This window comes from Conger conger, chromosome 1, assembly GCF_963514075.1.
Source record: "Conger conger chromosome 1, fConCon1.1, whole genome shotgun sequence".
Classification (NCBI taxonomy): domain Eukaryota; kingdom Metazoa; phylum Chordata; class Actinopteri; order Anguilliformes; family Congridae; genus Conger; species Conger conger.
The window spans coordinates 33068473-33140561 of record NC_083760.1 but is presented as its reverse complement, the minus strand read 5'-3'; the positions used below and the strand labels follow the sequence as shown (position 1 = coordinate 33140561).

The window sequence follows — 72089 nt, the reverse complement described above, 5'->3', positions numbered from 1 at the left end:
CAAACGACACTTGACATGAACTTGGGGGTGGGGGGAGCAACCTTCTACTTTCTTATTTATTTACATATTTATTTATTTATATTATGATTTTGTGCACCTGAATGTTGCTGCAGTTCGTCTTCTATTCTTTAAAACATAAATTAAGCATAAATGTAAAATAATACACTGGCAACCTTTGTCTGTGTTCACTTTGGCCCATTTCCTTGCTTGTCTACTTCTAGTTCTATTCAAAAAACTCCTCAGGCCTCTTCATTGCCTTTTTTATTTGTGCTGTATCTGAAAAGCATGTGTCCAATACACTGAACTCATACACTCCATCCAATAGAAGGAGGAGGGTGGGCAAGAGGAGACTTGGCTACTATAGCGGTGAACTGGGTTTGTGAGAGTTTAGGCTTTGGTGGGCCAGCTTTTGGTATCATTAGATAGCTGCCACGTCATTAGCTAGCTAACTAAATTCTGTTTTGTACGTCAGCTGATTGGAAATGATAGCTGGTTCTCACTGCACAGTACGAACGTTACTGCTTATATTATGCAAAAGCCTCCCAGACTTTCCAAAGATGTCTGATGAAAACAAAAGTGACAATGAATTGATGGGTTTGTGAGTATGCATGTTTATGTTATGGAATTTTGCAGATAGGCTAGGGAGCAGACAGGAACTTCCCATTCACTTTTCTCCATAGTGTACTGAGTCATCAGGTGTTCAATATGGGGAATGTCATATGCAACCTTCGTGAGTGCAATGTGTCACAGATGTTGTAAAATGGTTCTTCGTCCATAATAAATAAAATAAAAATAAACAGATAAATAAACTGCAAATGGGGGCTTGTTCCACAAAGCATGATTACTGCATAAAACCCAGTCCTCATCTAATACAAAAATAGTTGTTCCAGGTTTTACTCAACTCAGTAATCCTGTTTTGTGGAACCGGCCCCGGAACAAATCCCAAGTCAACTATCTAGTAGTCAGCAGTATTAAACTGCCAGGTGGTCTTGAACTACATCAGCAGCATTACTGTGCATGTACATATACACTCAGTGAACACTTTATTAGGTAGACCAGTACACCAGTTTGTTAAGGCAAATATTTAATCACCCAGTCATGTGGTAGCAACTAAAAAGCATGCAGACATGTTTTTTCAGACCAAATTGTCATGTTTCAGGTCTGTTTTGCCATGTTTTATGTTTATTCATTTTGTCTTAGTCTCGTAATTGTCTTATCATGTATTATGTTAGTCTAGGTTCGTCATGTTGTTTAGTTTATTTCTTGTTACGATTTATTTTTTCGTCATGTCTAGTTATGTTTCGTTACGATTATATTACCTTGTTATATTGAGTGGTTATCGTCTTAGTTTTGTTTTGTGTTATGTTTTGATTTATGTTTATTGTTACGTAGACTGGTTACTGTTTAAACATACACTTGTACATGTCTTTCCGCAAACCTTGCGTTCCGCCTTTCTCTCTCTCTCTTTCTGTCATTCACACCCTAATTGTTTCTATTTGTCGATTTACTAAAACTACTAACGCTAGATCAGGATTGGGTAGAACTAACAAACTAATGTGTTCATGTTACCTTACGTTTCTCGTGCATGTCATTTACTAATTTACTAGCTAGGACAGGATATGTTTATTACTAACGATTACTAATTACCTTGTTAAACTTGTCATCCATCGCACCTGTTTTCTATTGTCTTGCTGCGCTCTAACTAATTGTCTACACCTGCATTTATATCCCAGTCGCGCTGCCGTTCATTGCGAAATTGTCTGCCTCTTGTTTACAACGGAACTCTTGAGCAGTAGTTACTGGGTGAGTCACGTTACGAGCCAAGCCTGGTTTACTGGCCATTGTTGGCTGATTTCTGTTTCGCTGACCATCGTTTGTTTTTTTGACCACGTCTTCGCCTACCGTTTTTGTACCTTTGCATCGCTGATTGTTTCATGGTTTTGACTTCCGCATCGCCGTCGGCTACGACTCTGCCTGCCGTCCGCCTGTACTTCTGCCCCGCTGACGGCTCTCCTGCTACCGGACCTTCCTGCACGTCTACCGACTACGAGTTTGGCTCTTCCCTCGGCACCGTGATTTTTGTTTTTTTAGTGTTTGTTTGGCTGGATCTACGTGTATGGACTTTGCTTGTTTTGACTACGCTCCTGGGATTCGTACCGAATAAAGCCCTGACGGGACTTTATCTAACCATTGTTTCTGAGTTGTACATTTTGGGTCCAACCCCCACGCACCCGTCTCACAAATTTCAGAATGGGGATGAAATGAAGACTTCAGGTGCAAAACGCCACTTCCATGAAAAATGAAATATTATCAAGTGAAAGCTCTCATTGCCTAGTATATGATAATCAAATACTTTTGCTTCAAGAACCGCTAAATCACACATTTAAGCTATTCCAAAACACGGTTCAGTGGTAGAAACCTCTAAACACCAGTTGCATTCTTTGGCAAAAGCTGCTATGTTCACAGCATTAATCAGAAGACCCACATCAGATGACGTGACATTCAAGATGGTGGCACAGATTCGGTGGCACAGATTCACTGGCCAGTTTCATGCAATAACATTAAATAAGGTTTGAATAAGGTTTTCAATAGAAATTTAAATATTTATATTGGTAGTTAAACATTTACATGTTTATGGCAAACTATTACACCTGTGGATGATTGGTCTGGTGTTGATTCATGTTTCAGATATTTCCCAGTCAGTTAACCCATTTTCAAAGTCATTTTATTCTATGACTTGAAACATAATTACACCATCCTGGCAGCAGGTGTTTATTTATCTGAAGCATGATCAGGTGTGGTCAAATTTTGTTGTTCTATTTCAGGTGTCAAGAAAGATCGAGTCCAAAATGTAAAGTACTGACTTGAGAAGGGCAGATCACGTCCCGAAAATCGTGGTCAACTTACATGTTTCTGCAAAAAAAAGCATGGACATAGCGGTTTTGCAGCAAAAGGCAATAGTTAATTGAATAAAGTTACATTTATGGTAAATATGACATTTTATTCAGTGATGAATAACCTTTTCCTTGCAATTAAAGTGAAATTAGTGAACTTTAACATAGATACCTAATAAAAATAGCTAATTTAGAACAAAAGATGTCAGGTGGACTTCAAATGTGATCTAAGTGACTCTGACTGTGGAATTTATAACCTTTATTTGACAAGAAGTCACATCGAGATTAAAACCTCTTTCACAAATGAGACAAGACAGGGTCAAATAGCAGCATAACAAAATCACAATCATGAGACCATTACAATACAGTACTATCCATAAGTATGTAGGTATATACAATTCCAAGTGCAATACACACACAAATTACAATACACACAGTATGACAGAACAAACCACACATTACAACAGTGGTATGCAGAAGAGCAACTCTGAACACCCAATGAGTTAAACCTCTTAAGTGGATGGGCTACAGCAGCAGAATAAAATAAGTCTAATAAATACCTAATAAAATGCTCAGTGATAGTGAGTACACTTAGAACAGTACACATACTACATATAAGTACACAAAAAAACAGATATTCTTATTCTTCTTGTTCTGGACACAGATTGTTTGTCAATTTTGTTTGTTAATTCTATCAGAAATGAATCCCTCAATATGACTTTCATCTCCCACAGGCCAAGTGGTTCGTGATTGGAGACACAAGCGAAAGATGTCTTACATTTACTGGCATACATCTGGTTGCTATGAACCACTTTTGTTTTCAAAAACGCATGAAGCCAAGTCCTGAGCCGTTTGCTTCAACATAAGGTTTACCTCAGGATTGTCATGTTGCTTGGTTACAAGGTGGCATCAGGTCATCATTAGAGTACTTAACAGTAATGTTTGAATAGCACAAATGCTTTTTTTATGCTTCTTTGCAAGACTCACACCTACTGTAGTACATTTGCATGTATTTAACAAATGGATTATTTTGTCCAAAACTGACTAAACAGCCCATTATGACTAAAACACCAAGCATAAATGACAAGGATACAGTGCAGTCCATAAGTATTTTTAACAGTGGTACAATTTCTGTTCTTTAGGTTCTGTAGTCCAGCACATTTAATTTGAAACAAAACAATGAGTATGAGGTTAAAGTACAGACTGCCACCTTTAAACTGAGAGTACGTACATCCATATCAGGTGATCCGTGTAACAATTACATCCTAATACAAAGTCCCATCTTAAGGGAGCAAAAGTAATTGGACAGTTGGCTTCTCAGTTGTTTCTGATTAGTCAGGCATATTCAATCTTACTTGTGCTTGTATAAGCAAGCTTTAAAGGTTAGAGTGTGCACTTTACTGGTAAGCGCATATTCATTATTTCATTTCAAATCCAGATACTGTGTCTTCAATGCACAGGTTTGTGTGTGGGAAGCCACATCACTAAAACCTTGCCAAGGCAGACAAAACACTCGGTGCACTTGTTCTTTCATTTCAAGCACTTCAGCAAACTATCAAATCCGAAGTGACTTCGCTTACATTTGTTTACATTGTATATGCAATCCAGTTTCACAGCTGAATATTCACTGAAGCCGTTCAGGTGAAGCACCTTCTCCAACTGCACGACAACAGCGCAGTGCCAATCAAATCAAACCTAAACCCTTGGCATCGCAAGCCCTGTTACCAAACCCTTCTACTACACTGCTGTCCTTCGGTGACATTCTTTTTCCCCCCCTGTCCTTGTCACCTTACAGGGCGTCGCGGTTGCACCCCCAGCGTGCGTGTAATTTCATTCCGGACCGAGAGTTCAATTCCCACGCACTCCGCCGCGCAGGTCGGTCGCGCCCATCGGAAACGTCTCCATCCTGTAAAACCAGGCTCTGCGACAGCGGGCCTTGTTATCAGCGGCTAATGCGCACCGCAGCGGCTGCTTTCTCCATAAAGCCCGGGACTCGCGTACGCGGAGCGATGCCTGGATAAGACGGCGGAAGACCATTCCTTTTGACATTCCCGACAGCAGGCTCATCAGTCATGCTGTCAATGGCTGAGCCTAAGCCTGGCTTTGGATATATGAGAAATAATGATGGGGTGAAAATTGCTGTAAGGCTTTAGCCTTAGCCTCGGTTCAGGGGAATTGTATACGAAAACACGCTCTGCATTAAAAATGGTTTTTCTATACGTATATATATATATTTTTTTATTTTTTTATTTTATTTTGGTTACACAACCAATGGCATTGATTTCTCCTTTTGTGTACTGGCAGGACTGTACTTTTGTTCTCTCTCAGCAACTGTTCCTTTTCAGACTGTGGCCTCACAGTTCAAACCAGTGGGTGTTTCAGAAGCAGACATGTCTCTTGGGTAGTTTTAAGTTTCCAAGCAAATGCTAACTCATTCTATAGTGTGTCTGTATCGGCATTCTTTAAATTGACTTTATTAATAATTACATACAACACTAAGATAGACAGATGCAAAACCCTGGATATTGAATAAATATACAATTCAATTTGACTATAAACAACAATAACAGCAACAGTGTAGTATCATTGTTATGGAAGTGCACCAGTGAAACAGAGAGAGCAGGTTGATTCCCAGTTTTGATATCGCCATTGTGATATTGTTCAATGCACTGAAGCTGAACTGCTTCAGCATACACAAAATGTGTTTAATAGGTGTAATGTCTCACTGTAATGTCTACTTTGTGCTGTCCGCTTTTAAACCAAAACATCGATTTTCAGTCAGTATTGATGTGTAATTTTTTGATAACTAAACGCACAATAGAACTTGATTTTTACCTTAAACTCTGCCATATAATCCTAATGTTTTTAGAAATTGAACTTCAAAGGTTAGCTTAACATTTTCACTTGCTTGTTTAAGAAATCATGTGACAATATGGATGACATGGCAAGTAACCACAACACTTATCAACACATGCTACTGTAACCTATAAACAAAAGGCACCAACAATAGACATAGACAAAAGTGTATGTCAATTGGCACAAATGGAACACCATACCTGTCAGCTTGAACCAGTCTGGCCATTCTCCTCTGACCTCACTCATTAACAAGGTGTTTTCACCCACAACTGCTGCTCACTGGATGCCTTTTGTTTTTGCCACCATTCTCTCTATACCCTGGAAGCTGGTGTGCCTGAAAATGCCAGGAGATCAGCCGGTTCTGAGATACTCAAACCGACCAATCTTGCACCAACAATCACTCCACAGTTAAAGTCACATAGTACACATTTGTTCCTCAGGTTTAGTCTGAACAACATCAGTTCACCATGTCAGCTTTTTATGCATTGAGTTGGTGCCACATGATTGGCTGATTAAATATTTGCACTAACAAACTGGTGTCCAGGCCTACCTCATACCTCAAGTGGTCACCGAGTGTATTTTATGTGAATAAGCTTTACAAAGCTTGCTCCAAGAATTGCTTCATACCTAGAAAAAAACATTTGTTACAGAGGATGACTGTAGATGATGCCCATTCCCTGCGCAACAACACAAACAGCAGTGACACGTTGTCTCGTTTCTCCCCAGAGTTGCGACAGGTGATGATGGATCATCCGGGGCAGGCTTTCGCAGAAGAGACGGACCCAGTGACACACATACGGTCTGGTGGAGGTAAAAACGCCATCCGTCATCGAGATCTCTGCCGGAGCCAGCGTAACAGACCCCGGCCGGCAAAGCACGTAAATACGTAAGGTCAGAAAACATTTCATTCCAACCATTAACTTTTTCACTATTTTTTTTTGTGGGGGCGAGGGTGGGGTCGAGCTACTGTCATTGTAACAAGGCGCCTAACGAGTAATTCCATTCGACACCGCACAGCTTACCGGTTACTGGGAGCCGGTCCTGTAATCACAAGGCTGTAGACTGGAATCCATTGCTCCACTAAGCACAAAATCCAACCTGAAGTATTTCTGTCCGTTTCCAGCCGTAAGCATGTTTGGGGTTGATGGGGGGGGGGGGGGGGGGGGGCTGTTCCGGCAGCAACTGCAGTGGTATTGTGCGAGCCGTGGCGCCGTGGTAACGTGGCCCTCGCCGGAAATGTGTCGAAGCCGTATCTCTGGGTTATCTCCAGCTGAGGCAACAAATCAAACTTCTCGTTGAAACACCAGGGGGGTGATGTCAAGTTCTGTAGTGGATGTTCAAACTCTCACACCTCTGAACTCAATTCTGGGCTATGTGTGGGTGGGCTACGTATAAGGCTGTACTGTAGAAGAGTGTTTTTAAACACATATGTTCCATTGTGTAAGGACATAGAGCTTGTGCATACATGTTGCCTGTAAATATATTTTCGAATACATTTCAAACAAACAACAGTGAATGCTTCAAAAGGCAAGGGAACTTGAAACCTTGAAGTCCATTACTTGTGGGCCTTTTCAAAAAACGTTTCCAGGATCGATGGAGGATGGTTGGCAAGCATCTTATCGAATTGCCTCACAACACCGACAGAAGAGAAAGAGGGAACCATAGAGTACCGCTTTCAGCATCCCTGAGGAGGAATGTGACATTTTCAAACAAATGTGTGGGTGGGCAGACATCAAGTGTCTAGTATCCTTTGTATCTACATTCAAGGTTTTGATCTATGAGGACACACAATAGTTCTGTGATCATATGCCTGAGAGCTACACACTTGACTGAAACGAGCACGGGTATATGGCTTTTCAGTGCTGCATAAATAATAGTGTGACTTATTTTCCATACAACAAATGATTAATCAAACAAAATGGCAATAATATTCAAGCATTATAAAAACAGCAATAACATACACTGCTGCGTTTCTTTAGTTCAGTTGATCTCCTCATTAGTACATGATTAGCACCATCTAGTGGTGAAATGCATGCATTGTCATTACTTTGAGGGTGCCCAAAACGTAATCATAACATATTGGACAATTATTGTATATTGTATGTATAACTTTACAGCATTTTCTAATGTAGCATTAACGGGCTACGTAGTTGTGGTAATAAACACATTGTATTTCAGAAACTTTCATTCTCAGATGTCTGGGCTGTTTTAGCAAAACTAAAACAATAAAAATGTGTATTTTCACTGCAGCAACAGTCATTCCCACTTTCCTTTATACAGGAAAGACGTAAGCTTCACTTCCCACAGTATTGTGCCCGGATTTTTTAAATAAAAAAACAAAAAAAACAATGTTCTTTTGGGGGAAAACTAAAACATTTTTATTTTTTTGGCTGAGGCATAGATTTAATAAATCAGCTTGGCAACAGATTGTTACTTCGCTAAAGGCTAAGCTTAGGGTAGGCTAAACCAAACCAAGCAAAAATGTTCAGCTTCTGTGCCCGGGAAGTCCACAGGAGAGCAAAGTGTTTTTCAATGCATATAGATGAGACCCCTACGAAAAGGTCCCTCACGCAGATATCAATGATATCTCGTTGCAGCTATCAGCGAGATATCAGCTGACAGGGAGGAATGTCAACGTGCCTATAAAAATGATGGATACAATTTGTAAACTTGCCTTCGCTCTTGTCCCTTGTTTCGTATTCAAGGTTTGTCAGGGAGGTCGTTAGGAGAGGAAGAGAAAAATAACTTTGCCCGGAAAAAATAATGGCTGAGCCAGTTAAATTGCCACATTTCCCATTGACGCCATTCCATTTGATAGACGGACGACACAGACAGCACTTCAAGGTTTCGGCGATGACAGCCCAAAGTGCAAATTTCAGAATATAGTAATAGACTTTGGTTTTCATCCACTCTGCATGTATGTTACCCCCCCCCCCCCCCCCCCAAAGGTATGGGAACCCATAAATCCATTACCTTTCATATTTAGGAAGATGTCCGGGTGCAAATGGCCCTGTTCGAGACTGTATTAGGCAACATGAAAACATCTTTATAAAAATGTTGATTTATGCATGAGCTGCTGAGGTGAGTTTTTTTCTTTTTTTCAACAGTTTTGTAGGAATAGAGGCTTCAGGGGCTCCTAAGCCAATATTCCTGCAGGCTAAGACAGTCTCTGTGCAATAACATCCAACAGCAGCTATCCTAAACACTGCTTAAATGTGTCCTTCTTGCCTTTTTGTTGTTGTCGTTTTTTCCTTCTACATGCTTTCTACTTGGGCACATTTCAAGATATCTTAGAAATAAGTCAGTGGAAGAGGTCAAATTTCCAAGTTGACGAAACAAGACAAATTACTATTTTTATTTGCAAGGTGGGACAGTTGCGTTTGTAACAAATTTACATTTACAAAAAATGTCCTGCCTGGAAATGATGTAGGCTACTGTATTCTTAATTTAATGTTGCTAAATGTTCTGATTCAAACACAGACAGTTTTTTTCCGGAGGGATTTAAAAAAACGACCTCCGTTGACATAGACAGGAAAAATGAACATTGTTCCAAAGGAACACCTCTACAGTCGGCATCCGTGGATATTGATCAATTAATGCGACGGTGCTCCTCTGTCATCTTTCTGAAAGCTCCGCTGACTGCAAGCGTCCGCGGACTTATTATGGCGCGTTTTCAAGGCGCACGAGTGCGGCCCCAGACTGAGATAATAAGGACTGTATCTTTGCGTCTGTGGACTGTCAGGGGACTTTGCTGCGTTAAATGCTGGAGGCACTTGTCGGATGGCCTAATAATTTATCTGAAATAGCTTCCTGGGGAGAAATCCATAAGAACTCAACATTTTGAATCCTGGGGAAGTAACCCACCGTGTAGTGCATGGGTTGGTGGATGGGATTGAGGTTGTTGAAATAGTACGGTGTGGGTGCAATTAGCTATAATGCAGGATGTGTTATGTTTCCACAATAAAGGTCCCTCAGAAATGTAATATTTTTAAAAGACAGCCAACCAGACACGAGTCGACTGTTGAATGGCCACCTCTTTGGCCAAAATCAACACATCCACGGACACTGCTCTCTGATACGAGGAAGCTGTAGATTCGTAATAAGACGCAAGAATAAAGAGTGGTTGCTAGGAATACGGTTTTAAAACACATCTGCTCTCAGTGTCTTAGGGGTTGTTTTTAAGGAATCGAGCTTCCAGCCAAGAGGTTGCCGTCTGGTTGACCCACTTGCATTTATACCCTTGAGCAAGGTTCTTCGCTTTAATTGCTTCAGTAAATATCTGGCTGTATAAATGGATAGTGAGCAAAATGTGAGCTATATTTCTTCAGCAGAAGCTCCCTGATAAAATATTTTAGGGCCGCCGTCTCCTTTCATTAAGATTAATTAGTTGTTCAATTAATTGTTCTAGGCACTTAAACAATTAATCAATTGACCATCTAATTAATCTTAATTAAGCAATACACTTATCCATGTTCAGAAAATGGTTAGGGGAACAATTAACGAAAATAAGTGGGGGGGGGGCACGTTTTAATCCCCTACAATTTCCGTCCCAAGTTGTTTGTGAAGTAGGCCTATATGGTCAGGACCCAGTCTATGCGATTCATGTCAGTGTCTGCAATGTGTCTGAAACACATCCTAAAGACACCATTCTTACATTAGATTAGATTTACAGCAAATATATTTAATTGAGTTTGACACTCAATCCAAACCAACAAACGATTTACAGTTCAGAAATTACATATTTTTCCGTATTTACTGGAACTACAATAGCATAAACGGTTTCCAAGAGCGCAGAGAGGTTGTCTCAATGTGATGTTTGGGGACACTGTGAAACATTTTACCGAGTCTAAAGCATCACCATAATTTACTCGTAATCCGTCAGTATCCTTTGAAATGACCTCACAAGGCATGCTCCAGTCATGACCCAAGAGCGCGCTCACAGTTTCCTCATTAACCTAGGTGAAATAAAGCACGGAGTGTCTTTGATGTTTCCAGACAGCTACGAAATAAAATATTATGGTTTTTAATCAATTACAGCGTTCACCTTCGGGAACGTGTTTTCATTAGACTTGACTGGAACGGATAAAGGACAATACTCAGGATTCAAGAGACTTAGACCGAGACGTTAAATATGAGGCCAGTCTTTTTCATAGCCCATGTCGCACCAAAATGCACGTGCCGACAAACACTGCTGGGAGACCTTGTCTGAATCCTTGTTGTACTGTATGCCCTCAAATTGTCTTTCAAATCTCTCAAATGTATGAAAGAATCCTATTTAAGCATGCATGCATGCTTATGGGCTATAGAAACTCAGAATGAACAATATATAGGTAGACGTTTTAACATCCGTAATTTCTTTTTTTCCAACACTCGGTCAGACTACATCAGCAGTTAATCACTGCTAACTACATTTTGTTCAATGGTGAATTATGAGCATGCATGTGTTCATACTAGGCTACTGTGTTATCCATCCTTTTGTTCACTTACGGCAATAACGCTGAGTGTTTTGGAAATAACGACGGATGACGTAATCGCTACTGACCTTTCAGCCAAGGATATTTAAAATATAAATTGGAAATATTATGCAGCATGTTTTAGCAAAATCTGACTAAGCCTCAATCTGTCTCAAAAGTTGGCTTGACATATTCTTTTCTCCAAATGATTTGTAGTTGAGCTACTGTGGGCCATCATGTTGCTTTATTATGTACAGTGGGGTCCAAAAGTCTGAGCCCACTTGTGAAAATGCTTCTATTTTGCATTCCTTTGTAATTTAATACAAAGGTTTTAATGACTAATTATATTATCAGCATAACGATTTCAGTGAAAAGTTGAATCTTTGAGAAAATTACATAAATTTCAGAATTTCTTTGTACCAAAGTATGTCCACCTTTTGCTTTCATGGCAACATGCACTCAAGCTGGCATGGACTCCACAAATTTGTGCAAAACCGGATGATTCATGTCATCCCAGCATTATTTGACAATATTTCAAAGAACATTTTGTGATGTTACTGAATGCTTGGCTGGGGTTGAGGTCAGGTGGTTGTGAATTGTGCAGCACTCCTTGCTCTTCTACTGTTACTATTTGCTTTGTTACTATATCACTGCTAATGACAGACTGATTTCCAAGTGACCAGTTCTCTTTTAAAACATGATACATTATTGATGTCATGCATACTTCAAACTTCAAACCAATTTCAGACATAATCGACCATATCTCTTTTGTTCTCTGGCAGTTAATTAAAGATGTCTCGTCACTTGCACAATTTAACATTGGGCACAATTTAGTGTGACAAAACAACTCCACTTCACAATGACACATACAGGCAGTCTACCAATGGATATGAGCTAGGCCGCAGGTTTTCTGATAATATTTTGGTATTTGGTATTTGGGTAACATTTTTAATGCATATTTTACTTTCTGTATGAGTAAGGCTTTTAAATGACATTATACAACCAATTTTATAATCCACACCAATCTACACTCACTGAACACTTTATTAGGAACATTTTAACTTCATTACATCTACTTATTCATGCAATTATCTAATCAGGCAATTTCGTGGCAGCAGTATAATGTATACAATCATATAGATACGGGTCAGGAGCTTCAGTTAATGTTCACATCAACCATCAGAATGGGGAAAAATGTGATCTAAGTGACTTTGACCGTGGAATGATTGTTGGTGGCAAACAGGGTGGATTGAGTATCTCAGAAACTGCTGATCTCCTGGGATTTCCACACACACTAGTATCTAGAGTTTGCAAAGAATGGTGCAAAAAACAAAAAATATATATACTGTGAGCAGTAGTTCTGCAGACAGAAATGCCTTGTTAATGAGAGACGTCAGTGGAGAATGGCCAGACTGGTCAAAGCTGACAGGGAGGTTGCTGTAACACAAATAACCACACATTAACAGTGGTGTGCAGAAGAGCATCTCTTAACACACAACGCATCATAACCTAAGTGGACAGGCTACAGCAATAGAAGTCTAAAAAATAAGCCTAATAAATACCTAATAAAGTGCTTGGTGAGTGTATATTTAATTCTTTGTTTGCCATTACCACATGGAGATTTTCAATGAAAGAGCAACCGTGTGGTGGCTGCATAGGGCTAGGGAGGCCATGGTGGGTTACAACCATCTAATAGTGCCCTGGCCCACCCATTAATCTTGGCTGAACCACCACGCCCAATTGTGAGTGCCTATCTAGGTAAATTAGACCCATGCAGTGTGGCATTAAGGGCCTTGCTGGCTCACAGCTGCACGGACCTTATCATGCCTACACCAGGTCTTTTGCCACCAACTTTCCAGGTCCCAGTCACGTACCTTAGCCACTCGGCTACAAGCACCCCCCGCTAGATCTGGCCCACTTCGTTCTATGCAGGCCCAGTTGTATGAATATATTCCTAGCTGCACTGCTGTCCTGTGGGGATCCCTTTTTTTTCCCAGTGGGAAAGCTGATCAGAGACAAACAAGGCTGCGGCATTCATCTATATGTGGGGATTGGGGCCCTGTCCCTCAAAGGAGAATTACTGAATTAGCCGGATAACTGTGCGGGTAAAACCTGGAACAGCTGTTTTTACTTCAGTCCGTGTTCCAGATTTGAGCAGGGTTTGGGCTTTACTTGGTGCAGTTTTCTGGCTAACTCGCTAATCCTGCCTTGTGGAACAGGCCCCTGGTCTCCAGTGCTTGAGCGAAATGCCCGTCTTACTGAGCACTAGACAGTGAAAGTGTGACTGCTTCCTAAACACATGGTAATGATAATGAAAATTATAACTTGTTATTTAGCGACGTACAGTTGATTAGACTAAGCAGGGGACAGCCGGGTCAAATTGAACAACCCTTGCTCAAGGGTCCAATACTTTATCGTGGCTACACCGGCTTGAACCACCAACCTTCCTGGTCCCAGTCGTGTACCTATTATTTTTTTTTTTTTTCAATTGTTTTCCATTGGGATGGATGCAGCTGCATGCAGCCGCCTTCAGCAAAAGTGCTACAGCTGGTGTTTTTTTTGCACAGCGCACGTCAATGTCACTTTTCATGATCCGACCTATCACAGCTTAGACGGGGCAGGACTTAAAAGCACCCTAAAGACCCTGAACGTTACCTGGTTTCATAACATCGTTTCAAATACAATGGCAAGAATACGGAGGAGGAGCTTCTCGGAGGAGGAGTATCTTTCAGTTTGTTGAACTCATGTCGAAAAACCCTAAATACATAAATAAGCAAACAACAACAAGCAATATCTTCTGCAATGGACAGACAATATATGTTAGAATGTTTAGGTGACATGTTTTCATAGATACATAACCCACGTGCACTGCTTTTTTTCCTCAGCGCACTGAAGCGTTTGTCCAGGCACATCGTCCCAGCATTTCCCAGAGCTCTGCAGGGCTTTTTCTGCTAGAAAAGAAGCATAGCACACAGGCCCTTAGTGAACAGGCCACAGGCTGCCCTCTCTCATGACCATATGAGAGGGCAGCATGCACTGCTTCCAACTGCAGGGGAGCATTGCGTATAACTGCTGGTCGCCTGCATAATGAGAAATGCCCATCAGCATTCTGAATGAGTGCACAAGTGCAGACTATGCATGCATTACCTAAGTTCAGAGCACGGTTGTCACTATACATGTTGTGAGGTAAAGATAAGGGACCTCATCGCAGATCTCCCTGCAGGTGTGCATTGTGACCAGAGTCAAATACGTAATTGTTTTGCATTCAAATGCTTTTATATGCGCGATTGATCTTGCCTGGTGCAATTGAGCCAACCAAGAGGACCAAAAGGTGGGGTTTGTACCTTTTCAGAGTATTCCTTTGATTCCTTTCCGCTAGAAAAGCTAAGTAAAGCTTAGAAAAGTATTTGAACTGAAACAATTACATATTTGACCCAGCACTGATTTGGTCTGACGTGTAGCATGCTTCATGTAAATAAATATGATGTAATATGTACAATATATCTGCTCTGGATGCAGGTATGCATAGCAGTTAAATAACAACATTTACAGTCATTTTTCTTCTGTGTATGAACTATGATAATCTTCCTGCTCATTTTACAATGCCAATAACATTTTTATACCCTTTTTAAACCCAGCTTTTCTAGAGAGCATCAATCAACTTTGACTGAACAGCACACCCGATTCATAAATTAAGGTTCACAAGTTCAGTAATTAAATGTGTGTTAGCATTTTTAGTGGCATAAAAAACTGGTATGAGTCTGTTTCTTGAGTTGTACTAGATTGTGATGTTTAAACGACTAGGCAATACACACACACCCCACACACACACCTATGCATGTGCATGCACATATACACACAAACACGAGCGTACATTAATGCTTAATGTACAGACACACTGAAGCGGGCTGAAATGATGACACATTTGCCTGTGTTTCTCCTTCGCCCACTTTTTTGACTGGCGGTTTTCGATCCGGAAATGTCACGCTTTAGAATTTGAAAAACAAAAAAGTGAGCCATCCAGTTTAATAACCGGCCCCAGTCTACTCGCCCTCTTAGGACTGAGTAGCAATTGACTCATGCAGGCGAACAGGAACCTTAAGAAATCCCTATGCAGTCACGCGAACCAGCAGGGGTCAGCATGTATGGCCTCACATTCAAATTAATACAATTTTAAGTCAATTTCATCGAGCTGAAATAACTGCAAGTCTGCACTTGCTAATGAGGTCATGACAGCTTTGGGGGTAGGAAAAAACTAGAAATGGATCCCTGGCCATTAGCGCACCTTGAAACCATTGGTCTAATGGAAGGAAAAGCATTCCTGGGACACAAAATTAGTGTGCTACGAAATGCATTTTAGTTGCATGCTGGAAGTGTGTGCCATTTGGGGAGGCTTGTTGTGAATGGTTTGGGTGTGAATAGTTATAAATACGTGAATGAAAAATTGCCATATGTAGACACTATTTGTTTTTGTTGCGCAGTAAACACTGCAGTGCAAACAGGAAAATTCTAGAACTTTTACAATGACCATGAGGAAAAATTCCAGAAAGAGCTCAATAAAAACAGGTACTCTGAGGACTCTTGGGTTCATAAACTTGTCTTGAGGTTATTTACCGTTTACAACTCGTGTTGCTTTTACAACCATTTCACGTTATAACTGCTACCATTTGCAGTATCATATTTCCTTTACTGTAAGTGCGCTTTTGTGAGTTTTTAAACATTACTTCCCTTCAGATTAGTAAGTAAAAAAAAAAGGTAAATCAAATTTTGATACAAACAGCTACAGTCCTAGTGCATACATTTTTCAGGGCCCTTTAATTATTTTTATTTGCCTGTGGAATTTATTACTGGATTGATACATCCCACAAAGTAGCAATCAGTGGCCTCAAATCACCAGTTTGTCATCTGCCTCCTCCCATAAAACACATAATTTACTTTAATAAGAAAACAAATAAATATAAAACGCACAAGGAAAGGATGATGATACACATTTTTAGGTTTTATTTGCTGCAAGAATCCATTGGGCAGTCATATTCATTACTCGTGTCTCTGGCTAATGAGCAGGGGTGGAAAAAAGGTGCAGCTCCTCATTTGCATAATTTAATAAGGTGGCAAGCGTGTCTTTGCACATTTCACTGCGAGATTATAGTAGCTAATGACGCTCAGGAGCATATGCGTGGCCTGTCATACGCAAATGTGACATTCTGCATGTAGTAGTTTCAGTGATCTTTTTAATGGGCTATAATGAACAGGAATGTTCTCTACTGTTTACTTATTTTTCTATATGCAGGTATTGCACACCCACTCTCACACATGCACAGTATTGGTTCCTGATATAATTGTGTCACTGTTACCGCAATGCACCAACTAAAACTACAGCTTAATTTGAAAAGCAACCCTGAACACTGTCTTATTAGAACCTCGTAATAGTTTTTGAAAAAAAATGGTGACCCTATAGTGATGACATATAGCCATAAGTACTTGTCTGCTTATGCAAATGACTTGTCACATGTTATGACACATGCTTAAAGTGTCACACCATGTTGGACTATAGGTACATGTAATTTGACACAGCTGACATGACAACAGCATATATAACCAGAAAAGCACTAGCTCTTTTAATCTAAAATATTTACCAAAATCATATTAATTTGAAACCAGTTTCTCAATCACACCTCATCATTGTTCATCTTTTAATTAAAAACAAGATACAGTGCATCCGGAAAGTATTCACAGCGCTTCACTTTTTCCACATTTTGTTACGCTACAGCCTTATTCCAAAATTGATTAAATTCATTTTTTTCCACCAAATTCTATACCCAATACCCCATAATGACAACGTGAAAAAAGTTTTTTTGAGATTTTTGCTAATTTATTAAAAATAAAAAATTAAGAAATCACATGTACATAAGTATTCACAGCCTTTGCCATGAAGCTCAAAATTGAGCTCAGGTGCATCCTGTTTCCACTGATCAACCTTGAGATGTTTCTACAGCTTAATTGGAGTCCACCTGTGGTAAATTCAGTTGATTGGACATGATTTGGAAAAAATTTCTGCTGCTTTGAAGGTCCCAATGAGCACAGTGGCCTCCATCATCCGCAAATGGAAGAAGTTCGGAACCACCAGGACTCTTCCTAGAGCTGGCCGCCCGTCTAAACTGAGCAATTGGGGGAGAAGGGCCTTAGTCAGGGAGATGACCAAGAACCCGATGGTCACTCTGTCAGAGCTCCAGTGTTCCTCTGTGGAGAGAGGAGAACCTTCCAGAAGGACAACTATCTCTGCAGCAATCCACCAATCAGGCCTGTATGGTAGAGTGGCCAGACAGAAGCCACTCCTTAGTAAAAGGCACATGACAGCCCGCCTGGAGTTTGCCAAAAAGGCACCTGAAGGACTCTCAGACCATGAGAAACAAAATTCTCTGGTCTGATGAGACAAAGATTGAACTCTTTGGCGTGAATGCCAGGCGTCTTGTTTGGAGGAAACCAGGCACCGCTTATCACCTGGCCAATACCATCCCTACAGTGAAGCATGGTGGTGGCAGCATCATGCTGTGGGGATGTTTTTCAGCGGCAGGAACTGGGAGACTAGTCAGGATTGAGGGAAAGATGAATGCAGCAATGTACAGAGACATCTGGATGAAAACCTGCTCCAGAGCACTCTTGACCTCAGACTGGGGTGACGGTTCATCTTTCAGCAGGACAACGACCCTAAGCACACAGCCAAGATATCAAAGGAGTGGCTTCAGGACAACTCTGTGAATGTCCTTGAGTGGCCCAGCCAGAGCCCAGGCTTGAATCCGATTGAACATCTATGGAGAGATCTGAAAATGGCTGTGCACCAACGCTCCCCATCCTACCTGGTGGAGCTTGAGAGGTGCTGCAAAGAGGAATGGGCGAAACTGCCGAAAGATAGGTGTACCAAGCTTGTGGCATCATATTCAAAAAGACTTGAGGCTGTAATTGCTGCCAGGTGCATCAACAAAGTATTGCTTTGTATTGCAAAGTATTGGAGGCTGTGAATACATATGTACATGTGATTTCTTGGTTTTTTATTTTTAATAAATTTGCAAAAAAAATAAAAATAATAATAATAATAATTCTTTCATGTTGTCATTATGGGGTGTTGTGTGTAGAATTTTGAGGAAAAAAAAGAATTTATTCTATTTTTGAATAAGGCTGTAACATAACAAAATGTGGGAAAAGTGAAGCGCTGTGAATACTTTCCGGATGCACTGTAAGCTACATTAAATCTCTATATAATGACCATCATTGAGGTCAACTCTGTTTAACAAAGAGATAATATTCTCTGGATCTGAAATAATTGAATAATTACTTGTAAAATATGTAATGTAGGTAAAATACAGCATCCACTTGGTGAATGATCATGGCATTAGTTTTGTGTATCGTTCAAGTGTAATTAAATAAAAGTATAACATTACTGCTAATGGTGTCCATTATGACATGCACGATGGCTTTACATATGTTTTTAGTATAATAAGCAAAGTGACACTTGCTTTTCCTGACTTACAAACACCTTCATTACCCATTCAATAGGGAGTAAAAGCAGATTTATCGGGAAAGATATTCCGGTATACTGCTCCCCATTAAATAGAGCGAAAGTTAAATATAAGCAAATATTTAGCGTCCAAAGTATGTTTTTCATGATTTAAATACATAGCTATATACTGAAAACAAGGGGATTTCAGTTCGTAAAAAGTCATGTTGTGTTTTTAGATCGCTGGAAACAGAAATGAAAAGCTGCACAGTGAGCCTTGTCATTTTGTGGTTGGAGAGTGATGTAATGGTTTATTTGCTTATATGACGTTGAAGTTGCTGTCTAGGATGAAATTTGCTAGCATAGCACTTAGCAGTATACCGGAAAAACTTCCACTTTACATCCCTTCTGCAGCATTAACGAATAACATAAACTCACCGTGTGAAGCTGCCGCTTCCACCAGAAGCTAACGTCCGTTCAATGGTAGTTTTTCTCCTGAATGGTCAGAATGACAAAGATTCAGCCATTCATCAGCTCCAGAAAGATCAAAGATGATCTCCAATTACCTGTAAGTGCTGTTACAGCCAGAAGATGTACACTATGAAGACAGTGAAGCATGGTGGCGCAAAAATCATGGTATGGGGATGTTTTTCATACTACAGTGTTGGGTTTGTATACCAGGGATCATGGATCAGTTTGAATACATCAAAATACTTGAAGAGATTATGTTGCCATATGCCGAAGAGGAAATGCCCCTGAAATGGATGTTTCAACAAGACAACAACCCCAAACACACGAGTAAGCGAGCAACATCTTGGTTCCAGACAAAAAGGATGTAATGGAGTGGCCAGCTCAATCCTTCGACCTTAACCCCATTGAACACTTGTGGGGTGACATTAAAAATGCAGTTTCTGAAGCAAAACCCAAAAATTGACAGGAACTGTGAAATGTACTTTGTTCATCCTGGGCTGAAATGCCTGTTTCTAGGTGCCAGAAGTTGGTTGACTCGATGCAACGCAGATGCGCAGGAGTTATCAAAAACAATGGTTATGCAACTAAATATTAGTTCAGTAATTTAAAGTTAAATCTTGAAAAAATCTTCAGTTTATACAGTTTGAATAGAGTTTGAAGATAAAAATGACTTGATAAAATTTGCTAATGCTTTGATTTGGAATTGAATGTGTAATGTTTCCACTACATATGAAATATTGAACTAAAAGCTATTAAAAAATATTTGCACTTTATTCACTTTTTTTAACGCACTGCCATTTATTTGAACACAACTGTACATTATCTCACTGTATGCTGAAATGGATCACATATTTGACTTGTGCCAAGTTTTTATGAAAATTATATTTTACACACACACACAAAAACCAACGCTAATCTGGAAGTAATGTTTTGTTATTCGTCATGAAAGTTGCACTCTTTGGAACACGGAGAGTTTACGTTACTGTGAAAAGTGTTTAGGGATTTGTGGTTTAAAGTAAGAGAATGCACTTACTGTAACTCAGTGTTTGTGATGCTACATTACTGAATCTGGACCGTGCCAGGGCATGACATGCCCCAGGGCACTATATGGTCTCCTAGTCAGGGAGGATTTGAACCCACCTATTATGTTAATAGTTTATGACCGCTTTTATGTTTGGGGTCAAGTTGACCGCAACAGTTTAAATAAACATTAAATTATTGCAAAAGCTTTTTGACACTTTGTGTGTCGGCTTCTTATTGTCTCCCTAAATGACTAGCATTTTAACAATAAATATGAAAAATTGATAAGAAAGAAACATCTCATTTTAGAGCCTGAATTACAGGCAGTTTGGCACCTGCATGAAAGAGTGCCACTAGAATCATCCACAAATAAATCTGAGATAGAAATGGTTCTATATTTTATCAGTTACAGAGGGTCAGAATAAGCCTATACAACAAAGTTGGTACAGGCCTTTTGAAAACAAAGTATTATGATTATTGCATGTTTACTATTTAATCCCACGATAATAGGACATTTAAAAAAATCATACATTATCAAATTAAAAGAAGGTTAATTGGTTTCTAAATTGACCCCAACCATAATAGGAGGGTTAAACTAACTGGGATGACAGCACCTCATCTGAATACTAGTGACCACCACTAGTTGATCCAAAGCCTTGCTTGTCTGCACTCTCCTGGAACAACAGTGGAGGTTAGAGCAATCAGTATTGATAAATATGAGTAGGCATTTCAAATTGGATGAAAAAGGGAGAAAAGGTATTTTAAAAATGGTGGATATTTATCAACGAACCCCAATTACTTACCTGATTATATTTGTCATAAGCCCCTGTACTGTTGCGAAGGGAAAACTCTTGACTACTAACAGGAGTTTTGTTTATTATGCCCCATTTTGCTTCTTAGAAAGCAGCAAAATACAGAAGACTAGGCACAATTATAGTACTGTCTGACGAACGGCATTGATATTCTCAAGATGATATAAAAGAAATTAAAGCACAGCTCCTGGGTCACTGACAACAGCTCTCATTATACACATCATTAATTCTGTAACTATTTTAATATCCACAGCCCAGGAGGAGATTTTATACAGTGCAGTCCCTAAGTATTTGGACAGCAGTACAATTTCTGTCCTTCTGGTTCTGTACACATTTGATTTGAAATTAAGCAACAAAATTGAGGTTAAAGTGTGAACCACTACCTTTAATGTGGTAGTATTTACATCCATATCAGGTGATCCGAGAAGGAATTCTGCAAGAGCAAAGTGTGGAGGCTAAAAGGAACCAAAAGAAGAACCAAGAACCAAAGCACCAGTGGTCTCTTTTTCCCTAATTATGTCCCAAACACTTGAATTTGGAAGCCTATTGTTTGGCCTATATCTCTGTCAGTATTTTCTTATTTCTCAGCCTCATAATTGCCTCCTTGACTGTTATTTGCACGACTGTTGTCCTCATGTTGACAAATGTCAACAACAGACTCCAAAAGTAATCAAAAGCCAAGAATTAAGACTAGATATTGACTTGTACTTGCACCACAAAAGTGATTAAATACACCCGAGTAACCAGAAAAAGTTGAGAAGCCAAATGTCCAATCACCTTTGTCCCCAGAAATGGAGGGACTATGTATTAAAAGGGATGCAATTCCCCCACAGATCACTGAATATGGATGCTAATATCCTCAAATTAAAGATGGCGCTTTCACTTCATTTTCATTGTTGCATTTAAAATCCAATGTGCTGGAGCAAAGAGCTAAAAGAGCAGAAATTGTACCACAGTCCAAATACTTACGGAATGCACTGTATATGTATATATTTTTTTTGATCCACTCCAATATCATTATGTTATTAGTTGATTCCACTGCCTTTAATCAGCAGGGTAATTCATCTCCCGGGACAGTTAGCTTCTCTCATGCGCAATTACGGCGTGCACTACGCTTGCTGATTAGGCAGAAACAGCAAAATAATTCATCAGAAAAATTGCAAAAAGAGTTCATCAAGCGTGCGACTCTGAAATCCCACTCTGGACCTCTGCTTCTTAATAATTAAACCTTGCAATTAAGCCAGCTTACCATACGGATGGGGGTGAGGGGGTCTATGCACTATTCATGAGAATACATAATTATGCGATATATTCCCGGAATAAAAAAAAAAAAAAAAAGGCGAAGTAAATTCACAACGGGGCTGTCAAAATGCAGACGTTTTTATTTGGTTCGTGGCGCTTTTATCTTGTGCGTGAGAAGCTTTCGGGAGAAGTGGGGAGCGCGCCTTTGCCGGTTTCTGCAGTGCAGGCCTGGAGGTCGGTCAGTGGATTCTACAGGAGGGGGGAAAAAAAACAAGCACAGTTGAGACAGAACGGAAAATGCAACAAAAATATACCTTAAAACAGGTCTCCCCTAACTCTCCACCAGACCTGGGTCAAATACGTAATTGTTTTGGATTCAAATACTTTTCTACACTTTACTGACATTGTCTAGTGTATTGAAACATAAACATGAACTATAAAATACTCTCCAAGACTGCAAATCTTGCCTGCTGGTCCTCTTGGTCGGCTCAATTGCACCAGGCAAGATCAATCGAGCACAGAAAAGTATTTGAATCTACTTCATTTGACCCAGGTCTGCCGTCCACATGAAATGAAGAAATTACATCAGACTAAAATAAAGGCCAGCTGAAAAACAGCACACCATGAAATACGGGCTGTGTTTGACGGGCTTAATTGGCCTTGATGGGCCTTGTCTGAGGCTGGCTTGCGGCGCTCCGGCAGTCGTATACGAGGCTGCCAAAGTTCGGCTTTCATCTCGAGCCATGACTCGCGTCCCGCGGGGCGTCTGTGAGTGGACTGAACTGGCGACCGAAGCCAAACACCCGCCGCACTTCATGGGGGCCGACCGTCGAGAGCCGAACGTATGATCGCAGGGTGGCGCGTCAGCGGCCCCCGCATCCCGACTGTCTGAACAGGGGACCCCTCCTTTTTATCACTTCCCTGCTTTCAAAAGACATCTCCACTGGAATGTTATCAGTTTCTTCTGAAGGTCGCCTGATACATTGGACAGCAGACCTGGGTCAAATATGTAGCTATTTTGGATTCAGTGCTCAATTTATCTTGCCTGAGCCAACCAAGAGGACCCCGGCTTCTGGTTTGCACATTTTGAGAGTATTTCATAGGTTTCAATACACCAGACACGCTCTGTAAAGCGTAGAGAAGTAATTTAATCCAAAACAATTACGTATTTGACCCAGGTCTGACTCGTTCTGTGTGCAACACATTGTTGCGTTTGTGGTACTTTTGTAGTCGCATTTACCAAAGTGCCACATATTGAAATTAAGTATTGAAATAAAACCATCAGGTCTGGTGGACAGTCAGTTTAATGAAAGGGAGATTTCATGGTCAACTTTTGTGATAGTTAAAGACCTTAATTGCATAGCCAAGGTGGAAAGTTCAGGGGTCAGAAAGCAAAGTCATTTTACCAAAATACTTTTACTTCAGAAAGGACTTTTGCTTTCTGAATCTGGAGTTCCCACTTCTGTTGTGTTGCTTAGCACAATTGAAATTACCCAGGCAGAGCAGAATACACCAGGGATCATCAAATCTGGATCTGGTTTTCTTTTCTCCCTGATAACTACTGTATTGCTGCTAATTGGCCAGACTGTCTTCTCACCTGACTCCCAGACAAAATGGCCATGATTTGATGATCCCTGGAATACACAGCAAAAAGCAATTAGAATGCACACTAGAAATGACACATTACGACACACCACAGAGTGTGACAAGATAGCTAGTGGATCAGAGTGTGTAAGGACACTGAAGAGTCTCACAATAGTGTGTGTCATTATTACTACACTTGGGTTTGCTAGGATGGTTTTATTGCATTTGTTTGGCTATGTAAGCTGTTTAGTGTTCCTACATAAGCGCCCAAGGCCCAAGTCCTTGCCTTGCCTGTTGTATTCTTAGCACTTGAAACTGTACTGCCCTCTAGGGTCTTCCAGCACACTTGTCCCTGGTTATGGGTTTGCACTTTGTTGTACGTCCCTCTGGATAACAGCGTCTGCCAAATGCCTATAATGTAATGTAAAAGAGCTTTACTTGACTGCCTACATCAGGGGGGTCCAGTCTTATCCAAAAAAGGCCAGTGTGGGTACAGGTTTTTATTTTAGCTCAGCACTACTACACCAGATTCTAATGTCTAATTAAGAACTAAGAACTAATTAAGAAAATCTAAGAACGAATTAATATGACTTTGATAAGTAGAATCAAGTGCTGGGCTGGAGCAAAAACCTGAATCTCAATCTGTGCCCTTTTAAAGTGAGATTGGACGTGCCTGACCTACCTCATTAACCCCTTAAGTCGGTGTGGGATTTTTTTGCGTTCATTCCCTTTTTCACTGTGGAATTTTCTATCACTATGGAAGCAGGATATACCATTTGAAATCATTAAAACCCACGGTTCTATCTGTCTGACCTATTTTAAGATGCCATTGCTTTAGTGAACTGCTTTAACAGTTCCTTATTTTGGAATACGTGGGTGGCAAAACAAGCGTCACCTTTTCTGCATTTTGGTCCAGGAATCCAAATGCATAATAGTTTCTAATTCTAAAAAGCCACAATATTCTGTATCCACTCATATTTCAGTGAGAAAAATGTTCCACTTCCACTGTATTTGAGCTTCTGTAACTTTGTTTTTCGTAATATTTAGAGTAGACTACCTTACATTACATTTTAGTTATTTGGCAGATGTGCATAGGTTCTTCTACAGGTTAAAAGCATCAAATCCATAACTAGTAAAATAGGTATGAAGGGCTGTTGGAAAACCCTTTCAGAAGAGACCAGGATTATGCCTGTAGTCAAAAGGGTTCAAGAATAGTAACCATTGTGTTTTGGGCATGTCATTTTCAAGCTTGTGTCAAGAAAAGGGGTGATACTGAAGGGGTTAATGTGAGAAATAATGGGGAGCCGGAGCAAAAATTTAGTTAAGTGCGTAAGGAAAATAATGAACAGTTTGATTAACTTTTCCACCGAGCGCAAGCTGGTGTGAAACCTGAAGCTTCAAAAAAGACGCATGCCCGGTATACCTACCTGCGAATTACAGCGCTCTGGTGAACTGCTCGGAGCGACTTCCCCGTCTTTTGCATTTGTCTAAAATAAATAAGAGTCAGGTGGTGAAGTCTCGCAGTGATAGTGTGGTTTTCCAAGCAAGGCAAGCAACTCATTAAGACCAAGACAAAAGATTTGAGCATTCGGGGGACATTTTAAATATTCATTGTATGTGTGAATATCGGAAAACAGTGGAAACCTTAAACAAATGAATGCTCCATTTTGATTCATAATGATGTAATTACTCTTCGCAAATTAAAATTCTCCATCCCTGATAAATCACACAAAGGAAATCTGCATTTCTTGAGAGGGATGTGAATATGCATCTTGGCGAGCATTGTTTAATTATTTCTTGCAGCAAAAGTGTTTGCCTCAAATGCATTATGCAAAGGGGGGAAAAAAAACACAAATAGCGTATTTTGAGTTACTTATTTATGAGATGAGAATATCGGAGGGCACAACGGTTAATATGGGAACCGTATAAAGCAAATTAACAAAGTTGTCAAGGGAATAGGATTTTGGCTCGCGCAGCAGTGCCTTATCACATCAGTAAACAAAAGCCGAGAACTTCCTGGGAATTTGTCATCAGACCCAATTAGGTGCATTCGGTGGAGAAATACACGGAGTGTTTTACGCTTTCAAGGAAGAGTGGCAATACAAACATAAATCGAAACACTGAACGCACGTGGCTTTCCTGGTTTGTGCCATTTTCTGCGCAGAATATCTCAATAAATAAATAAATACAGACAAATATAAAGTGCAGCCTTTCTATCAATGTCATGTCTGTCATTTACGTCAAGCTGACATAAAGGTTGTCATTCACAACTCGTCACTCCGGACTGTGAATTTGATATACCGTTCATTATAAATTAGCACATACATGGAATAATTTAACCATGATATAGCATATCGTAGCGCTAATACAGTAAGCATGTAGTGTGTCTATGAGGCAGAGAGAGAGAGAGAGACTGAATATACCATGACTGAACAGGTTTCACACCTCCGATGAATCACGTTGCTTTACTACCGATATCAGTGGATCCCAACAGTCCCCGTAAATAACCTGGCCATTGTTTGTGTTGCCAATAACCTTTTCAATGACTGCTATTACAGGGTCCACGTACTCTGATGTGGTGCAGAGTAAAGCATTATCTGTTAAAGGAAAATTCCAGGCTACACTTTAGAATATGCGTATTGGTGATGTAATACGCATTCAATATCCTATTTTCCTGTGGTGTGTTCTCTAGACGACATCACGCACGCAGCGATATTGCCACAGCAGACACAGCGCAGTTGAATATAAGTGTCTCCAACTCTTTACCAACTACACTATAAGTTTCAGATATTTGTTTCAGTCCCCTGTTTCAGTATCACGGGTTTGGCCTTGAATTACTACTAATGAACTGTCTGCAATCCTCCAACTGAGAGAAATCAATCATTTATCAAGTGGACATACAGATTTTCTGCCATGCTGGCCTCATCTATACTCCGGAATGCAACAGTCTGGCTTTGTGGCAGATTGGGAGTGAACTCTCAAACTTTGCTTTCAGACTTTTAGCGAAGTATTACTTGCAAGCTAATATGAATGTCAATCTAGCTAGTTGTGTATGTCATACCCCTTCTCACAAATGGGCAATGGGTCATTCTTGGTAATGTAGGAAAGTAGCACACAAGGCCATTCTCCTCTGACCTGTGTCATCAACAACGTCTGAACTGCTGCTCACTGGATGTTTCTTTGTTTTTCACACCATTCTCTGAAAACTCAAGAGACAGTTGTGTGTGAAAATCCCAAGAGATCAGCAGTTTCTGAGATACTAAAATATTTGCATTAACAAGCTGATGTACAGGTCTTCCTAATAAAGTGGTCACTGAGTGTATTATACATATCAGGTAACAAACCCTGGAATGAATTGCACATTGCAGTGATATGTTTAATAAGTGTTCTAGTTTGGAATTTTCCTTTAAAACCAAAAATCTGGAGAATAAGAGGTTTCCTATGCAAATGGCCATCAACAAATTATGGCCTATTTACATCCCATGCAAATGGCCATCAACAATTATTATTCATAAATGATTTGTGGGCATGATTGTTTTGGATTCAAATACTGTTCTCTACTTGATTGATCTCACCTGGTTGAATTGAGCCGAACGAGAGGACTAGAATGCTCCAATACACCAGACAAGCTGAGTAAAGCTTTGAATTTGACCCAGATCTGTTTGTGGGTCAGCAATCTGAAAAGGTGTGTGAAAATATTTGGTAATTATTACTGACATGATAATGGTCTGGCTGTATCTCTCTTTCACTCATCAGTGAGCCAAGGCGACATTGACTCAGGCGGTAAGACAACCCCGGCAGTCGGAGGGTTGTCGGTTTGACTCCTGCCCAGGGTGTGTCGAAGTGTCCCTGAGCAAGACACCGAACCCGGAACCTCGTATGGCAACCAATTGCTGTTGGTATGTGAGTGCATGTATGAATGCGTGAATGAGAAGTATCAATTATTCAGCACTTTGGATAAAGGTGCTATATAAATGGCAACCATTTATCATGTACTCTAAAGACGAATAAAATAAACACTGTCTTATATTAAGAGTGTGTAATGTACTGAAACATGCTGAAATGTTCCAGAATAGTCATAATTCCTATCACTGCACCCCTGCTGGATTTCGCTTTCCTCAGGAGCAAAGATTTTTCTCCGATTTTTCCTTCTCAAGTTCCCCCTTGCTCCAGAAATCCCAGCCACAGGGGCTGAAGCTGTGGAGCTAAACTGAACAGCGGAGCCAATGGCTCAAAGCCATGCAGAGCAGTGTGTGGACTTTCCTTCAACTGTTATCCAATTTAAATCGGTCAAGGTTACGGGAGAGCTGCTAAGTCTGGCTACATACAAAAAAGGAAGTGTTCCATAGTGAAACATGCTGTGAGACATGGAGGGGGTGTCAATGGAATACTGAGGCTGCTTGTCATCAGAGTGCCCTGTAGAACTGTGGACGTGTGTGTGTGTGTGCGTGTGTATTTGTGTGTGTAGGTACATGTGTGTCCGTCTATGTGTGTTTGAGCATATGTGTGTATGTGTGTGTGTGTGTGTGTGTGTAAGTACATGTGTGTCCGTCTATGTGTGTTTGAGCATATGTGTGTATGTGTATGTGTGTGTGTGTGTGTGTGTGTGTGTGCGCGCGCATCTGTACGTGTGTGTGTGTGTGTGTAGGTACATTTGTTTGCGTCTATGTGTGTGTGTTTGTGTCCGTGTGTGTGTGTGTACATGTGTGTGTGTGTAAGTATGTGTGTGTGCATCTGTGTGTGTGCATGTGTATATGTGTGTGTTTGTGTCCATGTGTGTGTGTACATGTGTGTGTGTACCTGTACCTGTGGGTGAGTATGTGAGAGTTAGCGAGTGTGTTTGTGTGCGTACGCATTTCTGTCTGTGCACGTGTGTGTGCATGAGAAAGAGAATGTCTGTGTGCACACATGTACTGTATGTGCAGCTGAAATACATTGAACCTTGATGGCATGTCTCTCGCTCTTTAAGTCACCCACTGCCTGATCATTCCTGACAGCAACACTGCACAGGTGCAGCACACACTGTGTTTAGTAGCCCAGTGGGGGACATCTCTCCAGTGCTATGTCAGAATACTCCACCTTCCCGGCAGGAAAGTTTTCACTGTTTGTCTACTACTGTGTAGAACACTAACCCAAACCAGAAGTCTGTAAAGCAAGAAAGTTTACTTTCTTCCAAAATGAAAGTAAAAACTGAAACATATTTTAGAAAAATGAATTGTTCAATAAAAGTTTCATCAGCAGGAGCTTAAGGGGAAGCATTGCAGCGTAGCACTGAAAATGCTGAATAAGGACAAGGCTAAGGACAGCGGGTTTGTTTACGTCAGTTCTAGCACACTGAGCAAGAGTGATATTCAATATTAAGCTCCAGTCTCGGAATCCCTAGAAAGATTAATATCTTGTAGCTACTTGCTAGAGAAAAAGACAAACACAGAGCCTCCACGCAATCTCTTTTTTTCCACTTCCCTGTTTCAGAGGACAGATGAATCTTAATAAAAAAACACATTTTCACCTGGAAACCATATCTAGATGGAGAGTCTCCCCAAACATACTTTGTTTGCAAGTTCCGGAAGCTTCCACCCCTTGTTGTCTTGTAGACAAAGAGCCTCTAATGTGAAGGACACCTATGGCTCTCCTCTTGACTGGCATGTCTCTCATTGGCTTTGTAGGGTGTGAGCAAGAGCAATCGCAGCGCATTTGCAAACTTGCGAGCCTATTCCCTGCAGCTTTGACTACACCCATTCCACTTTTGAGTCCTGGAGCATAAATGGGTTTCCCGTGTTGCAACCCGGTTGCCCTCTATGCAGACGCGTTTCATAACATCCCGCTGTCTGCCAAACGTCACATCTCCGCAGAGGGAGAAACGTTCTATATTCAGAGACTCACAAACATCCGTCACTGCTCTTCATGGTGACGAGGTTCCCCCCCACCCCGTTTTGGGAATCGCTGAACATAAATTGTGTGCGTTTGTTGTTTTTTTCCCCCATTTTTTCTGTTCATTTTCACGTGAGGCGTTTAGATCAGTTCGTCTTTTTCCTCACAACTTCAGTTATGAGAGGGGGATGACACCACTGCCCGCAGGGCTTCAGAAATCAAACGCATCTTTTAGAAATTAAAACGAATGACCTTACTTCCCAACGTAAGTGTACTGTTGAGGGACTGGCACTTCCTGGGCTGAGGGTATGGGGGTTGTGGAATGCACACAGTCTGCCTTTTTTCAACTTTCAATAATTTTGTCTCCCAAATTTGAAATGCCAAACAGCAAAGGCTTGTCACATTGCTACAATGCTCTTAAATGCTTTAAAGTTAAACCTTCATACCTTTAATTTGTTACAAGCTTTTTCTTACTGTTTTATACAGGGCTCATGTGTACTGTCTGCCACAAGGCGGTAGCAGTCACTGGAATAAACCGAGTCAATTACTTATTCAGACTTAATCGAGTTCGAATAAATCACAGAAAAAAAAAGACTTAGGAAGCTTCGATTTAGCGAGCCGTTCCAAAGCGGCAGCCCGGCTTTTCTATCTCCAGCGCACGGAGCGAAGACAAACAGCAACCGTTTCCTTTTTCTCTCCAGCGGTTCAATGGCCCGGCGAAGGAAAACAGAGTGGCTCCCTCTGATTAATGAGCGTACACTGTCTAATGAACAGTAATCTAATGATATAACGCAGTTGCCCCCCTGCGCCCCTCCGGCAACACTCGCCGTGGAAACCGCCGACTGCGGGCCGGGGGGGGGGTTGATTAGAGTTGACCCTAAGTGTGAGGGAAGCTTTGGAAAAACGGCAGACCCCCAACGTGGGAGGGGGGGACCGTTTGTCGTAAAAACCGATCGCGGACAAGAGGGGGAAGAACTAGTCGCGCGCGGGGCTGGGGGAGGAATCGATGGGGCGATCGATGACCGTTTGATTTTTATCACAAAACTCCAAGGGAGAGGAAGGCGACTGATCAAACGTCACCCCGAACGTATCGGCACATCCAACCGTATTAATTAAGAGGAAGTGCTTAGCCGACGGACCAATAAATCAAGCGATATCGTTAATTAAAACAAACGGTTGCGATAAACAGAAAATGATGTGGGCTTGTATGGCGACACTTCTTCCTGGAGTTAGGCCTAAATCTATTCCACAGGGCGTTGACTTTAATGCGTCAGGGACTGTGCGGAGCTCCCCTAAGGCCCAAGTCATCTGAAATGCTTCATATCCAACAACAAATACAGTGCAGTCCGTAACTATTTGGACAGACACACATTTTTTGGGGGGGTTTTTGCTCTGTACTCGAGCAAACAAATGGTTGAATCAGGGGTGCACAGCAAGGGCCGATCTGTTTCAGGATTTTGTGGCAACTTCTGCTCTTAATTATTTAATTACCTCAATAGTGTCTAAATCTGATATGTGCATGAGCACCAGCTACAGTCATGGTCTGCAGGTGTATCCTAAAGGTCTTACTGATCCAGTACAGGAGTGTAGCTTATTGAGCGGTCAGAAAACTAAAATAAAGCTAACTGGTTGGAACAAAAACCAGCACGTAGAGTTGAGCACCCCTGGGTTAAATTAATATCTATGTGGTAAAATTGGGGGGGACTACGTATAAAAATGAGCACAATTCCTACACTGTTCACCCAATATGGATGTAAATTAAATTTACATCCATACTAACATCTCCAATTAAAGTTAGAAATCTCCACATTAAGTTCATAGTCATTGTTCAATTTGTGCTGGAGTACAGAGCCAAAACAAAAACACTTCCAAACTGCACTATATATCATGGAAGTTACAAATCTTAAAACTACCCAAATTGTGTCCCACAACCCACTGTTTTTAATCGATTGCACCAAGCAAACGCTAAAATGAAATGAACTCCAGCTGCTTTACAGCATTTTATGCCTTTTTGCCACGGTGTTATGAGAGTACAACACCCCAAGTTGGACATCAAAATCCTCCCCAAAGAAACTCGACCCCCACCGCCCCCTACTCCCAAATTATATTTCCTTCATCCTACCACACCTCTCCAAAAATCTAATCAAACTAAATCCCACTTTCCAAATCAACGCCTTTACCGCATAGCCCTTCTGCTAGCACCCCATCTCCCAGAGAAAAAAAGTAAGTTGTAGCCATTGTTGTTCAGCCCAGTGATAATGATCCTGCCAATTAGCGGAGTCTAGGCTGAGGGAAATAATTCAGCTCTTTTGTGTCTCGACTATTCTCTGGGCCTATGGTAATTCTGAATCAGCAACGTTCCCATCCAAGTAAATGTGGCAATTAATGAAAAATCTTATTGATGTGGCCTTTTCCAAGGCAATAACTGCCCCGTGGAGTCAATAATTATTTCGATAAGAATTACCTTTATTACAAAAGAGCACACGGCAGCAATATTGTCATTGTGCTTAAACATCTTCCACTGTTGTAACTGCACTTGCTGGGAATGATGGTTTTCATTAAAAGGAAACGCTTGCTAGCTGATTGGGTCAATGGGAGCTGATGGCTTTGGGTTTTCAGAACAGAATGAAATTGCAGGACATTACAAAGACCGGCTATGGAATGTGCTCATTACCGGGTTGGACAATGCGCATGAAACAATTTTTTTGAGGAAACGCATCAGCCCGGAATAAATGTATTTAAATGACACCTCATTACTGTAAACCATAAGTCCTTGGGCCTCTAATGTTAAATTGAAAATGATTTTGAAAAAAAGAGATATTGCCTGAGATATTGCTTATGAGTATATGCAAAGAGTGGGAGAGGGAGCTGTAAACAGACAGTTGGCTGAGGAAGACTGATTGATCAAAGATACTCCACTTCAGGTAAATTATCAACTCGGTCTGTGACAGAGCAGTGCATTATAGAACCTGAAAAGTGTTCCTTGTCTCCAAACTCATTAATATGCATACACAGTCAGGCCTATATCCCGTTTGATTCTACGGGTTTTAAAGACACGGCTCGTATTTTCGACAGCAATTAGACTTGCATCTAAGCCTGCTGATAAATATTCTCCAGAGCCGTAGTTCGCCCCAGAACTGATTTCAAAGCCACGTCACGCTTCGAAAGTGACTCGGACGGAAAGCGCCACTCTTGCGGTGATTGGACATTCTGTCACATGAAATCCCATTAATAAATCTATAGTCAGTTTAGGATGAAGATGTAAGTCTTTTAATAATCCATTAAGGTTTCATCATTGCCGCATGTGCGAAATTTGACTTTTAAATGTCCGTTCAGCTTCCCTATCCAGTTAATGGCGAGTATGCTAAGAGACACTTCTGTAATCTCTACTGGGATAACTGCTGAACGGCAGACTGCAAAACCTCTTTGACAGCATTTAGCTGTGCTGAAAGGCACAATTCAGTCCATATAGCTGCAGAGCACCATCCACTGAGCGTAGCTGTGAGAAACAAGCATGCACCTCTTTGTCCTTTCCTGTAGGGGGCGGTGGTGGCACGTCTCCGCAGGGCCTGCTACTGCAGGCTTCTCCTGACTCACCCGGCCCTGGCGAAGGGCTACTGGGGATCTGCCAGCAGAAAGGAAGCCGAATGAGCAAACGCTTGGCGAGGGCAAGTGCTAAAGCTCGCTAAAATGACAAAAGTGTCAAGCTGGCGACAGTCAATTATGTAAATGTTTTGGATTTAAATGCTTTTCTATGCTTTACTGAGCTTGTCTGGTACACCGCGACCTATGCAACACTTTCAGAAAGTTCAAACTCACCCTTGGTTGCACCAAGCAAGATGAATAACAGGATATACTTTATTGAACCCTGTGGGACAATTTGTCCTCTGCATTTGCAATTTGTCCTGGGCTTCAACTACCAAGCTTGTGGGGACCAGTCATGTACCTTAGCCATGTACCTTAATTGATTAAGCTCCAAACATTTTAAAATCCAAAAACATTACGTATTTGACCCCGGTCTGGGTGACTGTTTCACTGACCTTGCTAGAGCCCACTGACACGGGCCTCGGACTGCCTGGAGCCTGGGACTGTTTGGAGATGGCCTCACGGGGGGCCTGCTGTACGCTTGTGGACTGAGGCTCATCATGATCACAGGGGGCCTGCTGCACGCTTGTAGACTGAGATTCGCCGCGATCACAGGGGGTCTGCTGCACGCTTGTGGACTGAGGCTCACCGTGATCACAGGGGGCCTGCTGCACGCTTGTAGACTGAGGCTCACCGTGATCACAGGGGGTCTGCTGCACGCTTGTGGACTGAGGCTCACCGTGATCACAGGGGGTCTGCTGCACGCTTGTGGACTGAGGCTCACCGTGATCACAGGGGGTCTGCTGCATGCTTGTGGACTGAGGCTCACCGTGATCACAGGGGGTCTGCTGCATGCTTGTGGACTGAGGCTCACCGTGATCGTACTGCTCCTCTTCAACGACCTTGGCCTCAGTCTGTAAATGGCGTCAGACCTTGGTTAAATAGACGTGTTTTCGAGTGACATACTTTTCTAAGCTTTGCTGAGCTTGTCTGGTGCATTGTCTGGTGCATTGGAACCTATGTAATACTCTCAGAAAGTGCAAATCCCACCTTCTGGGCCTCTTTGTTGGCTCAATTGCACCAGGCGAGATCAATCAAGCAGAGAAAAGTATTTGAGTTCAAAACAATTACGTATTTGACCTAGTCCTCACAGAACTAAAAAAAAACTGGCAATGTGGTCCATCTTATGTGTACTTGTACTTTCAATCCTCATGTGACTTCAGCCTACTGTTAATCCAAGTTACTCGACGTACCTCTTCTCTGTAAGATACATATTGCATGTGACAAGCATTTGCTGCACATACAGCGGGCTGATCAAACAGCGTTACCACAAGCCTGAACTCAATTAGCATTCGTTCTAAGCAATGACTCACAACGCAAAACATTCGTTCCTTACGTCAGCTCTGTTTCTTAACAGAGGTGCTTTGACGAGCGGGGGGAACGTTCCCGTCGGCCCGCACGCGTTACAGCGTGGCGGTGAGTCAGCGCTAAGCGCGAAGCGTCAACGGGGCGAACCGAACCCGTCTTAAGGACGGGCGTGGGTTGTTGCACCTCGTGGGATGCGGGTTTTGCTCAGCGCCGACGGCGTCTACCTGATCGATGGGCAGGTCGGCCTTCACCCTGCCGTCGTCCTGCACCTCGGTCGCGCCCGTCGTTTCCTTCCTCCTGCCTTTGGCTCTGAACACGCCGCCCACTGCGGGGGGGAAAGACATTAATCAGCGTTACTCCCGGAGCGGGCAGTCAGTCACAGAGGCGCGCGCCTCCGTCTGTTTTGCCCCTCCATATCCCCCCTCCCCCCGGCTTCGAAGGTGATCAATAGTTCCTTCAATCAATTCATTTATACGGACTGCGCGGTGGGACTGAAGGTTATTGTGAGTCTAGACGTTTTTTCTTTTGTTGCCGTTTTCCCGTTGGACCCCCGGGAAGTTGCGCTGAATAAAATACGGTTTTGACTACTTAAAACTGTGGTGACGTAGGATACAAAACTACATTATTCTACATAAAGAACTATGATGTGCAGTACTGTGCAAAAGTCTTAGGCACCTGTCAAAAAATTTACTTCAGATGCACTGTCCTGCAGTTTTATAAGAAAATCAGCTTGTACGTTGCTCCATGCATATTGGGGCAACTTGCCGCAGTTCTTGCTGCAGACTTTGGCCGTTCCACTTGCTTCTGGCTCTCCAGGTAATGTTTTATTAGAAAAGCGGTCTGTTACTTAATATGTTACTTTATCTAACAAAATAAAAAAATTTGGGAAATCTCAAATTAGCACCTTTCTGCTGACACACTAAAGCAGAAAACAAAAAAATTGAGGGGGTCCAAACACTTTTGCACAGTGCCGTTAGTGCATTTACATTTTACATTTTAGTCATTTGGCAGACGCTTTTAATCCAAAGCGACTTACAAGTGCATAGGTTCTACCATAAGTCAAAGCATCACATCCAGAAACTAGCAAAATACATATGAAATGCTGTTCTAAACATAGTTGTAATCATAAGTGCATTTTCTTTTCTTTTTTTTGGGGGGGGGGGGCGGTTAGACAAGGATAGGGATATCAGAAAGGAGGGGTAGGGGAAATCGGGAGGGAGGACTAAGGTACAGTTTGAAAAGGTGGGTTTTGAGTCTCTGTCGAAATAGGGGGAGGGATTCTGCTGTTCTGACAGTGGTAGGCAAGTCATTCCACCACTAAGTGCAGTGCAAGGCTCTCTCAGACCTTCCCTGGCCACGATACCCTGCATATGTGCATGATGCAGTGAGGGGTCCTACAGCGCAGAATGGGTTCAGATCATGCCTGAGCCTAAAGTAACCAGGAGTATTTCTGGCAGGAGACCCCTGTAGCATTGTGGAGGGAGGGCGGCTAACAGGGTCCCCAGCGGTTCCACTGGCCAATTGGAGAGCTGCGATGTGCCTGCGCTGGCTGGGGTGTCCTCCAGCTCAGTAGTTGCAGCTGCACTGGCAGTGAGCGACTCTCTCAACAACACCAGGAAGTGAGCTTCAAAAAGGAAGCCCGGTTTTGGCCACTTCTTATAAACCCCTAAACCAGTGCTGCTCAACTCCACCTGCTTGGTTCAGATGATAAGCTCATTTGTGAAATCAGGTGGTGCAGCGCACGGTTGAAGCAAATGCATGTAGACACTGCAGGACGTGGAGTTGAGTAGCGCTGCACTAGAACAGAACTGCCACAGAAATGTGTTGCAACTGGAACAGCTATCCGTATCTGTTAAATAAGTTACAGTGCACTTCGGTTGCTGATTAGATACCATATTTGCATTAACGAGCTGGAGTAGAGCTGTACCTAATAAAGTGGTCATATTACATATTATTAGAATTTTGTCATTTTAAATGGGCATCATTCCTGTGGCTGCTTCTGCTTGTGGGCCTGCTTTTATTGATGCTTTTCTACCACCGAGTGGTAAAATAATAGTACTGGGGCATCTTTGGGGGAACCGCCCGTTCAATTATTGACTGAGAGGGTAATGTCATTTATAAAGCTGCTTCTGTAGGTCAGAGCCACATCCTACCCATAAAATCTACTGTCCACAGAATTAGCACAGCACCCCTCAGTTAAATAGACGCATTTCCCCTCTGTAAATATTTCCAAAAGAAGGAGTTTCTCATTACAAGTAAATACCATCTTTACGGTGTACATGAGAACCAGGCTTCTGCGGTTACAAAAGCCCCGGCAAGCGTCTGAAGTAAGTGTGTGAAGGATGGAGACGGCAACCTTTTGGTATGCTACGGGTTCCAGCTCCCTGTATCTTAGGCCAAATTGGATTAGCTTTATTGCTTTTAGCTGCCACGGGCTAATTCCGTTCTCCAGGGTAGCTGAGGCCGAACCCATCAACGATGATGACAGCGGGGCTCTTGTGAACGTTTCCAGACGATTGGCCGGGCCGCCTCGGCCCCGAAACATTAGACACGCGGTGTCCAAAGCACACACGGTGCATTCGCACGTGCGCACGTAAGCGTCTAGCTCCCCCAACAGCATCTGTGAGAAACCGGGAAAGGATTAGCGCTTTTAGCATTCGTGGGCCTCTGAAAGAAGAGCTAATGAGCCATTTTCCCTGGCACTTTTTTAAACATTTTTAATGGCTCACCCTCGCTCACCCCAACACACACACATGCCAGTCGACACTAATGATGGTCTGACACACTGTGTCACCGAGCGCTCGCCTGTCCCTCAGTGGTGGGATAATATAGTTGAAAGGAAGGCCCCGACTCACTTTTTATTAACAGTACTAATGAGTTTATAGCCTAGCTTCGGTCTGCGTGTCACTTGAGTGTTCCAGGGCCGGCCAGAGACTCCGCAGGGCCGCTTTTATAACCGGGGCCCGCTGGCTTATGGTCCCTGTCCTGCTATTGCACACGAAACGCCAGAGGAGGAGAAGCCACCGAGGCGAGGAGGTCATTGCCGAGGGGGGCTGTGTGTTAAATGACTGCATCATCCCTGTCCGTGTGTAATTGCTGCACTTAGTGAGTGTCTCCTGGAGGTCGTGACATCACCCGCTTGGTCACTGCTTCTTTTTTTTCTTGATAGGTTGCGTAAATGAACGACACAACTTTGCGTGTTATTTCGCTGACGCTTTACTCCGAAGCGATTTACAGTTGACTAGACGAAGCTGCAGACAATTCCCCCAGGAGCAACGCAGGGTTAAGGGCCTTGCTTAAGGGCCCGGCAGCAGATCTTTTCGTGGCTACACCGGGGATTGAACAACCAACCTTGCGGGTCCCATTACATTACATTAAATTACATTACATTACATTAATGCCATTTGGCAGACGCTCTTATCCAGAGCGAAGTACAATTGATTAGACTAAGCAGGAGACAATCCTTCCCTGGAGCAATGCAGGGTGAAGGGCCTTGCTCAAGGGCCCAATGGCTGTGCAGATCTTATTGTGGCTACACAGGGGATCAAACCACCGACCTTGCGGGTCCCAGACACATGCCTTTACCACTACGCTGATTAACACTATGGAAGGCTATAATAACATGATAAAATGCATCCTGTTCTTTCTAAAGGTGGTGAACACGCTTCCTCGATGTAGGTCTATCTCCGAAAGGTGATTTGTGTCAAAAAGACAATGTACCCCTAGCCCCTCCCATCTCAAACACATACGCACACACACGTATATACACTCTCTCTCGCTCTCATACGAACACAGATATAAACACACTAACACACATTCAGATGTGCATGTACACAATGCAAACATATACCCAGGATGTATAGAGGCCGTATAGCTGGAAACCCACTGAGCAGACCCAGTGTGAGATGAGATACCTACCCCCTGCTGCCAGCAGATGTGAGACCACGGGGGCCAGTCTGTGTGGTCTCTCCCTCTCCGGCTTGGCGTGGAAGTAGGAACCTGTGTGTTTGCTATGGTTCCTCTTGGCGGGGTTCTCCACCTCATCTCCCAGAGACTGGGCCCTGTACTCCGAAAGCTGAGGGAAAAACCCAAAAACACAGTTTTGCACACAAAGCTGCCGTCGGGTTCGATAACGGCTGCTATCCTGGCTTCTGAAGCAACGCTTGTGATCCTCCACCACAGCACTCAGCACTTATTGGACTTACCTGTAGCATTTTTATGTGAGATGTCTGTCTGTATTTTTGTTTTTGTTTTTATTTCTGTCTTGTACTGTATGTTCCTGTTGCACTGTCCATGTACTTCTGGAGAGCTTTCTAAAAACAATTTCCCACGTACATTCTGTCCATATCTGCAAATGGCAAAAATAAACTGAACTGAACTGAACTGAACTGAATAGCCACACGTGTACTGCAGGCACACGCTTGCACGCCTGGTCATTTTTCATTGAATTTGCATAGAGACGTACACACACATACATTACACGACCTCAGCTACCCGGGGCTTTGTGCGCAAGTGAGCTCATGTGTTTTTGTCCGTACCGTGCAGGGGCACCTTGGAAGGGAGGTGGGGAGCGGGTAGGACAATTCCGGGGGCCATGACTGATGGGGGCCCTCAAAAAATATGACAGTAGGATTTTCTGAGGTGACAGGGCCCAATGGTAAATATTCCTCTGGGGTCTGAAAACGGTGGTGTCGCCCTTGCGTGTCTGTACGTGTAACGCGCGTTATGCACACATCGTGGGTAATGTACAAAAAAACAAAAAAGAAACACAGACTTGTTTTCTCCCTCCCTTTCTTCCATCTCACTCTTAGGTTTTTCCACTGACCTCAATTTTTTCCTGGGCTGATACGCGGCGAAGCTCCCCGGACTCCCGTCGGTATTGGATTCATCTGTTTCCAATAGATCCTGCGCGCGGTCGATCAATCACTGCAGAACGCGGCCCGCTAATCATTTATTGATGGACCGGGCCGGCTGCGCATATGTAACCGCATTCGTCTTATTTATCAGGCCGGATCAAACAATGGGAATCCAAACGGGCTTAAAAAAAGAGGTGGGGGGGGGGTGGCTACTGAGGGGGGATAGCTTATTCTTCGGGGCAGACGGCCGATGCGTATTGATGAGAGCTGGGGGCTCGGGAGACTGGGAGGGGGGGGAGAGAGAGGGGGGGAGAGAGAGGGAAAGAGAGAAGGAGAGAGGGAGAAGGAAAGAGGGAGAGAGAGGGGGAAAGAGAGGGAGGGAGACAGAGAGAGGGGGAGAGAGGGGGTGAGAGGGAGAGAGAGGGGGAGAGGGGGAGAGAGGGGGAGAGAGAGAGGAGCAAAGGAGAAAGAGCAGTTGGAAGAGTTCACGGTCTTCAACATGGGGTGAGCGGCAGCTGAATAAATTATTTGCCGTGTTGCACTTGGGTTTTTTGGGGGTTTCATGCAACCGTCAGGCAACAAAGTGAGATTTCAGCCTCCAAGGAGACGGGGGGGGGGGGGTTTGGCTTGATGCTTTTTCGGTTAGCTCCCCAGCTTCTGGTCGACCCGCAGCTAGTTTTTGCAGAAGATTACCCGAGGATGAGCGCAGCCTTCGACAAGAACACGCTTTAGGCTAACGCTGACTGTTCACCTGCTAGCACAGGGGGCTCCAGAGGGGCGGAATGGTAACCTGTACGTTTCTTCATTTTTAAAACACACGGTCAATGTTCATTGGCGTTCCTTTGAATTTTCACAAGCCGTCCGTGGAGCTTGTAAAAACGGAGGGCCAGTTCGCTCCACGACCATAGCCGGGAGAGAAATGAGCCCTTGGTAAAGCTTTGATAGTCTCTCGGTGTATCCCACCTGCTCGCTTTCCTGCGTAAATGGCTGGACGAGAGCTCTGAAGCAATCATTACAAACCACTTTCCTGAGGAGTCAGAGCACTGACTGGCGCTCAGCTAACCGGTGTTTCGCAGAAGACCGAAAGAGAGCGACCCGAAATTGGATTTTGAAACAATAAACGGTAATTCACAACATAAGCCAAATACGTCTGAACAGGTCGAGCGATACACCGACGGGAACTTAAGGTGATTAGGTGAAAAACTGATTTGCAACTGCAATTCACAACATAAGCACAGTTCATTCAGGAAAAATCTAATATGTCAATGAAACAGGGCGGCCTGTAGCGTAGTGGTTAAGGTACATGACTGGGACACGCAAGGTCGGCGGTTCGATTCCCGGTGTAGCCACAATAAGATGCGCACAGCTGTTGGGCCCTTGAGCAAGGCCCTGTACCCTGCATTACTCCAGGGGAGGATTGTCTCCTGCTTAGTCTAATCAACTGTACTTCTACCAAATGCCATTAAGAGGAAAGGGTCAAATCAATACAGTGATCACTTTTATCCTAAGAAGAAGAAACCATGGGAATTAAGCGATTCACTACAATATGAACACCATCATTAAAGAAAAAAAAAGTAAATATTGGGGTAAAATGTTGTTCAGAAAATAAAAATGGTCAGAGAGAATAGTCCACCCCTTAATGAGTCCACCCCAATTGCTTCGACCAAGCTGACTGATACCTTGCATGGCAGCCTTTAACTGTTGCTGTGGACATGGGTGTGTGCGCATGGGTGAATGAGAGGCATTAACTGCAAAGGGCTTTGGATAAAAAACTCTATGAATGCAGTCCATTTGTCAGTGATTTCCCAGTGGAGGGACAGCACGTGAAACCAGAAGGTTGCGGGTTTGAACTTCCGCAAGGACCCTGTCCTGACATCACTTAACTGAGCTTGCCCAAGTAAACACCCTGAAACATAAATAGATAATGAATAAAATGTAAGCTCAGTATTTCATAAATAAATAATGTGATCTAATGTAATGTCCAATGCATGACATTGTTCTTGGGGCACCTGGTAGGGTAGTGTAATCACATCTTGCGCTGCCATGGCGATCACATTGGATACGTGTCCGTTTCCCCGCCGTGCTCCATTATTAACCACTGTTACCAAGCTCAGCTACAGAACACCGGTTCGCACCAGGAACGTAAACGTCACCTGCTGCCCCCAGGAACCTGTGCTGACCTCATGCGGTCATGACCTCGTCAACCCGTGCTAATTTCATCATGTTGTGTGGATATCGCATCACCCTGTACTGGTATTGCCCTGTTGTAATGACCTCACTGCCCTGTTGTGAGGTCACAATGCTGTTTTGACCTTCTAAACATGTGCTGACCTCATTGTGTAGTTATGACCTCATCACCCCGTACTAATTTCATCATGTAGTGAGGATATTGCATCACTCTGTACCGGTATCACCCTGTTGTAATGACCTCACTGTCCTGTTGTGATGTCATAAAGCTGTTTTGACCTTCTAAACATGTGCTGACCTCGTCGTGCCGCATTGACCTCGTCAGCATGGACTACTAAGTGCGCATTGTGTGCAACTGTGCATTCTGCAATGCAGGCCAGGTCACTGACTCAGCCACTGCAGATATATAAGTTGCTGGTACATCGAATCAGAACACTTCCTGGGGTTTTATGGTCTAAAAGTGCTGCCACACACTTCTTTTAAGGCAGAGAGGGAGATGTGCTGACTTGACCGGTTTGCGGTCAGTGACACTTATTAGCTGACATACGTTTTAAGAACCATATGTAATAAAACATATTTCAATTCATATTCGTACAAAAGGGCAGAGGGATGCTAAGATGTGATTATGTCCAGTGCGGTTTCCCCGATCGGGAATGCTGACTTAGAAAGAACTTCAAAGTGATAAAACAAATGGGCAAAACCAGGAACTGGGACGGCAAGCCCTCTAGGAAAATGACGAACTCCAAGCTGAGGCAAATCAGGGGGTACAGTTAGTTGGAGTGCTTATTTTACATGAGTAACTCATTTTAGGACACATGTAACAATCCCTTTCAGGGAAGATTAGTTTATAATTAGTCGTGAATTTATCTGATCCAGAGAGATTCAGGATTTTTGTACAGCTCCAGCTAACACAAAGGGTTCTCGCAATGTTGATGGAATGTTTTGTCAATGTTGTAACATTGCCACTACATGACAGCAACACTGTGAGAATGTTTTGCGTTAGCTGGGGTGCCGCAGTATTCAATGAGCGATACCGGATTGAGCAGGAGCAATTGTGTGATAGCTGTTTCTCTGCCGCCACCTTCTGGTTAAAATTGGGAAAGGCAACATAAATCCCAGGACCATTACGGTATTCCACAATGGAGACATAAGGAATCATATAGACAAAGACTGAAAACAAACTATTTCATTAAAATAGAACAACAGTCATTTGCACACTTTTATAAACTAAAACCTTAGATGAAATGTGTTGGTGTGCAGAGGCGGAAAATCCAGGTTCAGACAGTAAAAGTAAAAATTGCTCAATTGCTGAAATTGCTAATTTGCACAATTATTCAGCCAGGAGGTAGAATGTGGAGTGAATGAAATCAGCTGGTTGAGCTTGTGGGTTGAATAAACACATAATAGGATTTTAAACTTTCTGACACCTGGACTTTCCACCTCTGATAGTCTGTACATATAATGCTAAGTGTGATTATATTACGTGCATTACTGACTGCAAAAACAGTGAGGCGATGAGTTTTGAAATGGCTCCATAATAAAAATACATAAACCCACAAATACATATGTAAACAGATGCACAACCAAGCACAACCATCCACACACACACACACACACACACACACACACACACACACACACACACACACACACACACACAGCATTCAGCAATTATTGTCTGAATCCATTATCCATTTGAGGTTGTCCTGCTTTTAGTGATTAAAGGTCCTCACATCTAAATAGTGCTTATTGTGCACAATCAATTCAACCTGAAGCAACACCTGCAAGTCATTTTTCTCACTAGATAAATTGGCAAAGGTGAAGCTGTCATTTTTCTTGTTTATTTTGAAGAGACATCCAATATTTCATGCTGAACTTCTCTCAATACAAACAGCTGAATGTGCAGGTTGTTTGTGTTTGTGTGTGTGGGGGGGGGGGGGTCAGCTTCTGTGTGTGGGGTAGGTGGGGGGGGGGGGGGGGGGGGTACTGTGTGTGTTTCTGTCCATCTTGTATTGTGTGTACAAGTTATGCATCGTTTTCTTCACCATGCCTGAATGGCCACAACACAAGAGATGTGTACTCACGTGAGCGTGACTAGAGTTAGTGAAAGACATGTTTGAGGGCACAGCCCCAGAGGGTGAAAGCTGTGCCGTTTGCAGTCCTGGTCTAAATAAGTAAAAGCCCTGGTGAATCTGAAAGAATGAAGGACTTGGTGGTTGTGGTCCTAGTCTGAGAGTGAAAGCCTTGTTTATAGGGTTCTGAAAGGTTTGCTGTATATGGGTTCAGTTTAGGTCTGTGAGGCAGAATGTTTACAGTCTCTTTCTAAGATAGTGAACAGCTTCCACAGAAAGTAGTCGGGTCTAACCAAAAGCTTTTGTTTTATTGTCTCATAGCAGCACACTGCAGGCCTTTTAGATCCTAAAAACAACTTACACACAGTTACGCACAAACTATTAAATAATATAAGATGCATTAGTAATCACAATAGCCCTGAGAATTTTCACAGAGCTAGATGTTTGCATAGCTAAAATGTGTACTCACCATTTCTTTTACAGGTCTGCTTTTCCTTAATGGTGGAAGAACATCACTATGGACTCTGAAAAAAACAAATACAGCCATTTCACATTAGTAAAACGATAATAATTAAGCCATTCATGCTATGTGCTGAAAGTATAGAGAGAGGACTTTCCTGAGGAGTGCACAAACCCACAGGCACTACATAATCTTAAAAACAGTATATGACAATTATGTCAAAATTATGTGTTCAGCTGCCATTACAGAACTTGTCCCTCTCACACTAAAAAGCACTGGTCTATTTCCTCTAGTACTTGGGTGTATTATCTGCTTCCCACTGTTTTCCAGTAGTTTGGCTCGGTCACACTTTTTCAAGGTATAATTCTCCAGTTGTTGCAAAAATTATTTTCTATTCCCTTCAGAAAAATGGAGCTTTATTCTGGAGCATTGTGGGACAACCTTTTCATAAATGTCACTCATTAAGATTAATCAGTTGACTGATTTATTTATCGTTGCATTATTTATGCGCTTGGCTTGTCCCACTCCAGGGTGTCTCAGTTTACATCTAAACTATTCTCTGTACGGCTCGCCCATTTAGATCAGGTGCCTTGCTGGAAGGTTGGACAGCAATGTAGTACATGAGTTCAAACCTTCTGGTTACAAATCACATTAATTTGCTGTTATGCTAGAGTGAGGCTTCATCAACCCTACAGTGGATAAACTAAAGATTTCCTGCCACTGGGTTGTATGAACTGGGCATTTTGAGTAGTTTCTATTTATTTTCTCTGTGAAATAGATCCAACTCATGCACAACCAAGTTAGCTACACTCACTGAGCACTATATTAGGTATTTATAAGACTTATTTTTTAGACTTCTACTGTTGTAGCCTATCCACTTAAGAGTTATGATGTGTTGTGTGTTCAGAGCTGCTCTTCTGCATACCACTGTTGTAATGTGTGGTTATTTCTGTTACTGTCACCTTCATGTCAGATTTCACCAGTCTGGCCCTTCTCCTCTGACGTCTCTCAGAACAAGGCGTTTCTGTCTGCAGAACTGCTGCTCACTGGATTTTTTCATGTTTTTTGCACCGTTCGTTGCAAACTCTAGAGACTAGTGTGCATGAAAATCCCAGGAAATCAGCAGTTTCTGAGATACTCAAACTGAGATATAGGGTGTCTACCACCAACAATCATTCCACGGTCACTTAGATCAAATTGTTTCCCCATTCTGATGGTTGATGTGAACATTAACTGAAGCTCCTGACCCGTATCTGCCACACAATTGGCATATTAGATAATCGCATGAATAAGTAGGCATAATCAAGTAAAAATGTTCATAATACAGTGCTTGGTGAGTGTATTTGCAAATTACCAAACGGGTGCTCATACAGGTAAAAACATCATCAGTTCTGGTATAGTACCTCTAGTATGAACCAAACTGAAACCTACTGCCCATCAAATGCTATGGCTGGTACAAATCAAGTCACTGATAACTATGGACAGTACGTATCTGGAGCACAGGACCCTGTAAAACCCCACGCTAACCCAACGACGGAATTTAGCGAGGGCTAAAGGTATCAGCATGCTCGTCCTTCTGGTGTTGCTGAAAGAATACTAATAGGGTTAAAAATTAGTGGCCCCTATGCAGACAGTCTAGATCAGCCAATAAACAAACCACGATACAAAGGCAGTAGTACCACTCTGCCTTCCGCTCTTTACTGGTCCGGGCTGACCCAGAATCTCCACAATAGGGCCAATAGATTCACCTTCGTTTACCTGACTCCATTTTAGAATAATAATTTAGATTAGTTGTCCACATTTAGTGGATGTCTTATTTATAATTTTGACTTGATCACTATAGGAATCCTGTACTGAGAAGAACTCGCTGAACAATCCTCTGCTGGTACCACCGCATGTCACACCGCGCGTTATGTGCACGTCTCACGAACTGACTAGCTATCTGTAGTCATTACAGAGGTCGCAGGAATAGCTACTCTCGGGTATATCTGTTTACAGCCTAGGGACCCAAGCAGACCAACATAGCTACGGCTGTGCTCGACATGAATGAACTACCATGCGGAGGTGAGGGATTTACCAACATAGGTCTACGGGTGCTATACGCCGTGATACAGTAAGTGGAAATAATCATCCTCCCTAGACCAGTTCGAGGGGGTAAACCACGCATTCCCTGTGTAACATTGAGTGTCAGTAAGGAAAACCAAACAGATCAAGTTTTAACAATTTTATTTTACCAGGCAGGTTACATACACGTAATTACATACTAGTTCCAAATCAAAAAACATTACAACGGAAACCAAATTACGGAGTCTTAAAAGTCATACCTGGTAATAAAAGCTACATACGGGAGTCTGGCTACAGACACCCTGTACGTAGAAATTACGTGCACTGTGTGCACGGGAGGCTGATTGCATTCTCCCAGATTGCTTAGTTTGCTGTCCTTAAATCCAAAATCTGGCCTTTGATGTTAACCCTAACAATGGGTCACCCATCTATAATTTGGAGCCACGCCTCCCCAGGAAGCGCAGGGGGGTTGAGGCACATGGCTTTCACTGGGGCAGAGCTCCACACAGTTTTCCCTGGTTGGTTATGATGTCCAGGGTTTGCTGTTGCAGAAATAAAACCATTGCACCAGTCGCACTGAAACAATCAGAATAATACCAAACATGAATATTATCTAAACTGACTTTGTCATGAAACATCCAATGCTGTACACATCATTTAGTGACTGAGTAAAGAGGGAGAGAGCAATGAAGGGGGGTTCAGGAGAAGGTCAGGGCCTAACAGGCCGTGCCCTCTGAAACCTTCCCGTGCCGTAAAGGATGTTGCCCCGTCGTAACGAGTTTCACGGCTGGAGGCCTGAGTCTTCCCCCACAGGCTCCTGCCCGTATGGGTGCGGAGATAGTGGGGGTTAATGGTGCATGCTCCTGGCTTAAATTACTTTACAGCCACATTTTGCCACAATACCAGAGGAAGCCAGCAAGCTGACCAGCCCTGAGTGATAATGCCAGATTTCCAGCCTTACAACCCCAAATTATTTCAACTTGCATTACCACCTAAACTGTAGGTTTTGGATTACTGATGAGTTGCAATTACATGGCTAATATACTATCAGTGATCATTTGTGACCCTCATAAAATCAATTAGTTGCCATAATACACTGTTTGAAATACATTATACCTTTCTGTACTCGATTGATTTTGCCTGGCTCAGTTTTGCCAACCAAGAGGCCCAGAAGCTGGGGTTTGCAGTTTTTGGTTTGGTTTTAGGTTCCAACACACCAGACAAGCTCAGTAAAGCAAAGAAAAGTATTTGAATCTTTTTTTTTTTTTTTTTGGGGGGGGGGTGGTATTTGCTTCCGGTGTGTTATCTGATTGGCCATTTCCGTCTCTGGTTTCTCTCGCTTTGAAAAAGCTGCCATTTGCCATTCACCATTTGCCATTCACCAGGGGCGTTTCAGCTCTGTGCTGGTGGATTGTGATTACTTTGTTGATTTTGCATGCTTGACCTCATTCTGTTCTTACCTAGCCCCTCAAGCTTGTCTGCCAAGTGTTTGACTCGGTTTAATTCAATTTAACCTTGATTCTTGTTTAGCCCCTCTGCTCGGCATATAGTATCTCCAGTTAGTAAAGTATTCCCAACTGGATTACACATCCTTCAATCGGGACAGTAACATTTCGTTATTTTCCGGTGGAATTCTAAATTTAAGATAGGGGGTATGCTAATTGGACACAAGCAAAAAAAATGTCTTGACTTGATCTGACAATAAATATCATTATCATCATCATTGTTCGCAGTCAGCAAACGCAATGTCCCATGGTTCAGAATTTAATATTGCCCCATACCCGGCAAGCTAGGCTTTAGTTTTGGATGAGTAGTATAGGCAGCAGAGTTGCTCATTGATCTGCAACAGCCAAATCCATTACCCCAGTGGTCCTGGAGAGCCGCAGGGTGTGCTGATTTTTGTTCTTACTCAGTGCTTAATTAATCAATTAAAGCAGTTACTTGCACAATTACCTCACCTCACCTGGTTTCTTGGGTCTGAACTGGTTGCCGATATTAAGGCGAAAAACAAAAAGACAGCACACCCTGCGGCTCTCCAGGACCAGGAGTGAGGACCACTGCATTTCCCTTTTCCTCAGTCTGACCCAGACTGGGTCATAACAGCTTTTTTCATGACAATGTTTAAGCCTACAGAACTGCAAACTACAGAATCATTATGATTACTCATTTTGTTTTTGTCCAGGTGATATAATAGCATTTTAGTTCAACGTTCAACGCTCTGAAAGCAGCATGGGACAGGGCATGCCAATCATTCTGTGCTTTACCGCCAGTTGAGAGTAGATTGATAGTAGATTTCTGAGGCGGGGCATTGTGATAAACTGACTGATTGACCCCTTGCTGAGAGATGATGAATTGAGAGAGGACTGAAAACCTAATTGAGAAAACTACTCTAGATAAAGTGGTGTCCCTACTGAAAACAAATGGCTGAGTCTCCCATCGCTAAAATACACTTTGTTCCCCGTGTATATGTCATTCTTCCGCTGTAGCATTTAATTAAAACATGTTGCTTGTAGCACTTACCTGTGTCTGTTGTCATGGTTAACCTCTCTGGCGGGAACCCAGTGGAAGTACGGCAGGAAACGGAATCTCTCCGTACCCACGGCGACGTAATACTGGCCGCTTTCCAGCTCGGCTGAGCCCAGCAATGTCGTCCCTTCCAACGTGCAGAGCCTGGGCCAGCAAAAACAAAAAGTGAGCAAGCGTCTTCAGCCATGGGGCAAGGACACCTCTATGAGAGAAAAACCATTGACCTTTATCTGTGAAAAATCTGAAATATCTGAAAGATGTGTGAAAAATCTGTGATTTTGGGGTCGCCTTTGGTTATGGCATTTAAGGCTATTTAATTAACCCAATCACCAACTTTGACACTAAATTGTCACAGGTTTTTTTTTAGGAATAAACCAATATTTGCAACTATCCATACTCCCAGAACCACCTGAATTAGGGCTGTAGGTTTGCATGTAATGTATATAAAGTGAAATGAGTTATTTTTGTTGTCAAACTAACAACTGTTGCTCATATGCAGTTAAAGGTATACGGCTGAATGAGTTCATTGGAGTCAATGAAGGCATCATTGTGTATGAAAACATCTCCAGCTGAATACGCCAGTCCATGAACACACGGATTCCGAATTTAAACCTGCAAGGGGCCGCGGGTATGATTAACCCTCAAACAACCAACCTATTTTGCACACACGAATGACCGACTGGGGTCAGAAATGACCCAAATTTCAAACTATCTTTTTCAAACTGAAAAAGCTCCAACCAATTAAAATACTGTCTTTTTATTACAATGCCATTAAACATGTAAAAGACATTTCATTTTCATTTTCATGTCTTGGGGACTAGAGGGGATAGTGAGTCATAACACATGTAACCTGACGTCAATATATAATGTTTTTGAGTTATGTTTTGAGGTATGTTCTGAGGTATGTTGTGATAAATTACATATATCCTTATTTTGCATCTGATATGACACTGTTCACTGATATTTGTGAACTCAATCAGAGGAGTCTAGTACTAATTCTATTACTAATACTATTCACAAGTTCTATGCTTTAAAATTTAAACTTTTTCCCCACACTCTATCTGCCATGTGCTAAAATACCAAATTTCCAATGTTTTTAGCTTAAACATTTAAAATATACTCTCTGATATATTAGTTAAGCGCATATATACAACATACACTCACTGAGCACTTTATTAGGTAGACCTGTATACCAGCTTGTTAATGCAAATATTTAATCAGCCAATCATGTGGCAGCAACTAAAGGCATAAAAGCATGCATACATGGTCAATAGGTTTAGCTGTTTCTCAGACCAAAGAAATTTGATCTAAGTGACTTTGACCGTGGAATGATTGTTGGTGCCAGAATATCCAGTGAGCAGCGGCCAAAAAGGCCTTGTTAATGAGAGACGTCAGAGGAGAATGGCCAGACTGCTCAAAGCTGACAGGAAGGAGACAGTAACGCAAATAACCACACATTACAACAGTGGTATGCAGAAGAGCGTCCCTGAACACACAACACATCAAATCTGTAAGTGGATAGGTTACAGCAGCAGAAGACCAATAAGTCTAATGAATACCTAATAAAGTGCTCACTGAGTGTAAATAATTTTAAAAAGAACATATTTGATCAATTTCTGCCAAATTTAGGCAGAAACCAGAAAAAGTATTTCTTTAGGATCAAATACTGTATATTAACATGAAGATATTAATAAAAGAATATCAGTTTCTCTTGGGTCCTCAACGCACTTGTCCCTGGGTTTGATTTACACTTCATAGTACGTCGTTCTGTATAAGAGCATCTGCCAAATGAATGCAATGGAAAGTAATGTAATGTATATGTCTGGGGTCGCTTGAGTGTTAATCAAATGAATCATTTAAAACTGGGCTAGTTAACCATTCAGCAGTGGGCGACACCCTGCAGATTATATCTCACTAATCTCTAAACCAGGAGTATCAAACTGCAGCCCTGGCCCACAATGTCTGCCGTTTTCTCTGTGTCTCAGCATTTAAGAGCTTAATTTGGTCATTTATTGGATAAAGAGTCCATACACCTAGCTTCTAATGTCTAAAATGGCTGTTGATTAAAGTTAAACCACAAACCCTGCAACAACCAAGGGGTTTATATCACAAAGCAGCATTACTGAGTAACCTGGAACGGCCCTTTTTACTGGTCCATGTTCCAGATTTGGAAGGGTTCCGGGTTTTACTGAGTGCAGTTATTCAGCTAGCTCAGTAACCTTGCTTCGTGAAACAGGGCCCTCGACTGCGGTTTTGGGTCACAGCTCCAAACCAAAGAACCCCTACTTCCTTCAGGTTGATATGAGTACCGTCAGAGTTGGCAGCTGCCAGGGGCATACATTTGGTGCATATGTCTCCATTAAGCTAAATTAGCTGGTCAATTAGCTGCTCAGGTTCTATTGAACAACTAATTACTTTTAATCAATTGAATCAAATACCTGTCTGCATTAGTCATTCTTTTGACGTACACAAATGAGACAGTAAATCTACTTGAATGGTCCAAGAACCGTTCCAGATCTGCATTGAGGAGTAAGAAAGGAGGACCCTATCAATTTCTGTATTTCTTGCCAAGATATTCTCATAATTATTTAAATAGCCTGATCATTTACAGGTATGGCATTTTCGCTACATTAAATAATAACTATAAATGATTGCTGCAGACTATTCTCTGGTTTTCTTACTGTGCAGAATGCAATGTAATATTTAGAAAATTCAGTGAGTTCACTATGAATGGTTTCCAGTACTCCTTGGGAGACATTTCAAACAGGTGTTGTGCAAGCAGGACTGTTTGTGTGTATTTTGAAATTTGGCTGTCTTTGTCAGATTGATATTTTCAATGTATGTTTTTGTTTTTCCCTTCAAAATAAAGAATTGCCAAGCATACTTTCTTTGGAGTATATTCCCTTTTTAATATGAAATGACATCTCAGATACAAAGAAGAACCACTTTGTTCATATTTGTGGTCCTACATCCCAAGGGTTATTGCTGCTCTTAGCCCCAATTTATGTTTTCTCAATGGAAGTCAGAATAACAGTGTCTGACAAATGAAATGTAATGTAATGTAATGTAACGCAATGCAGACCACGGTCAAAAATGTAATTGTTTTAGATGAAAATACTTTTCTGTGCTCAACTGATCTTGCCTGGTGCAACTGAGCCAACTAAGAGAACCAGAAGGTGGGGTTTGCACTTTCTGAGAGGTTCCAATAGGTCCCAAAACTCCAGGCCAGCTCAGTAAACTGTAGAAAAGTGAATTTTTAATCCAAAACAACTACGTATTTACCCCAGGTCTAATTTAATGTCATGTAATGTAACCAGCAACCACAGCAAAAGTTGCTTTCGCCTTCCTACCTGTAAACGGCCCCAGTGCGCAAGTGAACCTTCTGAGTGACCAGGGCCAGAACGCGATCCCAGCTTCTCAGAGTGTACTTGGGGATCAGTATACGGACTGGAGGAACCAGCACGTCTCCATTAGTAAAGACACTGCAAAAGAGGACCGCATGTCCCATGAGCGCCAAGGTCTATGTTCGCGTTTCAGGCCATCTGCTGCCGATACCACGCTCCATCAATCACAGACACTTCTGAACTAATCAAAGGACTTTGTTCTCAATCACTAGACGTTATTGGTCCCACATAACACATGGAGGCTCCAGCTGTTCTGGGCTTCCTGGAGAATCGTTCTCCCTTGACTATCTGTCGGAAGCATTAACGATAACATAACCAGAGCTTTAATGCCAAGGTTATTCTGTTTTATTAAGGTCATTCCAATAAAAAGACAGCCACCGCAGAATGTCAATGTTTCTGCCTTCGAGTGTCTTGCTCCTGCTGGTTCTCATACCACTAAACAAAACATTATTGCTGTCTATCATCCTGCAGGGCCCTCACACAACTTTGTAAGGGAGCTGGTTGTCCCGGTGAGCTCCCAGAGAATGGTGCCTGGTCCTTACGTTTTTGTCTCATCGTTTGACATTTTACTCTCCCAGTCACACTCCCCTTGACGACTGCGACCTGCTCCTGGCCAGACCCCCTGCCTCTGCTGTAAGACTCCTGCAGCTCATCAAGAACGCTGCCCAGGTGTAAAATCCGGCTATGCCAGCGTGACCAGCTTGAAACTTGAGTTGGTCCATCTGAGTTTAAGCTGGTCAACCAGCTAGTGCTGGTAGCTTGTCTGAGCTATTAGCTGGTCAACCAGCTACCAGCTGTTTCAAACCATAGCTTGAGCTGGTTAAACCAGGTCAAGCTGGAAGCTGGTCTGAACTGGTCAGCCACCTACCAGCTGTTTCAAAACCTAGTTTGAGGTTTTTTTTTGGGGTTTTTTTTCAGCAGGCCGCAGCTCAACCTGTGTTCAAACTCACAGATGATGCATCTGCCAGTCCACTGGCTCGCTGTTTCAGCCTGCATTATCTTCAAGACTCTAGTGCTGACCTCCATAACCAACAAATGATTTACTCCCTACCACGACAAGGCTGTGGTCAACTCTGGCTCAGCCACTCTGGGGCGTTTCCCAGAAGCGCTGTTGTCAAACTATGGTCGCAAGTTCATTTGGGAGAACCGCTGTTAAGACGATTTGATGTTCCTGAAAACCATAGTTCAGACAAACATTCACAAATAACATCGTAAATTTCTGTGGTTGGAACTACAGCTCTCGACCTATAGTTAGAAGCACAGTTCCCTGTTAGTTCTTTCTGATTACATTATCAACCTATTAACACTCGACTACTAGCACAAGATCCACATATACTTATATTTAGCTGACTGAATACGTGTTTACCAAACCATTTAAATTCAGTCAATTTAAAGAAAACCTTTGTGTATGGGAATACTCAGCAGTCATCCATCTACCGGCTATTAAACCACTTTTTCTTCCCTCGAAATGGAATGTTTGCTGATGTACAATAACTGCAGGGCATCTGGGGAAAAAATCCATACTCACTTGATAGTGCATGACTCATGAATAATTTTTCTCCAGCGTGCAGAAACAATTATTCTGCTGTGAACCACGGGTCGTATCTGAAATATAACAGGACAAGGTGATTACAAAGAACCCAGCAGGACTGAGCTATTGCTTACTGACTCCACTTTACATGGAAGACAGAAATGGGAAATATTGTAGGGGAAGTCAGGCACTGCAATCTATCAGTGTCATGCCATGCAATTACAATTAATATCTGGCTTGAAACTTTCATACAATTTTATGTTGTGTTTTTTTTTGGGGGGGGGACTACCATGTTAAAGATAGCTATTCAATTTCCTTTTGAAAGTTAAAATGACAGGGGCAAATAAATGGGAGGGTCTATCTAAATGCATAGTGTTTTTATAATATGCAAACATTGCCATATTCAGAATATTGCCTGCGACAAGCATGTTAAAAATTCACAATGATAAAAATATATATCCACATAAATTTGCATGTGTCAATGCAGATAAAACAACTGCTCAAAGGCATATAGTGGATGAATAAAGGATACAGGTGGAACAGCTTGGATTGGTTTTCCAGACATGAATTAAATCTAGTCCTTGACTAAATATTTTTCAACAGACATCTTAATTAAAATTTTATTTTAGTCTATGACTAGACTTAATCAATGTATGGCAATCCTCATATCATTTCAATTACACCACAAAGTCAACTTCCACTTTAAACCAGAAATTACTATTACTATTAACTTTTGTAAGTTGTAGTATAAATATCATAACAACATCATACCACACAAGGTATTAAGAATCAAATGGCGAGTGAAATTTAAAAGAATGAAGCAAAGCGTTATCCTAATGATTAACCCTCACCCCAACCCCTTCCAGACAGAAGATACTCTGGAAAAGCCAGTAAGGTACACCGGCTTTAATGAATGTTTGAACAGCAGCTGCTTGAATGAATGAAACAAACTCCACTTTGAGGTAACCAGCAGACAGTACAGACAGAGAGTGTGCCTATTTCACAGAACAGGCGATGCATAAGCAACATTAACTGGTCTTGTTAAACTTAAAGGTACAATAGGTCAAATTCAGATTTCCTAACGGTCAAGAGAGGAATTGCAGCAACAAACACCCTCAGATCACAACACTGTTTATCCTTCCCCCTTCTCTGTGAACGCGCTGATGTTGAAACGCCATTGGCTGTGGCAATTAGAACCAATTTTCAACCAATGAGTTCTAATTATTGTACAGCTGTACAATGTTTTTGTACAGTGCGGGTCTGTCAACTGTATATTTTGAAGCCCGAATTTAAGGACTATAATAAACACAGGCAGAGGGTGAGTCAACATGTCAGTGAGCCTTTTTCAATGATAGGAAGGGATTTACAATGGTCTTTTAACAATGTTTTAACACAAAAATATTACCTATTGTACCTTTTATAAGGCTGATTACTGTAATTTCACTTTCTGACTAATGATGGCAGTGTTGCACAGCACATCAAGGAACACAGTTGTGTGTTATTCATAAGTATTTTCCACTGACCTTAATAGGCTATGGATAGTCAATTCTGTAAGTAGGATGAGCCATCCTGATTATTTATGAATCAGTTTACACAAATGTAACGAAGATGCTAGGATACTACTCGGTTTTGGATTTAAAATAGCTCTTGCACTGGTACCAAAAACAAGTATGAAGAAGATAGCTTGTGAATGTCCTAGGGAAAGTTTTTCACAAATACATTAATAGAAACTACATTTGCAACTGTCAAAAGTGCAAAGGGGTTTATTGCATATTGTTAAAACTTAAAGGCCTAGCTTACTATTCCACACTAAGAACACTAAATTAGAGTAATCTACTTGTTTTAATTATTCTTCAGTGGTTGGTGGGGGGACGGCATTGGAAAGCCACTCAAGGGTATTTTTATGACCATCACTTCTGAGCATGTTATGTCAAAAGACTACCTGCAAAGCTATGCAAATTCAATAGACTTGTAACATATTTTAATATTTAATAATGCAATCCTCAATTATACATACAGTATAGATACAGTACAACAGCGCATATGAATAATAGAAAGATCCATATATAATACATCGAAATATTAAAAGCATATGTACAATTCAGTATGTTAGGCGAGAAGGAGGTCAATAAAGGCCTAATTCAATTACCCCTTTCTTTAAAGTTTCTTTAAGAAGTAGTGAAGGTGAGTTAAGTGTTCTGCGTTAACTGAATGGACTCAAAAGCAAAGGAATTGTTGAAAGACAAATTGAGAGGTTTAAACTAAAATTCAGTGAAGTGCAGCGCGCAGTGTTTGTAGTGCTATGGGCTATAACTCAAACATACAGTACCTGCAGCTCAGCAGCAGCACAGCTGTCAAGCCACCAGCATTTTGCAAATTTGCACAATAGCAGTCCAATTACATACACGTACTTCCCAGCAAGCAACTACCCATGAAGCAGATGTTTGACATGTACTACCTGTAGCTTGCTTGGAAGTATATACTGTACCGTAGAAACAAAAAGCAAAACTAGTCACCAAATGTCTTGGACACAATAATGGTGTTGAGTGCACCTTTATCTAATTAGGTTTAGATCTATATTTTTAACAGAAGCTTAGATTTGTTGAACTCAACTTGCTACACAGCACGCATATTCTGTGAGTCCAGTTAGCACAGGAGTTAGGAGCCCTGGTCCTAGAGAGCTGCAGGGTGTGCCGGTTTTTGTTTTCCCCTTTAAAATCACCAACCGATTCAGACGCAAGAAACAAGGTGAGGTGAGTTAAGTGAGTAATCGACTGCTTCCATTTATCAATTAAGTGCTGAGTGACAACGAAAGCCAGCACACCTTGCGGCTCTCCAGGACTATGGTTGCAGACTCCTGAGTTAGCACATTTAGATAAGCAGTATGCATGGTCTGTCTGTCAAAAGCGTCGACTGGTCAGAACTCACTTAAAAGTCAAGATTATCTGTGAGACTAACTTTCCTGAGTACTGTACGCAGATATATGACTGTAATATTTACATGCAGGCAACACACTAACATGAACAATGGAAAACACATCTATGAAAAAGACAAGACTGTGGTTTTGAAATAAACTACAGGCTGATAAACAATGTAGAAATACAATTTATGTGACCCTTGAGAACAATGACATCCTCAGTTTTCAAAATGGTTTCGCCATGTTTCTGCTTCAAAATAACATTTCAGAACTTAAATAACTCCATTAGAAAAATAGTGTTTGCAGACAAACCACAATTATAAATCCACATGAATTAAAATATTAAATATTAGACTATATAAAAGCATGTATAAACATGGCCCAGCATGAATCACCACATAACTATCCTGTTCTTAAATGGAACCAGGAATATGTTCCAAAGTATCTTTTAAATTGCAAGTAATACTTAAATTGCATCATTACTTCATTGTTTGTGTGAAAGCAAACCAGCCGCAGGAACAGTTATTTATAATGTCCTACTACTCTGAATTGAGCCAACTGGGTAGATATAACCACAGTTGGATGTCATGGATAACTAAATGGATGATTGCAATAAACTACAAGATATTTTATGGGGGATTTTGGTTTCATTGTAGAACGGCATGTTACTGCTATACATGAGATGTAAATGCTGAGAAAGTAGGCTATAATAAGAAAACATAACCAGTTGCACAGCTGAAACCACTCGGAATATAGGTCAGTATCAGGATTGATGCGCATTTTTTATTTTACGTCTAAAAAAAACATTTTAGACCATTGTATATTTTCCGAATTGTATCTGCTGTAGGCTATCACATGCTCATTTGATTTACTGTGAAGCAGAGAAAGAAGAATTGTTCCGTTATACTGAAATGATCTCAGGCCTCCTCGAAAATCGACCAGTTGAAATGTCACACATAAAGGTGCATATTTCTTCTGAAATAACTAAGATATTGGTCGGGAGTAGCTAAAAGAGAACACTCTGAGCTCCAAGAGAGAATGTTTATGGAGAGGTGGGCGCGCGTGCACGCGAGGGGAAAGTTTTATCAGGGAATGGAATTTCGGCACACCTGCCAGTAGAATAGAATTTGTACAGGCGCACATTTCTTACCATCAAAGTCTTCTTTCGTTGTGGTTTCTTCGGTGTAATCTGAACATAACTTCAGAAAAAAAGAAGCGTGTGATTTTATTAATCAAATTCTGCGGTTTGCATTATGCCATTGTGACAAACAGGATCACTCCAGTATAATCAGTAGCCTACACATTTTACATAGTTACACATTTAAGACAGTCGGTCGGGGTAAGCCGACAGCGTTAATGTTAAAATTATGTTGTTATAAGCTACCTACTCGATTTTTTTGAAACGCTCTGCTCCGGCTGCAACATATTTCTCTCCATGTTGTAGTTTCTGTAAATCAAGAATCCTGTGCCCCTCCCGAGGGGTGTACATGTTTCTCACCGCTCCGAAAGGAGCCGCGACGCCGTTCGTGACCAAGCTCAAGAAACTGTCGAAGGTTGACAACTGGCGCTGGTTCAGTACAAACTTCCTCCCTGTAAAGAACGCGTCCCCATTCCGGTAAACAACAATGGTTTTCGATGGTGGTGGTTGTGGAAGGAACGTTTTAGCCGATGTCCCGGACATCTTTGCGTCCAGTGCTCCAGCGATCACAACAACTTGTTAACTCAGTCCGAGCGGCGAGGTCAAATGGCAAACATTATTAAATTAGCCTCTGGTAACACGAAACCAGGATGTGACTAAGGTACAGGCGCATCTTATCAGGTATCCTTGGGGATGCGCGGTTGTCTACTGCGTTTGCAACAGCAGCACTGTCCCAGCTGATGATTCTACTTGTAACTAAGGGAGTGCCACGTGCGGTCGACCAGTGTTTGATATGTCTCCATGGAAACCATTTGAAGGAGGAAAATGCGGCATGGAGCACTTAACTTCACATCACTATTCCTTAATAGCAAAGTAATGATCAAAAACAGCAACTGCTTCAACTCCAGGTGAAAGGAGAGAGTAACCGCATCTGTCATAGGCTATTCGTTTTCTATGAAATCCTTCAGTTCATACTAATATATCAAAATAAACGAGAATGTTGATTACATGATTACACATTTAAAATAAAATAAAAACTCAGTTCTGCATACTGTGCAACTGTTATGCAATAAACAGTCGTATCTCAAGAGAAAACATATATCATTAAATTATTGCATGCTTGTTAATTGTTCACAACACATTTTTGGTGTTGCTGCACAGTATGTAGCAGTGCTGAACATTAAAGCACTTGCATGCTATATGCAGAGTCAGCTAGCTGTGACAGTGCTCTGACTACACATATGCAAGTAGCAAAGCACACATACTATAAATTAACCTGCAAATTATCATGTGTTCACAATATATTGCAGCTGGGCATGAGGAATGTTTTGTTATATTAAACAGACATGTCTCTGAGAAACATGTAGAGCAAGCAAAAACAGGACAAGCATGGACCGGGGGAAAGGTAGTTGGTGTGTGACTGACTATAGTCTAAGATGTATCTCAAAAAAGTTATTCTAACAGAAGAAGGAAAATTGAAGGAAGGATTGAAAAACATCCTACAGGTTAATGTACAGTCCCTTCACAAATTATTGGAAGGTCAATTCCTTTGCGTTTGAGGCCAAAGGATGTACATGAGATGACAGATCCAAATTTCAGGTTTTATTTCCTGGTATTTTTATCTAGGTTTGTTAAACAACTTAAAACATATATCACATTTTGTATCAGACCACCCAGTATTTAAGTGACCAAAAGTATTGGAACATGTGACTGACAAGTGTTTCTTGTTGCCCAGATGTGTCCAGTTAGAGCCAATGTTTTAGCCTTTGGTTTTGCCTGTGAAGACTACATTTGTGTTAGAAAAGATAAACCGACATGAAGACCATAGACCATAGAGTCTTTGGGAGAAAAACAAGCCATTTTGAAGCTTAGAAAAGAGGCTAAATAATTGGGGATAGCTTGTACAATGACTTGGAATGTCCTGAAAAATAAAGAAACCGCTGGCATACTGAGCAAGACATCGAACAGGTCGACCAAGGAAAACAACAGCAGTTGATGACAGAAACACTGTCAGAGCTGTGAAGGAAAACCCCCAAAACATCAGTCAGTGACATCAAAAACAATCTCCACAGGGCAGGGCTGAAGTTATCTCAAGCAACCGTTCGAAGAAGACTTAGAGTGCAGCAAGATAGAGGCTATACCACAAGATGCAAATCACTCATCAATGGTAAGAATCGGAAGGCAAGATTACAATTTGCAAAGAAGTACAGTGATGAGCCACAAAATCTCTGGAAAAAGGTTTTATGGACTGATGAGACCAAGATTAACCTCTATCACAGTGATGGAAAGGCCAAAGTGTGGAGAAAGAAGAGATCTGCTCATAATCCAAAACATATGAGCTCATTTGTGAAGCACAGTGGAGGAAGTGTCATGGGTTGGGCTTGCATAGCTGCTTCTGGAGTGGGCTCACTAATCTTTATTGATGTAACTCAGGATGGTAGCGGCAGGATTAATTCAGAAGTCTACAAAAACATTCTGTCTGCCAAATTACGGAGAAATGTGTCCAAACTAATTGGTGAGAACTTCATCATACAGCAAGACGATGACCCAAAACACACTGCCAACACAACAAAAGACGTCATTAGGGAGAAAATGTGGAAGGTTTTAAAATGGCCAAGTCAATCACCAGACCTTAACCCAATTGAGCATGCATTTAACCTGCTAAAGATAAGATTGAAGGGAACCCCCCCCTCCCTCCCCCGAAACAAACAAGAAATGAAAGAGGCTGCAGTAAAAGTCTGGAAAAGCATCCCAAAAGAAGAATGCAACAGTTTGGTGATGTCAATGGGTTACATGCTTGATGCAGTTATTGCAAACAACAGATATGCAACTAAATATTAAGTGTTATTTACTGCCATTTACTTAAATACTCTCTGTTCCTATACTTTTGCTCACCTACAAAATTGGGTGGTCTGATACCAAAGATGCTAGTTTAACACATCTAGGTGTAAATACTAGGAAATAAAAGCTGAAATTGTCACGTGTTCATCTTATTCAGTGTATTTATTGCAAAAACAAAGGGATTGGCCCTGCTGTTCCAAAACTTTTGGAGGGGACTGTATGTCATGGCCTTTTTGAAATTCATGAAAAAATTATGCACCTATTTTGTCACTGCATACAGGAATACATTTAATTATCTCAGTGAGTGAATATGGAAAGATGTCATGGTAAATGCTAAGCTGCCTAGACAAGCTGGCTGTCCCTCAACTTTCCACAAACGTGATGCATTTGGAGTTTTAAGTCAGGCTTCAATGCTGAAAGATGACAGCCCTATTAAATAATAACAGATAACTGATCTAGCATAATCTCTTTCACGCTGCACACCATGGCGTGTTTTTTGTTTACTGCAGAAGTAACCAGATATTTCTCCTCCATGGCACCTGGCTTCAGCCAGACAATTCCTGATCAATGGAATACATAATTTAACACTCTGTTAATTATTCATGTTCATGGGCATGATTTAAATTCCGCCTTTTTAGAAAAGAATAGTGTTGTGCATGGTCAAACATTGTCAACGTGCTGTACTTTACATCAGGAATACTAGTTAGACTGAGGAGCCTTTCACCTCTTAAAAAAATACATCAAAATTTGTAATTTACATGAAAGTATAATTAAGTGTACGTATTCCATTTATATTGATAGTTTGTCACAGGTGAGCATAGAGAAAGACTGGAGACATGCAACAGGCAAATCAAAGCTTCATGGAATTCATCACATCTCAATCACTCTGGTTTTGAAGATGATTTCAACCGTCGAAACATTTTCCGAACAATTTAACTTATTCCAGAGTACTGCTGAGTCATGTAAAAAGCAAGGATCACTCTTAATATTGTAAGGAAATTCCAAAAAAACCTAAAATGATTTGATAAAATTTTTTTCCAATCAAACTCAAGAAAGGGTGAATTATTAAATCACATTAAGCCTCAATTTCCTCTAGTCAAACCACATAGGAAATCCGCAGGAACTTCCATGTTTCTAGAGGCCCATGTTATTTACTTATTATATTTGGAGTGAGTAACTCCAAATCCCTGCAATCTCCTGATGTTCCAACCATGAACCAATTAGTTGGTTAATGGATGAGTAATATTCTAAGTCTGCAAATCAAATGGCCCTCTAGTTTAAGTTGGGATCGATAATTTAAAATCCTAAAAGACTAAGGACCCGTTCCATCAAGCAGGATTACTGAGTAAAACCTGGACCCTGCCCAAATCTAGAACCTGGACTGAAGTCAAAAGAGCTGTTCTGTGTTTTACTTGTTCCGTGACGAAAACATTTTGCTGATAAACATCCACACAACTCCTCATTTTATATTTATCAGTGAACAGATTTCTATCAGGTGTAATGGAGAAGCTTTTCCTACATGGCTTAGTGACATTCACTGTTGGCACCTCCCTGAGCTTGAGCTCCCTGGCATGCATGCAGTTTAATTCATGTTTCCTTTTACAAAGCCTTGTTATTTGGATCAGTTACATAAGTGACACTGGTAACCAAGCCTTCTGCCAGCAACTCAGCTCATCTGGTGGAAACACATTTAACCAGCAGAAGTTTTATAATTATTTTGTCCCCATATCAGAGCATATATTTATTGTGAAATTGTTAACCGGAACCCAGAGTGAGTAAACAAAGTAAAAACTTCATGAAAATCTCAGTAATAATGCTAATTGTCTTTGTATTATGCATTCTCTCACGATGCAAGAAAGGTGTCAAAATTGTAATGAAAATAGTCAGACATCCCATCAAATCCCTTTTAATCATTGTCACATTTGTTATAAACAACTGCAGTTGACAGTACAATCATAAAAGTGAAAATGTAGAAAAAGATAGTAAAACATGAAAGGAAAAGAGAGAAAAAGACATTCAGTGCATTAAAGTCTGATTTCTGTGAACAATTTCGGTTCCACATCGTATATGATACTACTTTTTTGGTTCCATTTTTTGTAACATTTCTGTATCCTGAAAGCTTATACTTTTTATACATCTTATATTGTACAGCTTATATCGATACATCAATAAATAAAGGAATAACAAAGTTATAAAGAAATGTGTAAATGTATATGGCGTTATAAAAAACAAAGCAATTATGTTAAATAACAGGCTTCATTTTTTTGTAAAAAATATACACATATGCTGATAACAGAATAACAAAAACCATTGCTAACACAGGACTGTAACAGAACAGTGTGTCTCAGCTTGAATTCCATAGTAATATTATTATTCATCATGCATGCTCTGTACTCCAGCAAACAAAAAATGTAAATAAAACAGTCACAAAATGCAGACTTTCAGCTTTACTTTGAGGGTCCATCTTATTCATATTGGGTTGATGTCTTCAGCAAGTGAAATGCATGCTTAATTGAATTGAGGTCAGGTGATTGACTTGGCCAGTGAAGAACATTCCACTTTTTGGCCCGAAATACTCCTTGGTAGCTTTGGCTGTATGTTTTGGATCATTTTTCACTGCAATTATGATGCATTTGCTTGGATCTGAGCAGACAAGATGTTTCGGTATACTTTGACATTAATCATGGGGCTGCCGTAAGCAGTGACATCATCAATGAACACAAGTGAGCCAGTTCCAGTGGAAGCCATATATGCCCCAGCCATAAAACTACCTTCACCATGTTTGACAGATGAGGTGGTATGCACTTTCCTATTTACATAACACTTTGTTCTAGAACTCTACATGTTTTTTAATGTATACATTTTTCCAAACTGTAACCTCGTCATTCTATTCTTGGGGCTTGCCAGGGGTTTGCATCTTGTGGTGAACCCTCTGAGGTTATGCTGCTGTAGCCTTCTCTTGATAGTCATCTTTACACATCTACACCTACATCCTGGAGAGTGTTCTTGACCTGTTGAGCAGTTACAAAGCGATTTTTCTTCACCATTCAAAGGATATTTCTGTCATCCACTACACTTTTTCTGTGCTCAACCCAGTTGTTTGCCATTAATGAGCTCACCAGTGCATTCTTGCTTCTTAAGAACAGTTTATTTTGACACGCCTCATTTTGACTATGTCTGATTGATTTATTCAGCTCTTTCAGCCAAATGATGGCCTGCTTTACAGACATTGACACTTCTTTGGTCCTCATGTTGAGAGGCAACAACAGACTCCAAATGCAGATACCACAACTAGAATCAACTCTAAACCCTTCGCTAGCTCTTTTGTGCATGAACTAAGGATGAAAATCAACACATCTGTCTAAGAAAAATGTGAACAGCCAATTATCCAATTACTTTTGGGGCGGACTATGAATTAAAACGGTTACAATTGCTACCCAATATGGATGTAAAAACCCTGAAACTAAAGCTAAAAGTCTGAACCTTAACCTTGTTGTCATTGTTTTATTTGTGCTGGAGTACAGAGCCAAAACAACAAAAGCTTTCACTAATGAACTACCCTGAATATTTATATTCAGATTAAAAGCACCCTTGGCGGCTCAAAGGGTCCAAACCAGCATTCAGACCCGAGGTTTAAATTTCCATCATCAAGCTTAACTCCAAACCAAAAGTGTTTTACTGCATGTATTCATGACCTAATTAACTACTGCCCCTCAACTGTCCTGTTCTCGTGAAAACAAACGGTAAAAATAAAGTGACCGAATGAGCCTAGCTTTCCTTGACCGGTCAAGGGGGCGTGGGAACGGAGTCAGACGCTGTCCTTATCGAACTCGCAGACAAAGTACATGGTTTGGTGGCAGGCCACGTCCACCCAGTCCCCGGACGCCACCAACTCCACGCAGTCCTCGTCTTCGTAGGCGTTGTTGGGCTCCCCCTCCCGCCACTTGGCGAAGGTGGTCATGGCGGAGTGATCGACGTAGGCGAAGTGGCCCTCCTGGTCGAGGTCGTTGATGCCGATATAGACCCGGCTCAGGCCGGCTTGGGTGATGTAAGTGGCCACGGCGCCATTGGCAACTTCGTCCTTGGGCATGGCCAGGTGCCCGCCCTTGCCCTGGCAGTAGAGCTCGGCCTCCGGGTAGCGTTTCTCCTCTTTGACCAGCAGGTAGACCTTGCTGTCCGTCTCCTTGAGGCCGGCGACAGCTGCAGGGGAGGGCAGTGCTGAAAAATGAGCACTTGTGTTTCTGTAATCATGCTGCTTGCCCCGTCGCACATGGACACACAACACACAACTCCAGCTGAAAACAGGAAGGAACAGTTCAAATGTACGCGACAGGGACAGAACAGCCCCATTGCACAGTGGCTTTAATCATTTCAAGTGTTAAACACAAGCTGAAACGGAAGATAGAGCAGCACTAGCTTCTGAGATATGAAGTATATGTGAGTGAAACAGCTTTTGGGGGAGGGTGAAAGGAGGGCTGGGAGTTGATTTGACTGACGTTAAATGAGGAGTCGGAACCAATGGCCCTGGGTGGAAGAATATACAGCACTGTGTGAAAGCATTTTGATTGGAGGGGAATGAAAATTGACAGACAATTATGTCAAATCTCATAAAATCTCATTTACCGGGAAGTGGATGAACAAAAACTTTGGTGTAAAGTTTTAAATGTTTTTGGAATATACTGTATATTGTAGTTTAAGATGTATGGTTATGAAGAATTGACTAAATTGAGGAAAAAGTGCATTTTGATTTCAGCTTGTCTTTAATTCTTAGCCATTTCTGGAATGTTCTGTAGAACATTTGAATTACTCAGAAAATGCAAAGACTGATTTGAGATTCAGGCAGTCTAAGCATTGAAGAAACATACCATTTTTTATGAACTTCAGGTCATTGGCCAGCTGTGTCACAAGGTTATCCATTTCACCAATCATTGTTCTTATTGGTGTGCACTCACAGGGGATGCCTAGAAACACATTTGGTACAGGGTCCCCAGGTAACCTGTCATACGTAAATCACCTCAAGACAACTCTCACATTATAGCACATCCATTTTCCTGCAAGGATAATACTCCGAACTTCAGTTTTAATATTGTAGCCTAATTCAGTGCAACTTTGATCCATACAGGGTTAAACTTTATTTACTTAATTTATTTAATGTGTAGTCCCAAGGCTAGCAGCAAGAAAAAAATATAATACCTGGATCTCCATCTGGCCCTTGTGGTCCAGCATCTCCCAAATCTCCCTTTGCACCTGTTGAGGTAACAAGTGTTTGGAGAGTGAGGCTTTGTTACCCCTCACCATAATGGGTGGAGCTAGAGCTTGCTGTCAATCACTCACCCATCACAATTGCTCATTCCTCATATAAAAACACTGAGATTGACTTATGTTGCTTCCCAGAATGGCAAACTGAAAGGGCTTTACCTTTGATACCACCGGGTCCCATTTTGCCATAACGTCCCATCAGGCCTTTCTGCCCTTTGAGTCCAGGATGTCCTATGAGAGCCAATAGCATAACATAGAAAACATGAGAAAGTGCATTTGTGTATAGGTTGTGCTGGGAGCATGGTGAGATAAAGAAATGTTCATATGACGGCAGTAGTGTTAGTTTCCAGTGGAGGGCATTGGCTGTATAAATGGTTCATTTGTTTTCTAAAATACACTCTATGGTATTCTCAATAACATTTTAACTTACTCTTATCTTTATTACTCATATTACATGTAGAAATGAGGCTCAAACAAAAAAATTTATTTATTTCATGATGTAGGGTCTGAACGCTTGTTTAAAATCAGTAGACATAATACATGTCAGAATACCTGCCTATCCATCTATATTTCTATTAATCACCCCATTCATTCATTCATTCATTCATTCGTTCATTCATTCATTCATTCATTCATTATCCTAACCCGCTTATCCTGAACAGGGTCGCAGGGGGGCTGGAGCCTATCACAGCATACATTAGGCGAAAGGCAGGAATACACCCTGGACAGGTCGCCAGTACATCGCAGGGCACACACACCATTCACTCACACACTCATACCAATGGGCAATTTAGACTCTCCAATCAGTCTAACCTGCATGTCTTTGGACTGTGGGAGGAAACCGGAGTACCCGGAGGAAACCCACGCAGACACGGGGAGAACATGCAAACTCTACACAGAGAGGCCCCGGCCAACGGGGATTCGAACCCAGGACCTCCTTGCTGTGAGGCGGCAGTGCTACCCACTGCACCATCCGTCATGCCTTAATCACCCCACACATGTTAAATGTTATCTCTCTTAATTCTATCTCAATACTGGCTGTCAAGGATACACCTTCATCCTCATTCTCATCCATAATATCCAACCTCTAGGACCTCAACTGCTGAATATGAACATTTTTCGTCACACGAGGATAACCATTCTCTTTATCCCTCCCCTATAGCTTGTGACCCATAGCTTGTGACCCATAGTTTGCGCCGCTGGACTCCAGGCAAGACAATACAAATCAGTGGAGGCTCCTCCATAGAGGTGGAGGAGGCCTGGCCTCCCCAATAATTTGAGAGAAGAGAGAGATTTAAAAAAAACAATAAATATATTTATTTTATTTATTTATTTTAACAAAAAACATATTTTTTATTTTTTATATTCATATTATTTTAGTTTTGTTCATAAATCTAAATTTTCCCATGGCTAAAACCCAATATTGCAATTGTAAAGCAACAGGCCAGATTTCCCTATCAGTTTGTATTAAGGGAGGCCAGGCCTCCCCTAGGAAATTAGCTTTTCATAGAAGTCAATGTAATGCATTTTTTTTCATGCCAATATGTGATTGGCCAGATCACTGAAAATGGGTGGGCAACGGAGGCCTGGCCTCACCATGCATTGTGTCCAGGGCTGAAAGATTGACATTTTGTTCGTCCAATCACATGCTACTGGTTCATTTGGAATCAACTATCCTTTCCTTTCCTATTCAACACAGAAGCCATTTTGAGAATTCGCTAGTCACTTCAGTCAAACAAACACTCGCCATAGTGGCTACGAGTGTCCTATCAACTTGTGCTTTTCAGGAAATTTAGAGAACACCCCTGGCTATCATCCCTGGAGTTTATAGCTCATTTGGCCAACAAGCAAACACTTTTGCTTAAAACTACCTCGGAAGTCGGCGAGATTCTAGCGCAATTTGAGATCTTGGGCTGGAGATATGCAGATTCCAGATACTAGGGAGTGAGAATGACATTCAATAGGTCATGCTAGACACCATTTGGGATTTATTGAACAGTTTTATTTTTAATGTAGTCCATTTCGTTTTATTACAAGTCAATTTAATAATCTTCCATATCAAATTACCGAATTGTTGCTCTGTGAGGAAATTCACTCTAAATACGAATAGAGTGCTGCCCTCTAGTGGATAACGTTAACGTTAGATAAAGCCAACTGGAACCATATTTTTACATATTTTATATTAAATATATTGAATAAAACTACATATGATAAAGAAAGTGTTATCTTATCTTTTTTATATGCTAAACTTGATTAAATTGGTGATTACATGTTGAAGCTGTAGAAGAATGAAAAATGTAAGCTAAACAAAATTGTTTTTAACTACATAATTAAAATTCCTGCCTTTTACACATGTTCACTTGGCATTTATATTACATCCAAATGTCATTTCTCAGCTTAATTATCAGGCAGGCTCATAGACTTACAGCAATGTCATTTCTTCAGGAAGGCACAAGGCTAAGCTCTGCACAATGAATTTCATCAGCCAGAACTTTCTGACTGTAGCTTACACTCCAAATAGTATGCCTTTGGCCAGCACAAAGACAGATAAGAGAACAGGGAACATTCCATCGCGAGTGAAGTGAGCAAGCGGAAAAAAATGGCCTCCTCAATTCTGGAAGTCACCAGCCTCCACTGATACAAATATTCACTCAAATTAGAGTGCCTTTTAAGGACTATTAGACAATTTCTGGCTATAAACATTTAGCGTTAGCTAGCTAGCTATTTTTTTTATTTTTAAAAGGGCATTATAGTTGTGCTTTTATTTTAACTTGGCTAGCTAGCAAAATTATCATTGGATAAGTCAGCATACTTACCTTAGCTGTCGATAGTTGATATACTAAGTTAGCTAGCTTGTGAAAATTCAGTCCCCCAAGATGAGCGCGTATCATGGAGATAGCTATGGTAACAAACAATGTGTGGAAAGTGGGAATACGGTCTGTCAATTTGACAAGCTAATTGACAGTTCTCATTGCCATGCCCAGACAGTTTGGGTGAACTTTTATAGTGGGAAATTTAGGCTTCGAAAAATACGTTTTAAATTTACATTTAAATTTGTTTTGTTATTGCTGGAAGACAACTGGCAAGTGTCACATTCAACCACCATGTTACTCCTTTAACTTTTTGTACTATGCTAATGCATTGTTTTTCTGTGCCAAATAATATAATTTTCACAATATAAATAGGCTGCAGGTTACATCTCTGTAGACCTGGTGTCCATAGCAATGGACCATGACTTTTAAAGAAGTCCTGTCTAAACTTTTTATGCTATTAAACATACTGTGAAATGAATGTTTAAAAATATGTACAGTGGGGTGCAAAAATTTGGCCACCCCGGTTTAAATTTCTGTTACAATGAATCTGTATGTGATAAATGGTACAAGAGACCTTTCTGCAAATTTGAAAGCAAGATTGCTTTTTATTTTATTTTTTTACTGTTACTTTTTTAAAAGATGATTGGTAAGGCCCAGACCTAGGTGATTTACTTGTTTGGACTTCAATGAGTCAGATGAGTACAATTGCAGGGCTGAACATTTTATTCTGAAGTAACTCCATGCCTTCTGAAGTATCTAACTGCAGTGGATGTTCTGTCTGTTGTTAACAACTATGGGTTCCTCCAACCAAAAGGATTTCAGAATGAAGATGGTTCATTTCCACCAAGAAGGAAAAGGCTACAAAAACTCTCTCAATGTTTCAAACTACCTATCTCTACTGTCAGAAACATTATTAGAAAATGGAAGATAAATGCAACAGTCGAAATCAAGGCAAGGTCTGGAAGACCAAGAAAAACCCAAAAAAGAACTGAAAAAAGAGTAGCAAACACGGGTCTAGCTGTTCACAGGACAACAATACAATATACTTTAAACGACAAAGACCTACATGGCAGAGTTGCCAGAAAGAAGTCTTTCCTACAACCTCAACACAAAATTATGCATCTGAAGGATGCAAAGGAAAAAATTGAGAAACCTAAATCCTTTTCAAACAATGTGCTTTGGACTGACAAATCCAGAACTGAACCTTTTGGCCAACACCAAAGAAGTTATATTTGGAGAAAAAAGGTTAAACTTTTGTAAAGAACACCTTGCCAACTGTGAAGCATGGAGGTGGATTCATTATGCTTTGGGGTAGTGTGGCAGCTGGGGATGGCTACCAAAAGCACCTAATTGAGGTGAAAATGGCCAAGGGACATTTAACCAAATATTAGCATTTCTGTATTTCTTTTGTTTTTTTTTTTTGACCCAGCAGATTTGGATTTGGTCATTTTCAGAAGATAAATAAATTCATAACAGACCCGAAATTCATGAAAGTTTTTTGTGACAAAGAAGTATGTGCTCCAATCATTCCATCACAGAAAAAGAGTTGTAGAAATGATTGGAAACACAAGACTGCCATGACATACATGTTCTTTACAGATGTAAAGTGGATGTAAACTTTTGACCACAACTGTATATGCAAGAGAAACAGCTCTATAGGGAATTTTTGGAGGGCGGGAGTCAATTTGACTGAAGTTAAATGAGGAGGGGAAAGCAGAGCCGTATCCTATGGCTCTAGGGGTAAGAATACATGCCACTTTGTCAAAGGATATTCATTGGAGGGGAATGGAAAATTGACACGCCCGCTGGTACATGATGACATCAAATCTCGTAAAATCACGTTTTCCAGGAACTGAATGGAATTATTATAATCTGTAATTTTTTTAAATATATCCCTTAAGAAGTGTTGGTATGGTTATGCTAAGAATAGGCTAAATAGAGGAAAAAGTTCACTTCGATTTCAGCGTGTCTTTAACTGGCAGTTACTGTACTTGAATGTCCCCCATAGGATGTGCATCCTTACACAGAAACAAAGAGAAAACTAAAATTACCCTGAATGTTCATTGCATCAGATAAAGTACTGTTAAAAGTGTGACATCAAGGAAATTAGTCCACATGGAACTGGGCATTGCTGACAGCTTCTGTGACCACAAGCAGTTATTGGCTGGTATCTCAACCATAGCAGACAGGCTGTGTTCTCTCTGGGTGGCAGCATGTGAGTTCAGCTCCCGCGATCTCTCCCCTCCCATGTTATAAACAACCACCATCATTAGCAGTAACTGCATGTATAGCCGTTCGGCTCGCACGACCTCCAAACCCTGCTGAGTAAACATTCTGCAGCTCTGGACTCTGATGTAATTGGACAGCCAGAGGTCAGAGGTCACAATTCCACTGTCTATGACCTACAGTAAGAGTTTAAACCCAGGGAAAGTGTATGGCTGGATGTACTGAGTGTTTATAACTAAGCGTTGTGAAGGCCATTGACTTGTGTGTGCTTCACATGTCAACACAATTACTCCGGGAATAATTTTCAGTCAATCTCGGGCTTGTTCGGATGTACGATCTATTCCAAGTTCCAGTCAAACGCATGTATCTGAGTGAAACAACAGTTTTTAAGAAAACAGGCTACTTAAGGCGTTCTTTTACTTGCGCTGCATAAATTCTAACCACATGGAAAGGTTCCTCTGTAAAAGAAACTTGCTTTCACTTCTTTGGGCCAGTTTGTAAATTATTGCAAAGTGTAAGTGTGAGTGCAAAAATAGTTTCTTGGACATGTGAATGGGCTTTTATATATATATATTTTCAAAATAAAATCTTTTTACCTATTTTTTGTGTTCTATTTTCTATTCCTATTTTATGGATGTTTACTATTTATTTTGTAAGCGGTGTACTGCTGTGCAATGACAATATTCAAAATTCCTTGGTTATGGGTATGCACCTTACACTTTGTTGTACATCACTCTGGATAAGAGCGTCTGCAAATGCCATTAATGTAATGTAATGTCATAAAGGCATTCTATTCTATTCTAAATAGCAAAATTGGGTCTTGCTTATCAGCACTTCTCAAGAGTCATCCAGCACTGCACTGGTTTCAACAGAGTGCGCAATGTTAGCCCCTGGTCAGAGTTGTGTGCATCGCTGAAGGGCATTCTGTACCTGTCTCACCAGGGGGCCCCACTCTACCTGGCCTCCCGGGTGCTCCTTTCACTCCCTTCTCCCCTGGTTCACCTGTCAAAAGAACACAATGCTAGGGGGCAGTTAAGGAGATGTACCTGTAGCCAGAATATCACTGGTTCAATTCCCTGGTGGGGAAGTGCCATTGCACCCTGGTGAAAGGCTCTCTACGTTAAAATTGTATTAATATAATCTA

The 72089-nt window shown here is 41.5% G+C and overlaps 2 protein-coding genes across 3 annotated transcripts in view; both read right to left on the bottom strand.

Moving 5' to 3' along the window:
- Nucleotides 1-22382: 22382 nt before the first annotated feature.
- LOC133123607 (doublecortin domain-containing protein 2) lies at nt 22383-58470 on the bottom strand. The gene is made up of 13 exons (XM_061234118.1): nt 58057-58470; nt 57819-57867; nt 53749-53825; nt 52167-52298; nt 48811-48960; nt 44236-44290; nt 38570-38726; nt 34876-34976; nt 33739-34197; nt 33219-33323; nt 25255-25314; nt 23841-23877; nt 22383-22492 (listed from the first exon to the last, which is right to left on the bottom strand). Exons 1-13 carry the CDS (start codon nt 58347-58349, stop codon nt 22383-22385), a joined length of 1785 nt encoding a protein of 594 aa, XP_061090102.1. The 5' UTR covers nt 58350-58470.
- Nucleotides 58471-62704: 4234 nt separating this feature from the next.
- Nucleotides 62705-72089, bottom strand: part of colec11 (collectin sub-family member 11) — an 11184-nt gene continuing 1799 nt past the window's right edge. The window contains exons 3-7 of one of the 2 annotated variants that reach the window (XM_061259548.1): nt 71876-71947; nt 66066-66137; nt 65841-65894; nt 65513-65608; nt 62705-64865 (exon numbers count right to left, since the gene is read on the bottom strand). In XM_061259548.1, the coding sequence (XP_061115532.1) occupies nt 64456-64865; nt 65513-65608; nt 65841-65894; nt 66066-66137; nt 71876-71947 (704 nt within the window). In that variant the 3' untranslated portion in view covers nt 62705-64455. The remainder of the gene's footprint in view (nt 64866-65512; nt 65609-65840; nt 65895-66065; nt 66138-71875; nt 71948-72089) is intronic. The other variant, XM_061259556.1, reaches the window with a different exon arrangement.

What these genes read in the sequence shown, in the direction of transcription:
- LOC133123607 (XM_061234118.1), bottom strand. Translation starts at nt 58,349, where the DNA reads ATGTCCGGGACATCGGCTAAAACGTTCCTTCCACAACCACCACCATCG. An exon ending in TGTCAGTGGGCTCTAGCAAG is followed by an intron (nt 33,324 to 33,738) that starts GTCAGTGAAACA and finishes TTCTGCTGGCAG; the next exon opens with ATCCCCAGTAGCCCTTCGCC. An exon ending in CCATTTTGTCTGGGAGTCAG is followed by an intron (nt 22,493 to 23,840) that starts GTGAGAAGACAG and finishes CCCCTCCTGTAG; the next exon opens with AATCCACTGACCGACCTCCA.